Here is a 72089-nt window from a genome sequence, read left to right on the forward strand (position 1 = left end):
CAAGAAAAAGCTTGAGAAAGCTGAATCACCTCAGCAAAATGTGGAGTCCAATGTATCAAATGTTAAGGCTTTAAAGTGCAGTAATCAGTTACCAGTTGATCAAAACGAAAGTAGTTCAGATACTAGCATGGAGCCACTAGTCGAAAAAACATCAACTCTGAAGGATGAAAATATTAATCAACCAGTCCCAGACCTTGTGCCTGATGTTGACTCGAGTGACATTTACTTAAAGGAGCTTCTTGATTTTGATTTCTCGGGTTTATTAGGCACTGAGTATAGGGATTATGAGATGGAAGAGTTTTGGAGGGTAGATGAGCAAAATATGTATTTTGACACTGATAACCTTAACTTTGCAGACTGTATCGGAGATTGGTTAGTCTAGTGTTTCGAAAGTGTACAAAAATGCTTTCTTTTTCAGTCGCTGAATATTATTACTGTTCCTATCATACGGCTGTATAAATGCATGCTTCTCACTAATCCTGGTACAAAAACTCTACAAAGTATAATTTCCATAAACTAATGTTATTTTCTGATCGGTGTTGACATAATAAATATATAAAATCTTCTAAATTCGAAAAAAAATTCAAAATTTTGCAGTTCCAAACTTCATATTTTTGAGGCATGATTAGCAGCTATACAATGTTTTATTATTGCAGATATATATCTTTTTATTAACAATTTAATGATTTATATATGAAGAGTTAGGTTCGGTGGAGAACAATTTTACTTGGAGTTCTTAGAGACTTGTTATCTAACCATTCATTTATTTTAATCTAGCCGTTGAGAATAAATCTATTTTACACCAAATTTTGAAATAAACTAACTAGAAAAAACAATCTTACCATTTGGAAATCAAAAAAAGTCATGCACACTATTTCAATTCTGCACTCATTTAAAAAAATATACTGACGACAAATTATGCATTACACATGTGAATATATTAATTTTTTCTTTGAATTATTAAAATGCAAGACACTTTGAATTCTTATAATGCAGAACATTAAGCTGGTCAAATTTTTATGGTCAAATTATTCTTAAAGGCTATAGAGCACTAGTAGTACGAGCATGATATTAACGGATTGTGTTGGATATTCTTACTAGCAATGAGGCTATAGAGACTGGAGCATGATAGCATGATATTAACTGATTGTGTGGGATATTCTTTTATACTAGTACATGTAGAATGGAATAAAAAAATTATGTTCTTTTAATTTGAATAAAGTAAAAAAATATACTTCTTGTTAAATATAAAAACCTTATTTAATTATATCATAATTATATTGAAAAGTGCCTAACTAAAACCAAAAAAATAAATAGTGCATGACACATGAAATTGTCATCATTCATTTTTTTACAACTTATATCATATTTATAATTTCTATTTTGTATTTAAGATTGAGTTAAACTACATAAAAAGTAAAACATAAGTTAATAATATTGTAGAGATTCCATTTTATATTTTTATGATGCTTAGATTGTTATTGTTCTTTTAGTTTTTAATCTTTTTAAAAAATTATACATTGCAACGTAAAAGTAATTTCAATTCTTTTTAATCTTATGCATAATTTTTTTTAAATGATTTTTAGTGATCTTGCACTAGATTATTAAAATATAAATAACAATTATGACTTTTTTTAATCAACAATGATGACTTTATTTGTGCTAACCTAAAAATCATTAAAATGAATATAAAAAATATGACACTTGCGTAACAAAGATTCTTTTATAGTGCAGAACAATTTTTTTATGCATGTACAAAGTTGTGCAGGACATTGTGTTTCTAGTGCACAACAATTTTTTTTATTATGTACAATTTTTTTGGCAGAACAAATAGAAAATGATATATAATTGTGTTTTTTGTTTTGTTTTAATGATTATAATGGTGAAAAATGAGTTATTACAGTTATAAGCATGTGTTTAGGGTTAATCTATATCGTTCATTTATCTAAATCCAAAAACGTGGGATGGGGTCTCCGTCTCCAATTTATTAGAAGTGTCCAAAAAACTTCATTTTATATATGAATATATACTACTCTTTCCGTCCCGATTTATATGTTCATTTTGTAAGAGTTAGAGCAATCCAAGAGCCTTTTCAATGACCTCCTTTAGTTTAAATTTGAGGAAATTGAAACAAGAATCATCTTCAATATCTTCTTGGCCCTCTCTAAAATGTTAGCAGTGGTTAAATCCCTACTCACTAGTGAGGAGCCTCCCCGGTCTCCTTTTTCAGCTTTATATTAAATTTATATTCAAATGCCAGAAGTAGTGCTGCAGCAGATACTACATTTTTAGATTGACATGTAATATAATATAGATAAATGGATAGATAAAGAACAATACTAAGGAGCCTTGTTGGGAAAAAATAATAATTTCAGATCTTAAATGACTAAAAGTGAATATAATAATATTTTTTATGAGGAGAATGTTAATTTACTCTTGGAGTTGATCTTAAATTAAACAATTTTTTACTTAATATTAAAAAATCTTGATTAATTATTTTTCGAATTTAAAAGTTACGTTTTAAAATAGACTAAATATACTTTTCAATGATATAATTTTTTTTTTTTATTTTCGTCAATTATATAATAGGTGTAAATTTCAATCAAAGTTTGATCGAACAGTCAAAAGTCAAAATGGACATATAATAGAAACAAAGGGAATATAAATTATGCATCTATATGACCTGTTTAAATTCGATATTAATTATAACTATTTCCACAACATGTACTCGATATTTAATTTGTTGGAATGAATGAAAATAAACAAAATAAACTAGAGTTCAAACGCTCTAGATTCAGAAGGAAGGGTCTAACGTATGTTCCTGTCCTTCACCATTTATATCTTAACAAAAGATTGAACTCACCCCATCTATACTATTATATTAAATATAAAATATTAAAAATTTGGTTATTGATCATTGATCACTCAATCTCATATCAAATCGATGAGAACTGTTCGATTTATTCTTAAAAATTAGCATTATTTTAAAGATATAAGGTTCAAATCCTTTCTTTAACATGTATAAGGTATTAAAATTAGAATTTATAATATGTAATGATAAAAACAATCATGCTTCGCGTTATATAATAGTTATCTTTAAATTTCATCTCCAAATTTCGGGGTGAAGGACAAATTTAGCATATTTTTACACAAAATTAACAAAAATGACCAATTTCTGAAAAATTGGTGAAATTTAGCTTATGGAATACCCCTGTGGAGTATTCACTTTATATGAGATACCCAACTATGAGTGAGATATGGGATACCCAACTGATAGTGGAGTATTCAATCGGCTAAAATTGACAACTTTTTTCAGAATGACTATTTTGGTTAATTTTTTCAAAAATTAGCTATTTTTGTCATTTTTTCCAAATTTGGTTATTACCCCTTATATACTAGTTATCTTTAAAGAATGCCTTGCGGACCACATGCCGCACCGGCTGGTCCAAAGTTATATAAATAATGCGTGTGGATTACTGCGGCTCTTCGCTGCTGGCTAGATAAATAAATTCAGCCAACTTGACATATACAAGGTCCCAGAAATTAAAGTTGTGATATTAATGGTTTGCCCCCTCCATTAATTTCTGACCAGAAAGGTATGCCGACAACCAAAAATTCTTGATTAGATTCAAATGTATCACTACGAGCTTAACAGTACTAGCTAGCTTAACCGTGTGATGTATTTCGATAATTTTTTATTTTAATTTTTTTATCCCGAGATATATTATACTCATCAAATTTAACTAATAATATTTGATTGATTTTAATTTTTTTAAAGCCGGATAAATATATATTTTTGTTTAACTCAGATGAATATATTATTTTATTTTATTTTAACTAGTGAAATTTTATTTTATTTTTAATTATGTTTTATCGTGAATTAATTTTATAATTTTTTAGCCTGTATGAAGAATATTAATTAATTGATTTTAGCCTGATTCCGATTGATGAATTACCACTTCAATATATTATACTTTAGCCGAATCAATAGTAATTATTATTTTATTTTAGATTTAAATCCATTACACCAATTAAATTAAACTAATTATATTTAGTTTATTTTAAATTTATTTTTACATTGACCAATTAATGATTCTGTTTTAATGATGATGAACAACATATATTATTTTGTCTTATTTCAATATCATTACACTGGCAAACAAATTGTCTCTGTTTAAGTTTTGCAAAAAAGTATCAAGAATAACACAAATACAAAAATAATTTCGTGTATTATATAACCCAAGCTCTATAAATCCCAAATACGGTACCTTAATGTTTCAGCGTGCAATGCACATTTTATTTTTTATTTAACAACGTTAATTAATTGGAAATAGGTTAAAAAAATTAAAATTAAGTAAAAACAAACAAAAAAATTTACCTAGTTTCATTTAATTTTATTTCGGCTTTATCTTGAGTTCTATAAATCCGTTTTTGACGAATTTACAGCTCACACGAAGCTCACGAAGTACTGTTTAATTCAGTGACGTTTAAAAAATTTTGTCCAAAAAATGTTATCCAAAATTTGAAGAACAAAAATTAATGATGAATTTTGTATTGTAATTCTATTCGGCTTGTGATACCTACTTTTTTGGTGTAAATCATTGAAAGAGTAGGAAATTTAATTTTAATTAAAATTCTTACTTATTATTGGTTATAAAATATATCTTTATTTTATATTCAATAACTATATTTAATTTTTTTAAAGATTTAACGGTTCATATTAAATTTGTAGTACATGAGCCATAACTACAAAAGATTTGGATAAGATTCACATATCATATAATAATGATATAATTCATTTTTCACCCTTTTTCTATAACCTGGCAGGAATAACTATAATTCTTTAATTACAGTTACACAATGCTACACGTTATATTATACAACAATAATATAATTATTATGGGTAAAAAAATAGGGCGTATTTAATGACAGGTTTTGTAAGCATCAAGGCTCTTATTTGACTTCTCTCGTCTTTCGTGACTCAATCTGCCTTCACAAAATGCCTACCTACCTTGTTGTGTGCTAAGAATCAAGTCAAAAACGTAGTTCTTGATTTGTGGGGTGAGGCCACTTATATAGGCATGAGATGCCTTAAACTGGATTAGGGTTAGGAGACTTGGTGGACAAGTCTCAGACTTATAGTGGACTTTGGAGTTCTAGAATGCAGGAAATTGATTCCTTGTCCCATGACGTTTCTTGGAGGGCAATCTCCAAGGAATTGTATCATTATTTGGATTTTACTTGTCAGCTGTTTTTACCCATATTAATTAATTATGAAATTAATTAATATGCAGGGTTTTGGGCCCCTTTAAATGGGCTTTATTTGCAGCCCAAAATTTTAATTACGAATTAAGGGTTTATTTTATCCCCTGTCATTCCCCCCCCCCCAACTTCTGGGAAATCGTACAAGATTTCATAGAAGTTAAGTTCATTTATTCCCTTACAGGGTATCATTTTTAACGTAAAGTGTGGAGCGACCTACACATTTACAACGATTAGCCTTATCCGAGGCTTCAGGATATTTTCTGAAATTTCCATATTTTTCCATGCTTATTTTCTCACCTTATTCCCATTTTTAGGAATTTTCTGGTATTTTTCCTTCAATTTTCAGAATTTTTGTTTAGGTTTCAAGATTTTTCCTTAGCTTTTCAGGATTTTTCCTTAGATATTCTTCGGAAAACATTTTCCAAAAATTATTTCTAATTTTTAGAAAATATTTACTAAATTTTCCTTTTTTTTTCTTTTAAACGATTTGAACGAGGACTCCATATTCGACCAGGATCTTGGTCGAATTATGGGCCAGTTTCTTCTAATCGTGATTATTTCGGTCAGGATGCAATTCGACCAGGTCTTGATCGAAATCCTTGTCGACAGAAGTATGTTCTGATAGTGTTGACTCTCACTGTTGACCGAATTATGGTCCTTTAATTCCTGATCGTGATCAGGCTATTTTTTCGATTAGGATTCCGATCGAACTTGAGTACTATTTCGGTCAGGATTTCTCCTTTGACTGGAGTTTCTGACCGAATTATGGGTCGTTTATTCCTGGTCGTGCGATTTTCGACCAGAATCCTTTTCGATCAGGATTTTGATCGTTTCTCCCATAATGTTCGGTTATGATTCCTCTTTTGACTGGGATTTCTGACCGAATTATGCTCCCATAATTCCTAATCGTGGGTTTTTCGACCAGGATGTTTTTTGATCAGAATTCTGACCGAATTTAGGTTACGATTTACCCATTGACTTGATTTTTGACCGAATTAAGGTCCCATAATCCCTGGTCGTGTGTTTTTCGACTATGATGCTTTTCGACAAGAATTTTGACCGAATTTAGGTCAGGATTCATTCGACTACAATTGAAATTCAACCTAATTGGGCTCTTTTGTGGGCCTCTTTCTAGGCCTATTACCTTTAAATTGGGCCCTCTTTCTTTCTAAAATTTTTCAGTTTATGGGCCCTTAAACTGGGCTTTTGACTAGGCCTGTCATCTTGACCGTCTTTCTTCTTTTCATTTTTATTGAGTTCTCCAGAATGTTTTGTAGTTTTCCAAATCTTAAATTTTATTATTTATTATTTCCTAAAAACTTTTAGAATTGGGCCCAGGCCTTTTGGGCTGGGCTTTTGACCGGTTATAACCGGTTAAACTCCTCCTTTTACCGGCCCAATGACTGGCAAGTGATACTATATATACCGGGGGAGTGATCATATCTCACTTCTCATCCCAAATTTCTCATTTCTCTCATACATTTCTCATTTCTCTCCTCTCTGAACTTTCTCCGGTGATTAATCAATTTTCTGGCCAGGTTTTTGCTTGAAGATTACTTGAATCTTCATCTTCTTCCTCCAGTCTCAGTTTCAAGCTTCCATCCCAATATCCATTAATGGCGGACAAAAGCACAGAAAGGGCTGCTAAGATTGCCTCAGCTTCAAAGAGAGGTAATGAAATTCAAATTCATTTTTCTTATATATCTTTGTTAGAAATGATCAACTCTAGGGGAGACAAATACCCATCATATGCTCATCTAGATTCTTTTGATTATTGCAACAAATGGTATAACATAGATGACATTAATAAACTTAACACAACCTATAATATGCGTCCCCCCTTAGGATAATTTATGTGGACGGTGGCGATCGTACATGCCACTGAAAACCCGATACTCTTTTCACTTATGTAGATGCCCTAACCGGGGGGCTTAGCTTTCCCTTTCACGAGTTTATTCCTAGGTTGTTAGCCGACTTACAAATTAACCTTTGTCAACTTCCACCCAACGCTCGGAGGAATGTCCTATATTTCATGGTTTTGTGTCTTAGGCATGGTTTTCCCCTTTCTATAGCTGTCTTTAGGGAAAAAATTCAGTGCTATAACAGTGCCCACACCTCTTGTGGTTGGGTTTACATCAGGCAAAGTCCCAAATGTCCACAAATTTTCAATAATGCCTCCATTCCTGATAACAACCAGCATTGGAGGGACAGTTTTGTTGGTTTAAAATGGGAGAACAGTGATTGGGGCCCCCTTTTTAGGTCTTCCTTTGTCAAAGTTAGTGATGGCAGCCCCAAAACCCTTCACCTATCAGATGAGGAAAATTTCATATATAGGGAGCTTATTAAAGATCAGGGCAAGGCTCCTAGTTGGACTTTGTTGAGGAGTATTCCTTGATCCATGTGGGACTTTCTAGAGTCACTCTGCAGGGTATTTCTCATTCTCTATACTTTGTTTTCCTTTTTTATACGTTATTAACATAACTTATTCGTTATTTCTGTTTCCTTTTCAGCAGCCCAGGAGATAAACAACTCCACCATGCCGGTTGTTGAGGAAACAGGCATGATGAAGAAGGCCCGGCTTGTAGGGCTAGACACCTGTGGGAAGACTACTGAACCCAGCTTCCCGAAGAAGCACAAAGAGCCTATAGTGGAGGCCTCCTCAGCGGGTACTGAAGCCACAACCATTCCTGCTCCACCTCCTACGGGCTCATTCCAGCCTCTCTGGGGTTTTCGTCGAGGGGACACCGTGGTTGGTTCCACGAAGCATGCTTAGGATTGGTCCTACCATTCCATTACTCCTAAGGACTTGACAGATGTCGTGGCTGACGAGGACCTAGAGCGTGTGAATGTAATAACCCCAATTTTTGAGAAATTTTGAAACCCTTATGAATAGTGTTTTTGCTGAATGAGAAAACTTTTGATGCCACACTATGTAGGGGTCCTGATATGGATATTCTGAGATTTTATTAGTACTTTATATGGGATATAAGTGTATGTAAAGATCGTCAGAATCCAAATCCGAACACTTTGATTTTCCCGGAAATCCACTAGATACGGAAAGAATTGAGAAAAAGGTAACAGGATAAAAAGGATTTAAATTAAAGGATTATAAGAGAGGATCATAGAAGGAATACACTATATTGAGAAAGGTTAAGGGAACCTAAGTAATAAGATCCCGTGTATGATCCCTCAAACGATAAACGAAAACGAAAGTTAAGCGAACAGTATAACAAATCAGCGGTCATTAGGCAAACAATTAAAAGCTAATCAAAGGGATTAGTGGGGATGATGTCATCCAACCAATAGAAAGAGGACAAAGGAGGGGTGATGACATCACAAAGTGATGTAGGCATGACATGGGAAGGAAGGAGGTGTGGTTGAATGAGAACCACACAAATTCAAGGACAACAAGGTAATTGACTAAATCAAACAACAAAAACCAACCAACCAAAAGCAAAACAAGGCAAAACACAAAAAAATCTCTCTTCTTCTTCTTCATGCTCTCGGCCCATTCCTTAAAAAATGAAGATCCAAGCTCCACCACTTACTATTTAGCAAGGTAATTATCTAAGCTTCCCCATGGATAGTTACATACTTCCTATAAGTTTAAGCTTCTAATTCCAAGCCAATCTTTTTCTATAAATCATGGAAGAAGATGGTGAATAGTGTTTTTCAAGAAATAAGATTTGTGTTCTTGAAGTTTTGTTTAGATTAAGCTTGGATAAGGACTTTAAGGGTGATTCCAAGCCATTCTCTTGATTCTCCACTCTCCAAGGAAGGTATAACTTCTCAAACCCTTAGTATTAAGTTTTGTTGGTTTGGATTTCATAATGTTAGATGATGGGTTAGTGTAATGAGTGTGTACTCATAATAGAGCTTTGTTTAGTAAGTGGTTTTGTTGATTTTGGAGTTAGGAATGATGCTTGTTAGATTTGAAGTTCTTGGTCACTTTTTTTTTGACTTGGTTTAGATGAATAAATTGGTAATATTGAGTTGATTGGGGGCTGTTGTAATGTAGTTTAGATGGAGGTTTGATTGGGTTGTGAATTGGAGTTGAAATTGTGGTTGTTTGAATTGGTTTAAATTTGGGAAATCGCGTAAACATAGCCGTCGTAACGTCCGATTTTCTGTAGACTGTTTTTGTGCATAACATTAGGACCCGAGAACCCCCTGCTAGATTATGACCACTGCCATGTTTAGATAGCTCATGTGACGAGCTTCGTTTTGATATGTAGTTCGTTCGATTCCGATGCACGGTTTAGGAGAAACGACCGTTTCAAGTAACGGCGTTTCGCGAACGAAACTTTTCCCCTCGCCTTACTTTGAAACATAGGTTAAAGACCAAAAAGGGTTAATTAGTGTATGAAACATTTATGGTAAGTGTGTTAGGCAGTTGGTAAGACACTCGCAAAGGAATCGCCTTAAAACTCGTAAAGGTTAAATTATTAAAAATGGTGGAGCTGAGGGTACCCGGGTGACTTAAACAAATCAGTAAGCGCAAAACAAGCGTTAGAGTCTAAGTTAGTTAAAGTATAGATTTACAAGTGACTTTGGTTTAATTCCAACTTACTTGTTGTTTATAGGTTACCAGACTCGTCCCGAGCCATTCGTAACCCCCAGTCGCTCAGGCAAGTTTTCTACCCGTATAACTGTTGTTGTGATGTATATGTGTATATGCATGATCTTGCGATAAATGCATATTGGTTATTAGCAAATTCTTGCGTTATATTGTAGCATGTGATATGGTATATATGCATGCCTGTCTCATATTCTTGAGTTATATATCTGTTGGTTCAAATGCTTATAGTTGCATAATAACTATGCTAGAGGATAGCGGTAACTTGCATATACCCTTAGTATAGGGACCCAAAGGTGAAAATATTTTCTAAAATCGGGAGTCGAGGATCCCGAGTAGATTTTGTATATATGGATATGGATATATATATATATATATATTTATATATATATGGTTATAGTTTTCCAAACTATTAATCGAATAAGGGTTATTCGATAACTTTATATTAATTATTGAATATTATTTCGAATATTATTCGAGGGCTTATGACTCCTTTATATTATTATTGAATAGTACTTGGATATTCATTTGAGGATGTATGACTCCTTTATTTTATTTAATGAATATTATTTATAATATTCATTCGAGGTATTATGACTCCGCTTATTACTTATAATATTCTTTATTGTATTAAAGAATAAGGTGTCGATAATCAAACTTATTTTTGATTATTCAAATAAAGATATTACTTTCGTATAAGTATATCTTTGATTAATTGCTATTCATTCAAGTATAAGTTTTCCAACTTCTACCTCAATTATTCTTTATGGCAATATTATTTAAATAATAATATTCAGATATTTCTTTTATATTGGGACTGATTTATTTTATTAAATCAGCATTACTCCAAACATTCTTAAAAATGTTTTCGAGTCTTCAAAATGAATTTAAAAGGTAGAGAGGATCCCAAAACTTGTTTCCAAATTCAAGATCTTCCATTTTAAGGGGACTTGAATACTCGCTCAAAAATCTAAGGGATCCGGCTCTGTGGTGTATTTTATATTCGCAACAAGGTTGCTGTTTTGATGAATGAATTGATTACTTGCCCAATGTTCGGGAAGTAAGCCCATCTAATTGAGTCGGCATAAGCGACAGGCCGGGGTACGGTCTATCAATGTGTAAGTGGCTGGGTGGCAGTCCATCAACGCGTAAGAGGCCGGGTGGCGGTCCAGCACAAGGTCATTATGTGGCCAGGGTGATGACCGGTGGGGGATTCATCCATCTACTAGTAGAAAAGGTTACTTATTGGTATCTTTGCCTGATCAGCAAGATATCTGGTTTATGCCAAAATTCTTTTCCTTCCAAATTCATTGGATATTGCAACTCTGTTCATACTTTACATGACAGAGGTTTTCAGGAAATGTATGGGAGATATATATGAATATATTTATATATCGGGACTTAATGAAGTATCTCGTAACTTCATTATTTATAATGATATTCAAAGATTGAATCTATTCAAATCTTGTCTTGTAGTCTCATCTATGTGATGAACCTTTGAAACTGACTATAACTTGAACGGGGGTAGTTCAAGTAGTATTTGGGGAAAGATATAAGTATTTTGGGGTATCTTGTAACTTCATCTTTTAAACTTATATCTAGTTAATGATTGTCTTATGAATGACAAAGATTTTGGAAACACGTTGAGACAAGGTTAGATATATGAGATCACCTTGCAACGATATTTTTTATATATACAGTTATAAACTGGAACTTTGTGTATATTATGCATGGAAGAGGACTTCCCATATTTTGAAAAGTATATATGTATATATATATATATACTGAATATTTTGCGACTTCATGACATTAAGATATCAACTTGGTTCATTTATTTTGACCAAGACTTTCATGAGTACTATGAGAAGGCTCATATATTGTTAATCATTATACATATTATTTTGGTGGGCTTGCTGCTCACCCTTGCTTTATTTCTTCATCACACAACAACAGTTAGGAAAGATGGCCAGAATCCAGCAGACCCAGCGCAAGCGCGTGGGAAGCGTCCCGCATCTTCCCGTTGATGTTGTAGCTGCTATAGCTGCAGAGGTAGATCTATTGTAGATCAGACCATCTACTTTTGAGAATCAATTATGTATAATTATAACTTGTAGCAGATAATGGCAATTAACTGTAAATTTATCAAGTAATCATTTTGGGTTCTAATAACTTTTAAATTATGGATTCAAAGACTTGTACTTATTTAAATTTCATCTCTGAGACTATAACGGGTTGTGGTGTGTGTTAGTGTGGGGTCACAGCATAAGGTTATTTATTATTAATTAAGTGAAGTGATATTGTGGAAAGAAAGACTGTGACGACCCGGATCCCTGACCCCGGATCTGCGGGTGTTACAGTGAAGCTCATGGGAGCCCAGTCCATTGCTTCGGTATGCTTTTTTGCTTTCTAATTTTAACCATCTCCTTTTTTTGAAGCTTAAACCTTACCTTGCCTTATGCTTATTCTTGTTTCAGACTAATGCTCATTTCCAAGCGGCTGTTCGGCATGCTGAATCTTGGAAGAAGCCTTCGGAAAAATCCGATAGGGCCTTAAGGAAGCAGAAGGTCATGCATACGGCTTTGGAGATGAAGATGAAACACAAGGATGAGGAACTTTCTGAAGCCAATGCGGAGTTGGTGAAGATCAAGGTTAAACGAGACAGAACGATCGACGGTTAGTCAGAGACAGACAAGTTTGCTCAGATCATGCGAGTTAAGGACCATACAGTATTTTCCGAGTTTTTTAGGACTGGTTGGGATACGGCCCTTGGGACCGTGAACGATGCCTGTCCGGATATTAACCCGACGGACTACCCTTGTCTAGATGATGAGGCTTTACTATAAAGGTTTCAAACCCACGTAGTCGTCTCTGAGGATATCCCTTATACCCAGCTTCTTCCCTCTTCAGAGTCATCTTCTAGACTTATTACGGAGGATCCCAGCTCTTCTGCGAGCGAGACTGCCACCTCAAAGACATCGAGTGAGAGCGGGGGAGACGATGATATGGATGCCGAGGATGCTTCTGCCTCTTAGAGATTTATCGGCCCCGCGTGGCTAGTTTATTTATACTTATTTATGCTCGAGACTTGTAGTTTCTTTATTTACTGAACTTTATTGTCCCTATATTTATCTACACTTAGTTTTCTTATTATCATTATATGTTTTGTAGAAATTAATGTTATATATCTAAAACTTCATAAACTTCATAAATCCTTGGGATCCATCCCTTACATAGATTTTTGTAAGCTAAAATTGAAATAAAAATCCTATTGAACGCAAATATAAAATCCTAAGCAAGCAAAGCTTCATGGTGCTTTTGAACCTTGTTGCTACTTTAATAAGTAAGCACTTTCTTTCCAACGAACTATATATAATAGGTTTTCAGGTTCTGAGCATGCCAAGTCCTTGGTACTTCATCACCATCCATAGTTTCCAACTTGTTGGATCCTCTTCCTTGAACATTTTTAATCTTGTACGGCCCTTCCCAATTTGGGGCGAGTTTTCCTCTTTGTCCAACTCCAGAAGCTTCCACCTTCCTTAAGACCAAATCACCTTGCTTAAAAAACCTTTCTTTCACCCTTAGGTTATAATAAAAGGAAGCTTTTTATGATATTCCATAATATTTGCATGTGCTTCATCCCGCACTTCATTTATTAAATCCAGGGCTAACCTTTGCCCCTCCTCATTTTCATCAGCATTGTATGCTTGGATTCTTGGAGATGAATGTGATATCTCCACTGTAACGACCGCTTCTGCTCCACATGCTAACATAAATGGTGTTGCTCCTGTAGTGACTCTACAAGTGGTCCTGTAATCCCAAAGTATCGGAAGTATCTCATCTACCCAATTATTCCTGGATTTTTCAATCCTTTTCTTTAATCCATCCAGAATAATTCGATTCACCACTTCTGCTTGCCCATTGGCCTGGAGATGAGCTACGAAAGTGAACTGTAACTCAATCTCATTCTCCTCATAACACTTCCTAAATTTCTCATTATTGAGTTGTGTTCCATTATCAGTTACCAAGATGCGAGGAATTCCATATTTGCACATGATGTTTTCCCACAGGAATTGTGCAACTTGCTTGGTTGTAATCTTGGCTAAAGGCTTGGATTCGATCCACTTAGTGAAGTAATCAATAGCCACAATCAAAAACTTTCTTTGCGATGTGGCCATGGGGAAAGGCCCGAGAATATCTATTCCCCACATAGCGAAGGGAAAGGGAGAGTTCATAGAAGTCAGCATCTTGGGGGGTTTTCGGACAACTGTGTATGCTTTTGGCAACAATCATACTTTTTCACATAGTCTTGGCATCAACCATCATTTCCGGCCAATAGAAGCCTAAATGAGTTATCTTGTGTGCAAACCTTCATGTACTTCTTCAAGGGCCAAACGCGCCTCACCGTGCCTCAAGCATCTCATGTAGAGAACCACATAAGATCACTTGTATAAAAGTTCATCAATCAAAGAGTACCTCGGTGCTCGTACCGCCAACTTTCGTGCTTCCATCACATCAGTCGGGAGCCAACTAGTTTGGATATGGGCCTTAATGGGGTCTATTCATGATTTTCCCAGCCCTATAGGGGCAACAAGCTTAACATCAATGCTGCATGTTTTCAAAACATGAAAGTACATGCTCCCAGAACTTTCTTCTACCTCCGATGAGGTGAACTTGGACAATGCATCGGCCTTAGCATTTTCCTCTCTCAGAATGTGCTCAATATGACACTCATTGAATTAAGTCATCACAGCTCTCACCAGGCGTACATACTTTGCCATTGTTTCGTCTCTTGCTTCGAACTCTTCCTTGACCTGGGATATCACAAGTTTCGAATCTCCACAAACTTTCAAGTATTTGAACCTCAACGATCCTGCTAGGCCAATGCCAACTATTAGAGCTTTATACTCAGATTTATTATTTGTAGTTGGAAAATTTAACTTCATAAAATTACCCATCAGGGCTTTGTAAGACTAGCCCTGCTCCACTCGAATTTGTTTTTGATGCTCCATCAAAATAGAGAACCCATAATTCCTTGTCCTTGATATGTTCTCCTTCATTCTCCTCTTTTTCCTCCATGCCCTGAGGTACAGTATCTTCCTACCCCCAGACTTCTTGATTGGGGATGGTACATTCAACCACAAAGTCAGCCAAGGCCTGGGCTTTTATCGCCGTTTGTGGCTTAAAGTTAATGTCAAATTCCCCCAGTTCTATTGCCCATTTAATCAGTGTTCCACTAGCTTTAGGACTGTGAATAATATTTCTCAAAGGCTGATTTCTTAGTACCTCAATATTGTGAGCTTGGAAGTAAGGACGCAACTTCCATGAGGCCATCATCAAGGCTAAAGAACACTTTTCAATAGTCGAATAATTCAAGTCAGCCCTATTTAGAATCTTACTGACATAGTATATAGGCTTTTGGATTTGAAGTTCCTCCATAATCAATACGGTGCTCAAAGCATTTTTTGAAACGGCCAAATATAAGTACAAAGTTTCATTAAGAATTTGTTTGGCAAACAGCGGTGCTTGAACCATGTACTTCTTCAAATCCTCAAATGCCTCTTGGCTTTCATCAGTCCATGCAAAATCTTTCACTTTCTTCAAAGCCTTAAAGAAGCGCAAACACTTGTCCCCAGACTTGGAGATGAATCGACCCAAAACTGCAACTCTTCTAGTAAATTTTTGAACATCCTTTACGAAACATGGAGGTTCCATGTCTAAGATGGCCTTATCTCTTCTGGGTTGGCCTCAATTCCCCTTTTAGGGACCATCAATACTAAAAAAATTCCAGATCCAACTCCGAAAGCACACTTTGCAGGGTTTAACATTATTTTGTGGTATCTCAGGACCTCAAAAGCTTCCCTCAAAAGGGATATATGATCAGTCTTCACAAGACTCTTGACTAACATGTCATCTACATATACTTCCATAGTTTTCCCAATAAGATCTTTAAAGATCTTATATAACAACCTTTGGTAGGTAGCTCCTGCATTCTTGATACCAAATTCCACAACAAGATTACAAAAAAGACCAAAGTCAGTGATGAATGCTACCTTTGGGATGTCATCCTTATGCATCTTGATCTGATTATAACCGTTGATCCCATCCATAAAGCTTAGCATCTCATGACCCGCAGTTGCATCTTTCGGAGTATCTATCCTTGACAGAGGGAAACAATCCTTTGGGCATGCATCATTCAGATCAGTGAAATCGACACACATTCTCCACATTCTATTAGCCTTCTTTACCATTATAGGAATTGATAACCACTCCGGAAACTGTATCTCTTCAATGAAACCAGCCTGTAAGAGCTTCTCCACTTCTTGCTTGATGGATTCCTGCCTTTCAGGGGCAAAACTCCTTTTCTTTTTCTTCAAGGTCTTCCATTTAGGATCCACATTTAACTTATGAGTGATCAATTCCTGGTCTAGGTCTTCAATAGTCAAGACCTTCCCCCTACTCCATTTGCCCTCAATGAGGCTACATAACTGCTTCTGGCCATCTTTTGGTCTCCCCTTTCTTCTCCTATTCCGTCTCTTGTTGGAAACTTGATCACGAAATGGTAGGACGAGGGGACTGCCTTGAAGGCATGTATACCCGTCCTTCCCATGATCATATTATATGTTGATCCAGCCTTCACTACCACAAAGTTTAACATCTGCGTGGCTTGTTTCGGCTCCTGACCCATTGTTAGAGGTAGCTTAATTATCCCTTCTACAAGGCATCCGACTCCAGCGAAACCATATATCGGCATATCAGTTGGGGTTAATTGAGAGTCATTATAACCCATCCTTATGAAGGTATCATAGAGTAAGATATCTACCGATACTCCATCGTCTACAATGACTCTTTTTACCTGGCTGTTCCCTATTACGGGTGTTACGACTAGTGGATCGTCATGGGGAAACTTAACCCCTTCCAAGTCAAAATCATCAAATATAATTGCTACTCCTGTCCTAGCCCTTTTAGGAGCTTCCCCCACTATATGCATGACTTCTCTAGCATATGCTTTCCTTGAGTTTTTAGACGAACCAACAGCAGTTGGTCCTCCAAAGAGTGTGTTTATTACTGGCCCTCGGGATTGAGGATTTCGCCCCTGATCATCTTGGTCCCTCCTATGATCATCAAAGTTCCTTCTTCCACTATTTTTTTCTCCTCTTTTTTACGTCTCCATTATACTTACTCAATTTCCCTTTTCGGATAAGGAATTCAATTTCATCCTTCAGTTGTCGGCATTCATCGGTGTCATGACCAGCATCCTTGTGAAATCAACAATATTTTCCCTTATCTAGCTTAACAGGATCAGCCTTCAGAGGCTTAGGCCAGCGAACATCCTTATCTCTCTCAATCTCCATCAAAATTTGGCTCATAGGAGAATTCAACCTAGCAACTCAATACGATTTTTCCAGTCCCTCCATTATTTAGGGTTGAGTCAATGTCTTTATCAACCCCAGGGTACTTGTCCTTTGCATTGTATTCTTGATCAGTCTTTCGCTTCTTACCACCAACGGGCTCATTGTTCACTATTCGCTGTAATTCTAACGCGAGAATACACGCAAGAGTACGCGATCACATGTAGTATAAGATATAAGTCAGGTTCATTCTCACAGGGACTGGTTTAGGTTAATTTTAGATTATGCACTTATGCAACAATGTATGGTTATCGTTCAATGCTAAGACAAGTAAAAAATTGAGTTTTGATTTAACTAAGAGATTATACTAAATAACATTAACTAAGAGAATTAAGATTGAATTACTTATATGAGAATAAACATGGGATTCTAACTTCATTAAATACTTCATTCAAAGTTTATGTTCTTTTACCTTTGACAACTAATCAGATAACATGAAACTAATATACGTTAATTTTCGTTATACGTATACCCTACTATCAAACATCCACAATTAAGATAGAAGTTGAATATACACCAATTATGCATAGTCCCTATATGTCTATAAAGATTGAAAATATAACGGGTTTAAGAGAAAATTATCTATCGTGATTACATAGGGTGAATAAGATGGTTAAAATTACTCACGAATTATGCATGTCAATTCATACATAAACCTATGCTAGCACGGCAAGTTCTAAACCTCTATATTCACTTTCGCTTCAATAGAGATTAACAAACAATCTTAGATGTTAGCTACGCATCAAAGATGAATAAGCACAACCAAACTAGGAAATCATAAATTACTACACACAAAGGATTATAAAATAATTAACTATTGAAATCCATAAATAAATCCATTAGAACCCCATGACAACGATTAGTTCATAATCGAACTCATCGTCACCATGGGTTCCAATGAAAACATGATAATAAACAATATAAGAGTATTAGGGTTCAAAGACAAATCGAAAACAAGCATCAAAGTATCAACTATATTGAAGAATAAAAAAGTCTTCTTCTCCGTAATCATCTTATGCTCTCTAGGTCTTCTCAATGCTCTCCCTTCGCTCCTTGTTATTAAAAATGAATTATTATTGGCTTATATATGCTTCTGGATGACCTGGGCCCTCAAAATCATCAAATTCAAGTCAAATCAGGATTCTGGCTCAGGATTCTGGCGCGGCCGACCCACACTCCGTGCGGGCGCGCTGGCTTTCTGATCCTTGGCTCCATTTCTTATTTTTGCTGCAGTTTGAGTTCCATTCATCCAATTTCAGTGAATCAACAATCCACGCGAAGCTATCGAAATGCTCTTCAACATGAACATGGCTTAGGCTTCCAATTATGATCTATTTTCAGCATATTTTCTTGAAAAGCTCATTTATTCATCCAGCTAATGCATGTAATGCAAAAACACAAAAACACATAAAAAATACCAATAACTTGAGTCCAAAACACCAACTTAAGCCTGTAATGAAGTGTTCGAAGTAGATGTAAAATCCACTTATCATTCACTACCGTCTTTTTCAAACTTTTCTCCACCTTGATATACTTCTCGGCCCTATCTTGGAGTTGCAACATGCTTTCAGGGGGGCGCTTAGCTAAGGACATCTTGAAAAACTCGTCCTTAGTCCATTGCTGCAGTGCTATCATTTCTACCTTGTCGTCAAGATCCGGGACCTTTAAGGCTTCTTTTGTGAAACGATTCAGATAGTCTCTTAGGGACACCTTCGCTCTTTGCACAATGCCCATGAACGAAGCTGAACTTTTCTCATGCACTCTGCCACTAATAAATTGCTTGATGAAAGCTTTGCTCAAATATTTGAAGGATCCAATCGAGTTTGGGGGTAGATGGTTGTACCACCTTTGAGCCATACCCGACAGGGTTTGAGTAAAGGCCCGACACTTACTAGCGTCATTCACGGGCTGTAACAACAGGGCATTAGAGAACGTCATGACATGATTAGCAGGATCGCCAGTACCATCATATGCTTTGATGGTGGGCATCTTGAACTTCCTTGAGATGCGGACATTCATTTTCTCGTCAGTGAATGGTGGTTTTGGATCATCAGGATCTCCTAGGGGCATTAAATCACTTGGATCAGCCCTTGGGGCAATAACCTTTCTTGGTACTGGACCATCCAGGTCTATGATTAGAGGAAACTCTCTTTGTCTCGCAAAAAGTGGAGGTCTTGGGATCAGGTGCACCTCCAGGTCACGCTTCAGCCTTTGGATCTCAACTTCATGAGTCATGATCCTTTCTTGAACATCTTGGGTATTCGTCCATTGAGTGCTCCTTGGCCGCTGGTTGGTACTAGGCATCGGCTCTTTAACAGCACGCCTCCTCCTTGGAGCGACCTCGTCGTCCGATGATTTGGAGTCTCTATCAGAATAGGGCCCAGAGAATTCTCGATCCTCTGGGATAGGAGCCAATCCACGTATGTATTGGAGCGTCTGCCCTTGTTCTTCACTCTGGTTAGAGTGTTCATTTCCTCCAACCTCGGGGTATAGAGGCATCCCGCAAGGGGGGTGGTTAGTGGTCACGATCGTTGAGTACTCATACCCAGCGGGCCAGTTGAGGGTTCACAGGTGCATCTAGTTGCTGAAATTGAGGATTTGTCCCTTGAGGAGCCAGGGGATTCATCCCTTGTGGCTGAGCCTCGGTTGCCCCTACTGGGGTTCCTCCTTGGATGGGGGCATATGTCGAGTGCGGTGGTACCTCTACCACCACTAACATAAAAAGTGCCATATGCGTCACCTCATTTGTGGTTGTTATATGAAAAGAGACATATTAAGTGATTTTATACGCCTATTTAATATTTGACAGACACATATACAAGAAAAATACATGATTATGCGACTGTTATTGTATATCAGACATATAAACCTGCTTTATATGGCTGTTACATAATAATAGGTGTCACCTCTTTAATACCAGATGCATAAAGTCGAATAAAAATTAAACGAAAACTAACCACACGTTTTACAAATTGAAAATCCCCAATTGAGTACAACCACAATTGTTACGCGACCTCTACATACAAACCGCCTATTTACTCAATTCCATTCTACGATTCCATCAAAACTGGGGCCTAATTCTTCCGATAGATCCCTAATTTCAATACGTGTTCTTCATAGAAGTTAATCCTAATTAAAAGTCGTGCGTTCAAAAGTTGCTTAACTAATGAGTGAGTAGTTTATTGCCCTTATCTCCATCTTCATGATGATAAGTCTTGGGTCCCCCGTCTCTCTCTGTATACACCTGCATCTCTCTCTCTCTCCCTTTCTCTCTCTCTATCTCTCTCTCTCTCTCTCCCCCCTCTGTATACACCTGGATTTTTATATTTATGATTAGTTTATGTATGTGTATATATGTAATAATATATATTTGATTACTTTGTGTTATAATTTGTGGGTGTAGTTGTTAATACCCAGTTCGTCTTTTATAATATGATTTGTTTGTGTGTTTTAGTTTATATTGACATTGAAATTTTAAACCACTATTATAGGGTTCTAAGTTACAATTACAAGTGTTGAGTACTTAAAATATACGAAGATCTTACTTGGAAATACTTGAGCAAGTACAAGTTCGTCCGTGTTTGATTATAAAACGTTAAAAAACCAAGATCTAGATCATTTTCTAGTTTGAAACAATATGAATAGAACTCAAAAATACAACATTACATGATAAAATTACAAGGGAATTAAATCTGAGTTTTAATTAATCTCAAGGCCAAGCATGAAGTCAAAAATTTCTTCATGACGCCAATTTATTGCTGATGTTGTTTAAATTGCCGTCCATGAGTCATATTCTAGGATACAATTAATTACAATCATACTAATTATGAACCTGATGAGTGTCTCTTATTCTTCCGATTTTTTAATATTATAAACTACAAAGTGCTCCTCCTAGCCTTAACCTCTAGAAATTTTTTTGTCAAGTGGTACCGGTAGGGCTACACTAAATGTGTTTATTCTACTATGGAGGATACGAAACCAGGTAAGGATTATCAAATAAATGATATCACTCATGTCCTATGTGTAGAAGACTTTATCCGTTTTCTAATACAGGAAATATAATTTTTTGTTTTTCTCAGGTGCGTGAATGGGCATATAAATATCATCAGAAACACAGACTATAACATCTAATTCACAATGGCTAGATGGAGTACAACAGGTTTGAAACTCCATGTACTACTCTTTGAACAAGAGTTGATAGAGTAGTGTCAATGGAGTTGTTTAGAACTCTACAATTGAATGCATCTGGACGGTTTATTTTCTAAATTTTTTCTAAGCTAATATAGACCAGCTCCCTTATTCCCTGCTCTCCCATCTCTATTTTTCAAATTTCTAAATTTTATGTTATGTGTTTGTGTGTTGTAGTCAAAAGAACTCTGTAATTACACTTACAACTTTGTGGACTTTAACTCTTTAAAATAACTAGTACGAGTCGATGACTAATGATATCACTTGCATCTGGATTTCAGGTATTAGTCGATGACTAGTTAAGAGACCTGCAAACTACTAAATTTTAGGTTAGGATTGATGTTATATATAAAAATCTATTTAGATTCTATCAAATTTCATTTTATAATTTTTTATTTGATTTATTTTTATTTTCTAATGTGCCTGTTTTAAAGTATGAGAGTAATGATTGCAATTAAGCTTTTTATAGAAGTTGGTCAATTATTAGGTTCAAGCAGTTGGTTGCTTTATGATGTTGGGTTTTGTGTTATAAAATTTGATAATACAAGTAAAATTTATTAATTTTGCTACACTTTTCTGTTCTGTATTATAGGTTGGTGGATCAATATCAGTTGTAGATACTAGAGACTTGACTGGTTAATCATTTTCGGATTATGAATCTTGGTTTAACATTTTTAACCCGAGTCTTTCATGATTTATAAGTCCAGGTCAACTTTATTATATTTTTCCTAGCCAGAAGCCAAATTAATGCAATATTAGTGTTGCATCAAATCTTTACTCATTAAGAGTGTGTGCCTACTTTCTGTTGTTTAAATGATCGAGAAAATCTGCATTTTGTTATTCAATTTTTGTCTGTGTATATAGTGTTAGTGATGATATATCCAACTAAATGGTCTATATTTCATGTTACAGGATGACATGGAAAACTTTGGAGATGTTGGAGACATTGAATCATTTTGTCCAATGATGACAGACATAGTTTATATGGCATGATAAAACAAAATCTTACTGAACATAAAACTGAGTCTTCCAAAGGTAATGAAATGATGTATCTTGTTGAATATGTTTTATACTTCTATTAAGTGAACTGTTTTGCATAATGTTGTTGACGTTATCATGTTTTCACCCCTATTTTCAGGATTCTCATGTGAAGCTGTTAGCTGGTGTAGGGCATGACGAGAACGTAAGGAGTAATGTTACAATAAATTCCAAAGCTTATTAAATATGTTTTTTTCATCGTGAAGATGTAGGAAAAAATATATTTCTAAACAGTTGGTTCTTATATAATAGGCTGTACTTTGGAACATGGACACGTTGCAAACAGAGAGCACTCCCGAAGAACAGCATTTGAACACCAGTTGTTGATTATAGATGTCTGTTTTAGGCCAAATTCAAATCAGCTGGTGATGACTTTATTTGACAAGTCTATGAGTTTGTGGGATGCACCCAATGTAATTTTTTATAATCACTTGTGTACACTTATTTATAAATCTGAAAACTATTTAACCTTAAAACGAACATATGATATTTAAATATATTTCAGCATCTTGCAGCCAGGCTATTGTTCGCATGCTTATACTGGGCACATCTGTCATGTTATATCCTTTGACTTCCATCCCTAGGAGAATGAAGTAATTTTTTTGCGATAGTAACAATGAAATTTGTTATTGGAATCTCAGTCCATTTTCATGTACTAGAGTTTCAAAGGTTGGTTTCTGAATTATTAATGGCTTTCTTATCACCCTCAATTGAATTTTTTTAAGTAATAAGTTGTTATTTTTATGTTTCTATAAATTGCTCTCATGTAGCAGGGTCACAAGTGCGATTTCAACCAAGAAGTGGCTGTCAACTAGCCGCAGTGTCAGATAAATTCATGTCCATCTTTGAGTTGAAACTGACATGCAAATGAATTCTTTTCAGGTTAGTCATTTGATCTTATTTTATTTTCTTAACCAAACGTTTAAAAACTTTTGCTGGTTGTATAAACTGTGCATCTCTTCTTCTTTACTTTTTACAGGATTGACTTGTCCCTGTTTTAAACTTGAACTATCTTATCAGGGACACACAAATGTCATTAACTACCTATGATGGGATCTAAATGGTGATTTTTTGGCTTCTGTCTGTGAGGACTCTGTAAAGGTTTGGACCTTAACTTCCAGGGAATGCACTCATGCTCCTTCATGACCGTGTATGGTTCAAGTGTTTAAATTTTTTATTCTCTGTTAGATTAATGATACTTGATTTTACTACTTAAATTTTCTTTTATGATTTTTATAACTAATCAGCAAGAGCATGATAATTTTGTTATTCTTTCAGTTGACTTTATTATTTAAAATTCTTCAATTCTTTTATAGAAGTACTAATTTTAGAATACTTAAGTTATCAATTTTTATAATAGGACCTGCTTTGATATTTTTGAGGTTATGAGGGGATGCTATTAGATTTGTCAACATATGCGGTGCACTGATCGGAACGGATGGGTGCAATGGTTGAGAAGTTGTGTTAATGACTACAATAACATGATTATTTACAAAATATTGTACTTTTGTGGAATAAGTTAAAATGTTAGTTTTTGTTAATTGGGAGTACAACTCTATTTTTCCCCGTTATACTTTTTGTATTGTTGGGATTGAGATGTATATTGATTTGCATTTTATAACCAAAAAATTGGAATGTATTCTTGCATTTACAGGTGGTAGCTGCAATTTTTTTTAAAAAATAAATCCGTTTGTATCTGTTCTTGTAGAACAAATATATAAAGGGAACATATTGTGTCTTTTTTGGATTTTATACGTCTGTTATGGGCAGATTCATAAAAAAATTTATGCGTCTGTTAAAAGTAGTAGACACAAATGTTCACACCTTGTGCGTCTGTTTTATGTAGTATGCGTATGTCAGGAACAAACACAATAAATTATATGCGTCTGTTGCCCAACAGTCACAGATACTATCTACCTGATACGACTCCTCCATACGCGTATATTGAGAGCAGACGCAAATAACTCTTTTTAACAGACGCGTATGACTATTTTTGTACTAGTGCACTGATGCGATTGTTCGCGATGGTACAAGAGTGTCTGTTCCATTATTGTTTGTGCTCCGTGTGTTCACCATGGTTGTTGTTATTTTTCCACAGACGGCGTCAAATATTATGGGTAAAAAAACTAGGGTGTATTTAATGTTAGGATTCATGAGCTTCAAGACTTTTATTTGACTGCTCTCGTGTTTCGTGACTCAATCTGCCTTCATAAGATATCTACGTACCTTGCTGTGTGTTAAAGATCAAGTCAGAAACGTAGTTCTTGGTTTGTATGCTGAGACCCCTTATATAGACATGAGATGCCATAAATTGGATTATGGTTAGGATACTTGGTGGACAAGTGTCAGACTTAGAGTGAATTTTAGAGTCCTAGAATGCAGGAAATTGATTACTTGTCCCATGAGGTTTCTTGGAGGCCAATCTCCAAGGAATTGTATCCTTATTTGGATTTTACTTGTGAGGTATTTTTACCCATATTAATTAATTACAAAATTAATTAATATTTAGGGTTTTGGGCCCCTTTAAATGGGCTTTATTTGCAGCCCAAACCGGATATAATTTATACACTATTAATTAAGCAATCAGAATTTATTTTATCCCCTATCAATAATCATACAAATAGATTTTTTCCAATAGATCTCAAAATTCTGTAACAAAAAGAAATACTAAAAAAGTAATTTGAACATTATTAAATCTGATAATTGGTTTCATCATTTCCTCCTATCTGTCAAGTTATTACAAAAATATCGGACACAAATGCTTTAAATTATGTTTTCAAATTAGTAAGTCATAACATTATTATTATTCTCTTTCTAACTGATATAGTAACTAGGAGTTTTTACCCGTTTCGTATAATTCGAGTTTTATTTTTTTTATTTTAATCAAATTTATTATTAATAATTAAAAAATTAGTGCGAATTGTTAGTATAATCTTTTTTTAATTAAATAATTAATATATTAATATAATATAATATAATATAATATAATATATGTTTTTTCGAAATAAAATTGTTATTTGTGCTGAATTGGAAAAAATAGTTTTGTTTTATAATATATTACTCCCTGTCCCATTTTCTATTCAAAATATGTATTCAAAAATGTTAATATGATTAACACTTTTTATCCGTGAATTGAGTTATTAAAAAAATAATTTAAACATGATTACCATTAATAATACAAATATAACATAAAAGATTAAAATAAAATTTAATATAATTTACAAATAAACTTTTTATAAGTATAATTATACATTTTAATGAATAATTTTATATTACACAATTTTAAATTTTATTGTAAATAAATCTTGAAATTTTTATAAATCTAAAGATTACTCTACATTATACTAGCCTCTCAAAATAACACTAAAAATTCTAAAGATTGCATAGGTTCTTTACATTACATGTTATTATTTACCTGGTAACTGGTATAAACAGGTACATGTGAGATTAGAATAATTTAGTAGAGTGCTGCATAAGTGTAGAGTAACAGGGGTCAAGGGCTCAAGTTTTAATTATCCCCACAATCTGCTGCACTTTCTCTAAGACAAATGTACTTATACAGAGTAAATGAATTTTCAGTGGTGAAGTTAGGAATAATTGAAACTTGATTACTCCTGTCCATATTAAAGCTCATTTTAACCTTTCACAACAATAGTTCAGAGGGAGCATAAATAAGTATTCATATCTAAAAAAATCCTTTATAATTAATGTTTTAATTTAAGGGTGATATTTTTTCCTCATAAAGTTATGTGTCTGGAGGTTAGAAAGGAAGGTTAGAGCATCTCCAACAGAACTCCTCATCTCTACTCTAAATATGATATATGATATTGACTCCTAGTGACTTAATATCTCTTATTCTCCAACAATGATTCTCCAACAATGATCTTTATATCTCTTAATTAATTTACTGGTGGTGAAATTAAAAGTGCAACACCTCCATATTAAAGCTCATTTTAACCTTTCACAACAATAGTTCAGCCACGGCGTAAATAAGTATTCATATCTAAAAAAATTCCTTTATAATTAATGTTTTAATTTAAGGGTGATATTTTTTCGTGATAAAGTTATGTGTCTGGAGGTTAGAAAGGAGGGTTAGAGCATCTCCAACAGAACTCCTCATCTCTACTCTAAATATGATATATGATATTGACTCCTAGTGACTTATTTTTGAACGAAGAATATTATTTAAATAGCTAAAGCATCATACACAATACTCTCCAACACCATTTGTGGAGGAAACAAGAAATCATTAGAGCTATTAGTCTTGCAAGGCATCTGAGCTAACAAATGTGCCACTACATTGGCTTGCCTTTTAACAAAGGAAATAGTTAAGTCTGGACGATCATCTACCAGATTACGACATTCCTGAAGGATGTTTCCCACTTCGAGGTAATTTTGAGAACCCTTTGACAGAGCTTGCACAGTGATTAACGAGTCACTTTCAACCGTAATATTGGATACCCCTAACTCCAGTACCCATTTTAACGCTTCCAACACGCCTTCTGCTTCGGCCTCATGAACTGGTACCTCACCAACTTTGCACATGTTCCGAGCTTTACAGAAACGGCCCTCATGATCCCTGAGGACCATGCCCAGCTTAAAACTCGAACTTCCTGGAATTACTGAGGCATCGACGTTGACCTTCAAAGCACCAGGAACTGGTGGAATCCAGTGATTCACTATACGCTGTTGATCATGTCTTCTTGTGTTGGCTCTATTACTCCTCATACGTTGTATATCACGCCACTGACCCACTTGCAGTGTACTCCATTGCATTGCCAACTCTGGAGTCATCACTTTATTTTCTCCAACTTTCATATTTCTAGCCGACCATATACCCCATAACCCAGTGGCAATTAACACCAACTTCTCCTTGTCGTCCACTGCCAACCTCTGGAGTAGCCATTCAGAACAAGACTCTACTCATGATGTATTAATCTCCATTTCTAGTTATTTCCAACACTCTTGAGCGAAATTGCAGTCTAGAAAAATATGTAGCAGATGTTTGACATCATTCATACACATGAGACACATGATAGTGGTTTGTACTTCCTTACTACGAAGCAAATTACGCACAGGCAGAGTGTTTCTGCACAAACGCCATAGAAAAACACGAACGTTATGTGGTACCTCCAAATTCCATAACTTTTTCCATCCTTCATTGTTCTGTTCTAGAAGATGAACACCACAATTATCATACCATAATTTATAGCCTGATTTCACAGTAGACTTACCATCTACCGAGAGTGTCTAAGCAATAAGATCTGAAATCTGATTTTGAGGGATAGGTAAAGCCAAGATAGCATTGGCATCACAATTCGTAAAGAAATTGTTAACCTTTCTAACATCCCATTGTTTAACACTAGGCAGAAACAGATCAGATACTTTTATTCCACACGGTGAATCCATATACGTGTTTTGTACCATATAATTCTCCTTTCCCCTTACCCAAGGATCCTCAAATATTATGATACTCTCACCATCCCATATAACCCACCTGAATCCTTTTTTCAAGAACTCCTTAGCTTGTTACAAGCCAGACCAAATATAACTATCTCCACCTCCACGTCTATCCTCAAATAAACTAGTGTCTGCAAAATACCTTGCCTTGAATACTCTAGCAACTAATGAATTCGGGTTGCTTAAAAAGCTCTAACAGTGCTTTCCAAGTAAAGCAAGATTAAATCCAAGCATATCTCGAAGCCCCAAGCTTCCTGATCCCTTTGACATACACATATTCGACCAAGATAGCCATTTAATCCCTCTACTACCACCTCCACTCGATCCCCACCAAAAGCTGTTCATAATTTTCTTCAGTTCCTTGCATAAAGATTTAGGTAAAATAAAACACGACATAGCATATGTAGGAACAGCCTGAGCAACATTACGGAATTAAGACAGCTTTTTACTTTGTTCCACATCCTCTCTTTTAAGAAATTAAATACCTGCTTCTTGGATCTACCTATAAGTGAAGGCAATCCAAGATATCTTCCTGTGCTCAAGTTATTATGCACCTCGAGAAAACTCTTAATGTCCACCTGTTTATCAACCCTCACATTGGCACTAAAGTAGATCCCGAATTTCTGGAAATTTATTGCCTGGCCTGACTGTTGCTCGTACTGCTGCAGGATCCGTTTAATCTCCCTGACTTCCTCGAGAGATGCTTTATAGAACAAGAAACTTTCGTCTGCAAAGAAAAGATGTGTGACCGCAGGCGCTTGTTGATGTATTTTACAGCCAGTGATTTTACCTTGATCAACAGCGTTCCTTAGAGCACTTGAAAGTCCTTCAACACAAAATAAGAAGAGGTAAGGTGACAACGGGTCACCTTGTCTCAGTCCTCTTAACGGAGTTATGGGACCTATCTGAGAGCCGTTAAAGCTGATAGAATATAAAACTGTAGATACACACAACATTATCCAATCGATCCATCTGGCAGAAAACCCCATCTGATACATTTGATGTCTTAGAAAATGCCGACTTACTCTGTTGTAAGCCTTACTTACGTCTAACTTCAAATCAACACCACCTTCCCTATTTCGAGCTTTCTGTTTCATGTGATGTAATATTTCAAAGGCTACTAGAACATTATCCGAAATAGCCCGTGCGGGGACAAAAGCGGACTGGTTTTCAGAAATAATACCTGGCAAAATCACACGAAGACTGTTTGAGAGAACTTTGGCAATGATTTTATATAAGACATTGCAGAGGGCGATTGGACGCAAATCTTTCATGGAATTTGCATTGTCTTTCTTTGGTATCAGGACTAGCAGCGTATCATTCAATTTTGTAGGAAAAGTAACGTTCTTCAACCAATTGACACAGCACTGAAATACATCTCTCCCTAGCAAAGCCCAAAATTTTTTATAGAATGCAGGATTTAAACCATCCGGACTGCACTTTTGTCTGGATGCATTTGTGATAGGGATAAATAAATCCCGATTACATAATTAAGTATTCCAGTAATTATAAATGGTTTGGGCTACAAGGCCCAATAAGAAGATGTATGACATTCAGACCAAAAAGGTCAACACATTGATCAGGCCTGATGAACCAGATCAGGCCTGATGGAACAAAGAAGGCCCAAAAACCCTAAATATTAATTAATTTCGTAATTAATTAATAAGGGAAAAATCAGCTATTGAGAAGAGTCCCGATAAGGATATAAATCCTTGCAGATTAGCCTCAGAGGGACCTAAAAGGATAAGGAATCAGTTTCCTACTATTTAGGACCCCAAAGTCCATTCTAATTATGAGACTTGCCCACCAGGTCTCCTATATCAAGTCCAATTCAAGGACTACCAGCATCTATATAAGGGGCCTCACCCCACAAATCAGAACTATATTTTTTGGCCTTCTAATTCACAGAGATACGTAGGCATCTCGTAAAGGCAGAGTTAAGCTACGAAACACGAGAGCAGCCATTAAAGGCCTTGAGCTTCCGAACCTTAGCAATAAATACAGCAAATAATAACCTTAGTTTTTTATCCATATCATTTGGCGCCGTCTGTGGGAAGCAAAACAATAACTATGGCGAATACACGGAGAATAGTTAGAGCCCTTCGAGGAGGAATACCAACGGGGACAACCCAGGTGATTTCTTCAACTGTGGTGGTACCTCCTCATTCAACTTATGTAACCACGCAAGGAGTAGCCCATATAGGGGCAACTGAACCTCAACAGCAAGGGACGATCCTTTCAGTTACTCAAGGTTGGAGGAAGCGGACATGCTGGGTGAAGTGAAGCACGAGGGCAATCGCCCCCCTACATACGAGGTTTGGCTCCTATCCCTGAGGATAGGGAATTTTCTGGTCCTTACACTGAGAGAGATTCTGAATCTTCGGATGATGAAGTAGCCCCAAGAAGGAGGCGTGCTGGCAAAGAACCGATGGCTGATGGAAGCCAACGTGCTCAAAGTACCCAAGGGGCAAATCCCCAAGAAGTGCAGGAAAGGACCAGGGCTCATGAGGCTGAGATTCAAAGGCTGAGGCGCGACTTGGATGCGTACCAGACCACCAGACCCCAAGCACCTCCTAGAGGGAGAAATCCTCCTCCCATCATAGACCTGGATGGTCCAGTGCAGAGAAGGGCTGTTGTCCCAAGGGCTGACCCAAACAATCTTCTTCCCCTTGGAGATCCTGATGATCCTACTCTACCCTTCACCGAAAATATAATGATTGCCCATATCTCAAGGAAGTTCAAGATGCCAACTATAAAAGATTATGATGGTACGGGAGATCCCGCTAATCATGTTAGAACCTTTTCTAATGCACTGCTGTTGCAGCCCGTGAATGATGCTATCAAGTGTCAGGCCTTTCCTCAAACCCTGTCGGGTATGGCTCAAAGGTGGTATAGTCGCTTGCCCCCAAATTCTATCGGGTCATTCAGAGAATTAAGTCAGGCTTTTATTAAGCAATTCATCAGTGGGAGAGTTCATGAGAAAAGTTCGGCATCTCTTATGAGCATTGTGCAGGGAATAAAGGAATCCTTGACAGATTACCTAAATCATTTCACAAAGGAGGCTTTAAAAGTCCCAGACCTGGATGATAAGGTAGCCATGATAGCATTACAACAAGGAACTAGGGATGAGTTTTTTAAGATGTCCTTGGCCAAACGTCCCCCAAAAGCATGTTACAGCTCCAGGATAGGGCAGGGAAGTATATCAAGGTTGAAGAAAGCATGAGGAAGACCGTAGTGAATAATGAGCCCACGGGAGGCAAGAAGCAGAAAACTGATCTGGAGTATATTGCTAAGGACAAGTATTCTAGAACCGAGCAAAACCCTGATTCAACCCCCAAAAAGGGAGGACCTGGGCAAAAGTTCATTGAATACGCTAAGCTGAATTCTCCTAGAAGCCAGATTTTGATGGAGATCGAGAAAGATAGAGATATTCGTTGGCCTAAGCCTTTGAAGGCTGATCCTGCCAAGCTAGATAAGAGAAAGTATTGCATATTTCACAAAAATGTTGGTCATGACACTGATGAGTGTAGGCAACTGAAAGATGAAATTGAGTTTCTAATTTGAAAAGAAAGATCGAACAAATATACTGGAGAAGGAGGAGATAGAAGCAACAATGTGAGAAGGAACTTTGATGACCGAAGGAGAGATCAAGAAGATCAGGGGGGAAATCCCCAACCTAGGGGACCGGTAATAAATACAATCTTCAGGGGACCGCGCCCCAGAGGGCCTGTGAACACAATTTTTGGAGGACCAACTGCTGCTGGGTTATCCAAGAACTCCAGGAAAGCGTATGCTCGAGAAGTTATGCATATTGTTGGGGAAGCCCCGAAGAGGGCCAGGACAGGAGTAACAATGTCTTTTGATGATTCTGACCTGGAGGGTGTGAAATTTCCCCATGACAATCCGTTGGTCATAACCCCGATAATAGGGAACAGCCCGGTAAGAAGGGTCCTTGTGGATAATGGTGCTTCAGTGGATATTTTGCTCTATGACACCTTTGTAAGGATGGGATATAATGACTCCCAATTGACCCCAACCGACATGCCGATATATGGATTCGCAGGAGTGGAATGCCCCCTAGAAGGGATAATCAAGTTGCCAACAACCATAGGACAGGAACCAAGGCAAGCAACTCAGATGTTGGACTTTGTGGTGGTGAAGGCTAGTTCGACCTACAACGCTATCATGGGAAGAACAGGGATACATGCCTTCAAGGCAGTCCCTTCTTCTTATCATTCAGTTATGAAGTTCCTGACTCGAGATGGGATTGGAGAAGAAAGAGGAGATCAAAAAATGGCTAGAAGCTGCTATGTGGCCTCTTTGAGGGCAGATGGAGTTGGGGGGCAGGTTCTTCCTATTGAAGATCTGGATATTCGAGAAAATGATGAGAAAAGGGGAAAGCCAACAGAAGACTTGGTTTCAATTCCTTTGGCCCCCGAAGATCCTGGGAAGGTGACTTTTATTGGAGCAACGCTCGGGGAGCCTTTTAGAGGGAAGTTGGTTAAATTTTTGCAAGAAAATAGTGATGTTTTTGCATGTTCAGCGGCTGATATGCCAGGCATAGACCCGGAATTGATTACTCACAAGCAGAATGTGGACCCAAATCGGAAGACGGTAAAACAAAAGAAAAGAAGTTTTGCTCCAGAAAGGCAAGAAGCTATAAAACAGGAAGTGGAGAAGCTCTTGGAGGCTGGTTTCATTGATGAGATTCAATTTCCTGAGTGGTTAGCAAACCCTGTAATGGTGAAGAAGGCTAATGGAAAATGGAGGATGTGTGTAGACTTTACTGATCTAAATGATGCCTGTCCTAAGGACTGTTTTCTGTTACCAAGGATTGATACCTTGATAGATGCCACTGCTGGGCATGAAATGCTGAGCTTTATGGATGGATTTAGTGGATACAATCAGATCAAGATGCACAAGGACGACATCCCAAAGGTATCATTCATCACTGACTTTGGTGTTTATTGTTATCTTGTTATGGTATTTGGTCTCAAGATTGCAGGAGCCACCTATCAAAGGTTGGTAAATAAAGTTTTTAAGGATCTTATTGGGAAGACTATAGAAGTCTATATTGATGACATGTTAGTCAAGAGTCTAGTAAAGACTGATCATATAGCCCATTTGAGGGAAGCCTTTGAGGTCCTGAGGTACCACAAGATGATGTTAAATCCTACAAAGTGTGCTTTCGGAGTAGGGTCTGGAAAATTTTTGGGATTAATGGTCTCCAAGAGAGGGATCGAGGCTAACCCCGATAAAATAAAGGCAATCCTGGACATGGAACCGCCAAAAACTATCAAGGATGTTCAGAAGCTCACAAGAAGGGTTGCTTCTTTGGGACGATTCATCTCTAAGTCAGGAGACAAGCGCCTATCATTCTTTAAGTCACTAAAAAACATTAAGGACTTTGTATGGAGTGAGAAAAACCAGAAGGCTTTCGAAGAATTGAAAAAATATATGGCGCAGGCCCCGTTGTTGGCCAAGCCAGTTTTGAATGAAGTTTTATTTTTGTACTTAGCTGTTTCAGAGAGTGCCTTGAGCGCTGTATTGGTTAAGGAGGAACTGAAAGTCCAGAAACCCGTATACTATGTCAGCAAAATTATGCATGGTGCTGAGTTAAATTATTCAACTATTGAGAAATTTGCTCTAGCCTTGGTAATGGCTTCGAGAAAGCTGCGTCCTTACTTTCAAGCTCATCAGATTGAGGTGCTAACGAATTAGCCCCTGAGAAATATCATTCACAGTCCCAAGGCAAGTGGGATATTGATCAAGTGGGCAATATAGCTGGGAGAGTTCAATCTCAAGTATAAGCCACGAACGGCAATAAAAGCCCAGGCACTAGCTGACTTCGTGGTGGAATGTACCATACCCAACCAAGAAGTCGGGGGCAGGAAGATAGCATATCTCAAGACAAGGAAGTTGATAAGGGAGATAAAGAGAAGGTTAGTAAGGAAAAAGAATACTGGGTTCTCTATTTTGATGGAGCATTAAAAACGAATTCAAGTGGAGCAGGTTTGGTTTTACAAAGCCCTGATGGGTTCTTAATTGAGTATGCCATGAAGTTAGACTTCTTAACCACAAATAATGAGGCAGAATATGAAGCTCTGATAGCTGGTCTTGGCTTAGCAGGGACACTTAGAGTCAAGAACTTAAAAGTCTGTGGAGACTCGAAGTTGGTCGTATCCCAGGTGAAGGGAGAGTTTGAGGCAAGGGATGAGACGATGGATAAATATGTCCGCCTCGTAAGGGCTGTGATGACCCAATTTGATGAATGCCATGTTGAGCATATTCCAAGGGAGGAAAATGCTAAGGCAGATGCGTTGTCAAAGTTTGCTTCGTCTGAGATGGAAGAAAGTTCTGGAAGTGTATACTATCGCATTCTGAAAACACCGAGCATTGATATTAAGCTTATGGCTCCTATAGGCCTGGGGACGTCATGGATTGATCCCATTAAGGCTCACATTCAAACCGATTGGTTGCCAAATAATGCTACTGAAGCACGGAAGTTGGCTGTTCGAGCACTAAGATACTCCTTGATAGATGGGATTTTGTATAAAAGATCTATGTAGTTCCTTACTTAAGATGTCTCAGGCCCGATGATGCACGCTTGGCTCTTGAAGAAGTGCATGAAGGTATATGCGGGAAACACTTGGGGGGCAGAGCACTAGCTCACAAGATAACCCGTTTAGGCTTCTATTGGCCAGAAATAATGGTTGATGCCAAAGAGTATGTGAAGAAGTGTGACCGCTGTCAGAAGCATGCACCTGTCGTTAGACAACCCCCCGAGATGCTGACCTCCATCAACTCACCCATCCCCTTTGCTATGTGAGGAATGGATATACTTGGGCCTTTCCCCATGGCCATGGCACAAAGGAAGTTCCTGATTGTAGCCATTGATCATTTTACTAAGTGGATTGAAGCCAAGCCTTTAGCCAAAATCACAACCGAACAGGTTACGCAATTCTTGTGGAAAAATATCATGTGCCGATATGGAATCCCATGCATTCTTGTCACGGATAATGGGAAATAATTTGATAATACAGAGCATCAACGAAGAGCCTTCCTCTATTTTAATAAAAGGGTTAAAGAAAGGTTCTTTTACCAAAGAGGCTTGATCTTAAGAAAGATTGAGGCTTCAGGAGTTGAAGAGAAAGAAATGCTAATCCCTAACTGGGAAAGACCGTATAAGGTCAAGAAAACATGAGGACGAGGATCCTACAAGTCGGAAACCCTGAGCAGTGACAAAGTGCCTCATACCTGGCGCGTGTTTCGAAGCTGAAGGTTTAATATATTCAGGACATAAAAGACATGTTCCTGGTACTTGGTAATAAATGGAGGAATAAGGTCGACCAGTGTACGAGCATCCAATGAATAAAATTCCCGAAGGACTAATGTACCGAAAATAAAAGATGAATATGAAATCAAACTACAAATGCAGGAGATCCTGAAGGATCAGAAATCAAGTCATGATGAACAATTAGGTTACATACTGAAGATGTTCAAGTACATGAAGGACCGTAAATAGATAAAAGCCACACACGGCAAACAAAGCCATGCAAGGCCTAAACACTGAAGGACAATCTAAAGTCCAAAATCAGAAGATTGGCCAATAATGGTAACCTCAGAAATAACCCAAAGGCTAGGAAAGTCCCGCAAATTTACCATATCCGGGTAAGAGCTATGAACAAAGCCAATGGACATATTAACGCATCATCATGGGTGTCCATCATCTTGAATAAGTCTTCCGACCGTCGATAAATGCTAAGATAGCTCTAGAATCCCAGTCCTGAAACTTTCTCTCAAGTTTCTTCATCAATGCCTCCAAGGCCATGTGCTCACTCCTTCATTTTGCACTCCTAGTGAAAGAAGCTGCGAAGTAGGCGTTGGCCTAATGAGAAAAAGATATTAGAAATCTAACTTCACGAAATGTATATGGTCAATTGGAGTCCACATTACAAAATCCAGCCTACCAAAGAAGGCTGATCAGCCTCAAGAGAAAGCCTTTGACCAACTGGAGATCCCTTAGAAAGGGCTCCGCTAGACCGGCCTCCAAGGGATGCCCTAAGCCAGCCAGGCTCCTCCTTTAATTTGTGAAGTACTGAAAGTTCTAAAAAGAATAGATGTACCAAATACAAGGCATGAGCCCCGCACATCCCCGCCTCAGGAAGCTGTTCGCCTAATTGGAACAAACTTAACCAATGGAAAGATAAGAGGGGTTAGGCCAACTTTAACAAGTTTCCTTTGAATTATGAGGACCCATCAAGAACACGAACATGATAGTTTATGTTCGAGGTCCATCAAGACATGTTGTCCAAGAAAGCAAAAATGTTTCCCTTTGACCAACCAGAGGAGGCCGAGTAGCCATCCACGAAGATCTTTGACCGTCTAAAGGGTCCTTGGATGAGGTCCCCACCCGGCAAGGCACTCCCTCGAATAAAAAAGAGAGAAGTCAAATCCATGAATTGATATTGAGAATATTGAAGTTCAAGAACTTCCATGAAATAGGAACCCGAAGGGCCAAGAAGCTCTAGACATTAAGGTTACGGCCGACTAGGGTCTCAAGGGCTTGGTCTCTATGGCCGACCAAGAGTCCTTGAAGCTGACTCCTCCACATGGAGGGTTAGGCCGACTAGGATGTCCTCAAAGGAACGTCTACAGATGTCCGGAACTAATAGGGATGGCCCCTAAGAGAAGGTTCCAAGAAAACCATGAACAAGAGCCAATGGATGCTCCTAATGAAGACAAGAACTTCCACGGAAACAAGTTTCGTAAAGACTAGAACCCTTACGGAGGGAAATAAGTTTCATGAAGAATAAGACGCTCACGGCTACCAAGAGTCGGTGACGCCTAGCCCTCCACAAGGAAGGATTAGGCTGACTAGAACCTTCACAGAGGAAAATAAGTTTCGTGAAGAGTAGAACGTTCACGAGAACAAGTACATAACGCTCAATAGAAAAAGGGCCAAACGTCCAAAAAGAGCAGAATTGGCCGACCAGGCCACATGAAGGCCTCATAGCCGACGGGAACCCATATAGGGTTGATCCAGACCCTCCTAAAGGTTTTCTGGTGGAACTCCTATGAAATTCCTTGAGAATTCTTGAAAAATTAGGCGCCCGATGAGAACAAGTTCCGCGAAGACGAAAGAGTCCATGAGAACAAGTTCCGCGAAGGCTAAAGAGTCCACGAGAACAAATTTCGTGAAGACTAGGACATCCACGAAAACAAGTTTCATGAAGAATAGAACGTTTACTAGAAAACGATCAGAAAATCCTGGCTGAGGCTAAAAACAAATTGATAGTCTTAAGGGACAAAAAGCCCAGTAAGTTTAAAAGCCCAAAGAAGATAGCCCCGAAGTGGAACGTTCCAGAATACTCCAAGAAATTCTAAAGGAAATAAATGAACAGGGAAGAAAAATTCAAGAATATTCCCAAGCATTCTAGAGAATTCTAAAGGAGGTATTTAAATATATTAAAGTCCAATTATAATTAGGAAGAGGCCCGATAAAAGGCCCAAATCCAATTAGGATTTGGAAAAATAGAGGCCCAAGTCCAATTAAGATTTGGAAGGATACAAGCCCAAATCAATGCCCAAATCCAATTAGGATTTGGAAAAAGAGAAGGTCCAAATAAGGCCCATTCTAAGTTTGAATAAAGAAGAAGCCCAATAAAGACCAGGACTGAGGTCGAATTTGAGGTCGTGAATTCTATTCGACTTCTTTCGAACAGACACCCGAAAATTACGGGTAAAAAAGGCCAGGATTGAGGTCGAAATCCAGGAAAATAAGTCCAGGATTGAGGTCGAATTCCCAAATCAAGCACGATATTTTTCGAGGAAAAGGACAGAATTTTTGACCTAGATCCAGGTCGAAGTTTCGACTAGGATCCTGGTCGAAATCCAGGTCGTGAATCCTAGTCGAAACCCTACGACCAGGAATCAAAACAAGGACAAAATTTCGACCTAGATCCAGGTCGAAGGTTCGACTAGGATCCTGGTCGAAATCCAGGTCGTGAATCCTAGTCGAAACCTTACGACCAGGAATCAAAACAAGGATAAATTTTTGACCTAGATCAAGGTCGAAGGTTCGACTAGGATCCTGGTCGAAATCCAGGTCGTGGATCCTAGTCGAAATCCTTCGACCAGGATTGAGTGGCTGGCCCAAAATTCGACTAGGATCCAGGTCGAATTTTCGACTAGGATCCTGGTCGAAAAAGGGCTGAAAATTAAAAAAAAAGTTTGTGAAAAATTGCAGAAAATTAAGGAAAAATCTCAGAATTAAGGGAAAATTCTAGAAAATTAAGGGAAAATTCCTGAAAATTACGGAAAAATCCCCGAATTAAGGGAAAAATCCAGAAAATCAGGGAAAAATCAAGAAAATCAAGGAAAAATCCTAGAATTAAGGGAAAATTCCTGAAAATTAAGGAAAAATCCCAGAACTAAGGGAAAATTCCTGAAAATTAAGGAAAAATCTCAGAATTCAGGGAAAATTCCAGAAAATTAAGGGAAAATTCCTGGAAATTAAGGAAAAATCCCAGAATTAAGGGAAAATCCAGAAAATCAGGGGAAAATCCAGAAAATCAAGGAAAAATCCCAAAATTAAGGGAAAATTCCTGAAAATCAGGGAAAATTCCATAAAATTAAGGGAAAATTCCTGGAAATTAAGGAAAAATCCCAGAATTAAGGGAAAAATCTAGAAAATCAGGGAAAAATCCAGAAAATCAAGGAAAAATCCCAGAATTAAGGGAAAATTCCTGAAAATTAAGGAAAAATTTCTGAATTCAGGGAAAATTCCAGAAATTAAGGGAAAATTCCTGCAAAATACCAGAAAATTCCTAAAGAAAGGGAAAAGGTAAGAAAATGAGAGGGAAGTTCTAAAAAACAACCCTGAAGCCGTGTACAAGGCAAATCGTTGTAAATGTGTAGGTCGCTCCACACTTTACGCCAAAACGATACCCTGTAAGGGAACGAATGAACTTAACTTCTGCGAAATCTTTTACGATTTCCTAGGAGTTGGGGGGAAAATGATAGGGATAAATAAATCCTGATTACATAATTAATTATTACAGTAATTATAAATGGTTTGGGCTGTAAGGCCCGATAAGAAGATGTATGACATTCATACCAAAAAGGTCAACACATTGATCAGGCCTGATGAACCAGATCAGGCCTGATGGAACGAAGAAGGCCCAAAAACCCTGAATATTAATTAATTTCGTAATTGATTAATAAGGAAAAAATCAGCTATTGAGAAGAGTCCCGATAAGGATATAAATCCTTGCAGATTAGCCTCAGAGGGACCTAAAAGGATAAGGAATCCGTTTCCTACTATTTAGGACTCCAAAGTCCATTCTAATTATGAGACTTTCCCACCAGGTCTCCTATATCAAGTCCAATTCAAGGACCACCAGCATCTATATAAGGGGCCTCACCCCACAAATCAGAACTACATTTTTTGGCTTGATTCTCTAATTCACAGAGATACGTAGGCATCTCGTAAAGGCAGAGTTAAGCTACAAAACAAGAGAGCGGCCATTAAAGGCCTTGAGCTCCCGAACCTTAGCAATAAATACAACAAATAATAACCTTAGTTTTTTATCCATAATAATTTGTTTAACCGCTTCAGAAAATTCTTCGATGTAAAGTCCTCTTCCAACTTCCTATTCTGCTCGTCTGAAATAACAGGGTCAAATATTGGTAGGCTTCGTTCTTGCATCTCTTCCACTTGACTAAATAGACTTAAGAAATATGACTTAACCACACGACACATACCTTCATGATCCAATACATACTCCTGATTAACATCTTTCAGCTGAGAGATACTGCTTTTTTTCTTCCTTGTGATGGCGAAAGCATGGAAAAATTTAGAATTAGAATCACCATCCAAAAGCCAGAACGATTTGGCTCTTTGTTTCCAATACGCCTCTTCGTGGATCAAAAGTTCTTCTAATTTTTTTTTTTCCTCAAAGTATCGTTTCGTTACACTGTCATTATCACAGGCTTCGTACAATTCCAGCACCTCCTTTTGCCTTCGAATTTTCTCTCTAAACTTGTTAAAAAACCTTCTCCCCCATTTTTCCATGAACTTAGACAGATCCAACAGCTTAGGTAAAAATTGTGTTGGAGGTAAATTTTTCCAGTACCCTGAAACTTCTTCGTGGAACGACTCTTCTTTTAGCCACGTATTTTCAAATCTAAACCGAAATTTCTTCTTTAGATGATCAACACTGAGCAAATCCAAGTGCACTGGATCATGATCAGAGTACACAGTATGGTGAACTTTCAACATACACAATGGAAATTTCTGCCACCAAGAAGCCACTGCAAAGGCTCTGTCAAGTTGCTCCCAAACCCACTCCTTTTTCCCTCTGCTATTTTCCCATGTATACTTACCACCCAAAAGATCAAGTTCAATGAGTCCACACTCCTCAATAGTACTACAAAATCCATCCAAAAGCGATTGAGGATGTTTATGCATACCACTCTTATCCCCTTCACTTAGCATATCATTAAAATCACCCATTAAACACCACGGCAGTGATGATTTGTTACTCAGAGTTTTTATTAACTCCCAAGATTCTCTTCTTCGTGCTCTATCTGGAAAACCATAGAATCCAGTTAATCTCCAACAATGGACGTTATTATTAAGAATAAGAACATCTATAAAGTTGCTACTCACATCAACAATCAGACACTCAACTTTGTGATCCCAAAGCAAAGCTAACTCGCCTCCTCTACCTACACTGTCTACCGACCAGTAATTATCAAAACCATAACGCCTACTCAACTCCTTTATTGTCCCTTCAACTGCCAAAGTTTCAATTAAAAACAAAATGTTGGGTTTGTGGGATTTTATTAAATCCGCTAATGCACGAACTGTCCGAGCGTTCCCCAACCCTCGGCAGTTCCAGCTGATGATATTCATGGCTGCTGGCTAGCTTGCACCGCAAGCTTAGCCAATTCATTAGAAGAAGACGCAGAACAATCAATATTAGAAAGCTCCACATCAAATTTATTATTCAGTTGCTCACATGGAGTCATAGCTTTAAGACCCCCCTCAATATCCATTACTTCAAAGCTATCTGGGCCCCCACGCATTCTTTTACGGTCTGCTATCTCCAGCCCAATTAACTCTTCATAAGTTGGCCCATTATTAAAATTTGAACTCAAACTCCCGCCTGGTGATCCCTTATTTTTAGTTACAAAATCAACTGGATAAGTTGATTTTCCAGTGATTTGCAACTGATGCCTAAAATCACTCCTATGACCTTGCTGATTAACAGGATTCACCAATCCATTATCTCCTATTTTCACGCCACCTCTAACTCGCCCCTGACGCGCCTCCCACTCCGTGTCACCATCATCCCTCAACCACTCACTCCTTACCGGACCTGAACTGAGACGCGGTTGTGCTCGAAGCCAGCTGCCCCATTCCTTATTGACTTCATCCTTACGTCGGTTTAGGAGTTGGCCACAATAACGTTCAGTATGCGTCATGATACCACCGAAGAAACAAAACTCACCTAAACATTCATACTTACAAGAAACCATCACCTCCATTCCATTCCCGCGGACAATTTTCTTTTTGCATTTTAGTGGTTTTCTGACATCCAGTTTTACCCTGATTCTTATGAACTCTCGCCAGATACTGGTGTTATTCTTATGATCATATTCAAGAAACTCACCAAAAAAATCTCCTAGCTGTTTTCCCACTGCTTCTGACATTAATCCAGATGGGATATCGAAGATCTGTATCTATATGTTTAACGACCATAGTGGCACATTAATTGGCTCTACTCCTTCAGGGATCTCATATAAGACAAGCATTGCATTATCAAAAGCCCATGGACCGCCTTTCAGGACCCAGTTCATGTCTTCTTTGTGATAGAATTGGAATAGAAAAATAACTTGATCAATTTCCTTTATTAATACCCATCACAGGGCTCCACACGTCTGCCATTTTTGATTTCATTGCACGAGCATTCACACTTCATTCTGTTAAGAATCTGCCTACCACACACAACTCATACTTATTGACCAGATCTGTATCATCTCATTCAATAATGACCGATGCATTCTCCTCTTCTTCAATATCCAAACCCACCATTTGTTCGTCCAAATCTTTAAAATAAGCCATGATACCAGACAAGAATTCACACAGGCTCACACAATTCAGATTCTGAAACTAGAAAATGAATGATGAGAAAAGAATAGAACTCTCACATGATATGGAGAGAAACACGACTCCTATTGACTTAATATCTTTATTCTCCAACAATGATCTTTATATGAGCTCTTAATTAATCTTTTATTACTAAATTGAAGTTGAATTCATATAGGACAAAAGATAGTGGAGAAAGAAAAAAAATTATTTTCATATATATATATATAATTTAAAATTGTTTAAGAGAGGAAAATAAGCTCTTAAAAGTGAGGAGAGAGAAAAAACTCTTAGAGCATCTCTAACAGTCTCTTAGGCCACTGTTCAAATATATTATATAATACTGGCTCTTAATAACTTAATGTGTATTCATCTCCAATAACACTCTTTATATCCACTCTTTAAATAATATTTTAATATTAAAATATTTTTATTTAATAGGAGTACAATACAAAGTGGAGAGAAAAAGTGGGTGGTTGAATTATTTTAAAATAAAATATAGGTTAAGAGCAAGTGGTTGGCTCTTAAAAGAGAGGAGAGAGGAGACTCTTAAGGTTTTAAATAGCCTCTAAGAGTCTCTTGGAGCTCCAGTATTGACAATGCTCTTTATTTTTACACTTAAGAGCTTGTTTAAAGAGATTGTTGGAGATGCTCTTATGGCATGTTTGGTAACTTGGAATTCATTTCAAATTCCGGATTTGGCCAAATATCTTGTTTGGGAACTTTTTAGAATTTGGATTTGGATTTGACCAAATCCAAGTAAACAAAAAAGAGGCTCAAATATTAGAATTTCAAATTACAACCCAAACCACGTAATTTCAACCACGTAATTTCAAATGACAAAACATTATCATAGGTCGGGACCAAATCACTTACCTCCCTTCTCCCGTCTATACACACGCATAAACATCCAGTATCGATCCCTCTCTCTCCGATCTTATTGATTTTGCTCAGAGCAAAGGTGCGATTCTCTCTCTCTCTCTCTCTCTCTCTCCCCCCCTTTCCCTCTCCCTTTTCACTCTCTCTTCCCCTCCCTTTATCTCCCCGTTTCTCTCCTTGTATATGTGTGTATATATATGTCAATCAACTCTATGTTATATTTGCTCTATGTACTCTCTACATGGACATTAGCACCTCTATCTTGATTTTTATTATTCGTATTTGATATTTGAATATTCTAATTATTGGTCTTATTTTTTCGAATTAAAGATATGAACATCGTTGTCTTTAATTTAATTTGGAGATTTGAACATTATAATAGAGAATAATACATGTTCGAATTAAAGATATTTCATTTGTCTTGAGTTTTTGTTGTTATTTTCCGTAGTTGTTATATATGTGTGTGCATACTTGTGTTACAGTGATTTAGTCGTTAGTAACAATCCGTGTAAAATAATCAGTATAGTACAATGTCCGATGAAGTGAGTGCTCGAGATTTATGAAAAGGTTTGAGAGATAGTGATGAAGATATGGAGTTGGTTACAATAGTTGCAAGTTTTATTGTAGTAGTAGTGGAATCATCATATGGTCAAATGTATAGGGTGAAAGAGGTGACGTGGAATGAGTGTGAATACTCTTAAGTTATAGCTACATGGATGAACACTTTAAAAAATGAAACGAAGTGCCGAGAGCAACTACGTCTTGACATAGGTTGTTCTGATAAATTCTGTCATCTTTTACAATCTAAAGGGGGACTAGTTAATAATAGGAATTTCACAGTGAAATAAGTTGTGGCGCAATTTCTTCATGTTCTTGCACATGATTTGAAAAATAGAATAGTACAAGCTCTCTTTGCATGTTCCGGAGAAACCGTGAGCCGTCAATTTCATTTTGTACTCAAATCTGTTTTAAAACTTGGAGATTATTATATCAAGAGAGTGGATCATACTACTAATTATGCACATGACAATAAATGGAAGTGGTTTGAGGTATATTTATGAAACATTTATGTGTTGAATTCTTATGGGTACCGTCATTGATATATAGACTATGTGTAGGGTGTTGTAGGAGCTCTTGATGGGACACACATCAAAATGACAGTCCTTATTGACGATCGAGCAAGATATCGAGATATGAAGGGGGATACTAGCACCAATGTTCTGGCCATATGTGATCCAAATCTTCGTTTCACATATGTGTTTCCTGGTTGGGAAAGATCTGCATCAGATCCTCAGATTCTTCGTGATGCTCTTCGAAGACCTAATGGTTTGAGAGTGCCTAGAAGTAAAAAGTTATCATATTGGAATTTTAGTAGTTAATTTTGGAAACTTAAAAGTATAAAGCTAACAATTATATAATGTGTGTAGATTAGTTCTTTCTCGTGGATTTGGGATATAATAATTGTGAAGGTTTTTTTAACTCCTTATAAGAAAACTATATACCGTTTGAATTTGTGGCAAGGGAACACTCCAACAAATTATATGGAACTTTTTAACTTGAGGCACTCATCCGCTCGAAATACGGTTGAAAGGGTATTTGGGTTGTCACTTAGAGATGGAAGCTTCTTTTCAAAAAAATTCAAATTCGTATCATTAATGCTTGTTTCATTCTTCATAACTTCTTAAGGGAAGAAAATATGGAAGAAACAATATATTTACAAGAGGTAGAACAAGAGCTAGAAGCTATGGAAGGAAATGATGTGGAAGATGAAGAGAATGATATTATTTCAACCGCTCGATCTACGAACGAGTGGACCGAATTTAGAGATTACGTGGCCATTAAGAGTCCATTGGAGCAAAAGAAATCATTTTCCTCCTGAAGTTACAAGTTAAAAGCCAAGTTAAGAGACTATTAAAGATGCTCTTAATAAGTTATACAAACCACGTATATTGGTCCCCCAACCATATACAAATGTCTTCTCAATGTTCAAATAACTGCACTTTAAGTTTTGTCAAAAGAAAACTAAAAACCAAGTTAAAATTATATTCTTGATTTTTATGTACAAAATTGACCGCTGTTTCATTGCCCAAATGCTATTGTTAGGAGTAATTACGAACTTCTAATTATGCCAAAACTATGTGATTTGCTTAAAAAATATTTGTAGATAGGTTGTAGTATCAAGGGAAACTGATCAACCCGCAACAACATCATTGTGGTATCATAGTTAGTGAAGTTTTGCATCAGACCTTGTAGTCTTCTCATACACTTCACTCTCTCCTACATCCTTATCACCACATCCTGCATTGTCAACTCTGGAGAGAAGATTTGCAGTGTTGAGCGTTGATTCTTTCTTGTCGGTATTGTATCCAAAACCTACATATTGTTGGAATAATCTTAAATTTAATTAATAATTATTTGGGTTATTTATTTAAGTTATGTTTTAAATAAGATGTGTTTTGTTTTATTTGTACCAAGATTAGGTCAGCTGGGAGTTACGCAGTATTAGGAGTATTTGAATAAGTCTGAAGTGATGGAGATAATGTGGGAGTGGATCATATTTACTAGCCCATCAGCTCTGTTAATTAGTTTTATCAGTTTTATATATTTTGTAAGGCGTAGCATGAAAAAACTCTGCACGTATTAATTTTGTTTTCTCTCAGTTTCAATATATTAACAAAATGAGCATTTGCTCACAGAAGCTGTCTCATACTTATATATTTATATAGTTTTAGAACTAATTTTCTACATTTGGTATCCGAGCCTCATGATCTAGGGCTTTGTGAGATATTTTTAAATATACACCTATATATGTATGTTAAATATACACCTCTAGGTGGGAGGTTGGTTGGAGAATCCAGTTTGATTTGGGGAAGAGTGTCACTGAATCTGTATCTTGCCCTTTCTAATTTGGGTACTAATTAAAACAACTACTTGCCTTTATCATCTGCACACTCCCACTTGTAGTATAATTAGTAGATATATTAGTATGTATTACCGAATCCTATCGCAAAACAATAATTAAGATAATACTCACTCCGTCCCTAAAAATGTTTCCTCTTTGTGTTGGACACATTTGCCAATGCACACTTTTGATTGTTAATATCTTTAATATCGTATTAATATTAAATATAAAAAATTTATTGTATTAAAGTACTCATAAATACGAATCTAACAAAATCACTCATGACTATGTGTGATCTTATAGATTAGACGTAAATTAGTAGTCAATCGCTTATCATAAACTGTATAGAAAGTCAAAATGAAAAAAACAATTTGGGACGGAGAGAGTAATAATTTAGGTATCATAGAGTCATAAACATCCACTTACATATTATTTTTGCGTAAAAATATTTATTAAAGACTACATGTGTAAACATCTTGCAACAAATATTAGGCCATAAAAAATTAAACCGCTGAAAGTATGTAGTCTGATTTTATGCTTTATTTACAAATGCATGACCATTGAAAGGCTTGTTCTTCAAAATATGATATTAGGTAACATGAAATGTTGTGCAAGATATGGTTGTATCATAACAAGACTAAGTCATATTGACAACCCTAAGATTAGTTGTATTGTAACCTTAATCTGTAATTTATACTTGTAACACTTAATGTCTGTAAAATGTAAATGGAGCAGACTGGAGCATTTTTCCCTAAATAGTGTCAAGCCTAAGAATTCTATCTGGAAGAAGATCAAGAAGATCATGCCTCAGAAGAATTATGAATAAGCTTGGAGTTGAATAATTCTGTTTGGTGAAAACATTCTAAGTCTAGATCTCTACAAGTCACAGAATTAATTTTATAGAAAAGTCATTCGAGAACTCAGAAAGTCCTATCGAGAACTCAGAAAGACCTATCGAGAACTCAGTAATTGTCTATCGAGAACTCAGGAAATGCTATTGGAGATATCGATAAGTCCGATACCCATTCGAGAACTCAGAGATATCGACAAGTATACATTCATTAGAGAACTCTGAGTTATCGATAAGCCAAAGTCCATTAGAGAACTCTGAGTTATCGATAAACCAAAATTCACTAGAGAACTCAGAGTTGTCAATAAGTCAAGTCAATAATGAAGTTTCAGAGATATCGACAAGCCAACATGCCTATCGAGATGTTGAGTTCTCTACAGCTTAATTGGAGATCTCGAAGTGAAGAAATTTCTCTAAGTACAGAATCGCAGAACAGTTCAATATCCAAGGTTGTAAATCAACAAACAATTCACACAGCTGAATTGACAAGTCTACAAAAAGCAGTTTGAGAGATGTGCAAGATTATTGTTAAAGATTAACTGAAAAAAGGAAGATTAAAGTGAACACGGGATGGTAAAGATATGCTAAGCCAGAAATGGAAGATCTGTTTTTCTATAAATAGAAATGACAAGTGACAGTTTAGAAAAGCTAATAGCATATCTTATTACACATTGTGTAAACCAGCAGTTAACTGAGTTATAAAGTTAACACTGGTCCTTAGTCAAAAAAAGAGAACTGAATAGATTAGAAATTGTATTCTCTCTCAAGAAAGAAGCTAAGTTCTAAACCAAGAACTTGGAGATTTTGTAGCAAAACACTGCTTGATTTTTAATATAAAATTAAGTGAGTTTTGAAGATCTTTGTTTTACATATTTGCATTGTTATTTATGTTTAACATCTATTCCATAAAATCATTGATAACAACCAACTGCTAAACCCAAAGCCGATCAAAAAGTAAACATTTAAGACAAAACACATTCACCCTCCCCCCCCTATGTGTTGTATTCATATCTAAGAAGTGGTATCAGAGCAAAATCTGAAAGTAAACAGATTAGATCTTGGAAAAATGAATACACAGAAAATCTGTAGTATCAAGATTCCTCCCTTTGATAAGGCCAACTACACTTTATGGAAAAAGAAAATGTTGTTGTTTATAAGAGTGGCCAATCACCTTTACATTCAGATCCTCAAGAATGGGCCCTTCACTCCTATGGTTAGAGTTGAGGAAACCACAGATGGAGACATGGTTATTCCAGCTCATTTTGCTCCCAAATATGCCTCTGAGTATACTGATATTGAAAGAGAGAAATTTTCCCTAGACAGTGCTTTGCAACTGATACTAATTGAGTCACTTGACAATGTAATGTATAATAACATTGTCAACTGTGACACTGCTAAACAGATCTGGGAAAGATTGAGATACTCTTTGAAGGAACTGAGGAGGTTAGGTCAAATCAAAGAAGGATATTGATTTCTCAGTATGAGGGTTTTATGGCTAAACCAAAAGAAGGGATTACTGATGTGTTTGAAAGGTTTAATAAGCTGATAAATGACTTGCAGCTTTATGATAAATTTTATGATGTTGAAGAAGTGAATTTGAAGTTCTTGCTTACTCTCCCTGATCATTTAGAACAAAAGATCTCTGCAATCAGAGAAGGAAGGGATTTGAGTAGAATCACACTGGAAATGCTCTATGGGGTTCTGAAAACTTATGAACTTAAAATGATTCAAAAGAAATCATTAAGGGATGGTCAAGGATATGTAATGGATGGCTCAAGTGCACTGATTGTGAATGATGGCCATACCTCTAATGATGAGCAAAGATCCCAAACTCCAGAAATTTCTACAAGTGAGAAAAGAGTCAATGATACTAAAGAGCAAGTCATACTGGAATTGGATGAAGAAGATGAGTTCTACACTCTTGATGAGCTTGATGAGCTAGATAAATCAATGGCTTACTTGGCTAGAAAATTCTCTAACATTAGAGTGAAAAAACCAAGATTTTTCAAGAGCAAAGGAAAGTCCTTCAACAAAGACAGTAGTTGGAAAGCAAAAGGGAAGTACACTCCTGATAGCAAAACTGGCTACAAAACTGGATCTGTTGACAGATTAAACAGAAGGTGCTTTAACTGTGATGAGTTGGACCATTTTGCTACAGAATGTAGGAAACCCAAGAAGGCAAAGAAAGACAAAGCCTATCTTGAATTGGAAGAAAAGTATGATGCTCTTCTAAAGAAGCAACAAGGGAAAACTTATATTGCTGAGGGCAAGAGCTGGGATGATTCAAATAATGATGAAGATGAAGAAGTTGGAAACTATGCACTCATGGCCTTGGAGCAAGGAGACTCTTCATCATCTAAATCACAGGTACCAACTCTTATCACAATTGATTTAAATGTGAGTCAATATAAGGAAACTGTTGAAAAGATGAGCACAGAAATGTTCCACATTCATACAAGCATGGTTGCTGCAAATGAGGAAGTTAGCAGATTGAAAAAGATCAATGAAAAACTTGAGAGTGAAAAACAAGAGACTGAATTGTTGCTGGTTGAGCTTGATACTGCTAAGCAAGAAAATGCATACTTGAAGAATAAATTAAAGTGTTCAAGTGAAATTGAAGTAGTATTGAGAGAAAGGCTGGAGAAGAATGAAGTGAAGCTGAAATCCTTCAAAAATGCTTCTGAGTTGATTGGCCAATATCATGAAAAGAACAAGCCATGTGCAAACATTGCCATTGGTCTTGATTATGAGGGTTTGAACAACAAAAAGAAGTCTGTCAGTGACAAAGGAAAATCAACTGAAACTGAGGATGTTCCAATTATTTTGAAAAAAGTTGAATCACCTTTGTTCAAGGCATGTGAGGTGAACTTCAGTAAAGAAGAGTTGATCATCAAACAGGAGATAGCTGATGAGGACAAGGAAAAGAAAAATGATGAGACAACTCAGTCTTCCATCTTTGTTGAAACACCAAAAGTCAATCAAGAAACTAAGGAGCCTGTGAAGGAGATTAAAGCTGAACAGGTCAAAAAGAAAAAGAAGAATAGAAATGGAAAGATTGGGATAAATAAAAGCAATATTTTTTCTTATGTTGTAGATGCTCCTAGAAAGAGGTGTGAGAATTGTGGATCAATGAATCACCTAACTCATCTTTGTAAAAAGATTGTTAGCAATCCACCTGAAGGAGTCTGCAAGTACAATGAAGCTAAGGCTAATGATCTCTATTCATTCTGTGATAAGTTTGACTGCATTCCCTGCAACATGAAAGTGATGAAGAGTTGCCACAAATTGAGAATTGATCTCATAGAATCAAAAGTTGGTTCTATATCTGAAAGGGAAAATGCTCAACAGTCTATGAATTCCATTTTATCTCAAAATTCTCATTCTACTTCTGCAAAATCAGTTAATAAGAAGAAAGTGCCCAACACAGCTTGGGTAGCTAAACACACTTAATCCTCATTGTGTGCAGGGCAAAGGAAAGAAGGTCATATGGATCATTGATAGTGGATGTTCCAGGAATATGACAGGTGATAAGGCCCTGCTATCACAATTTGAGGAAATGGCTGGCCCTTTGGTGACCTTTGGAGACAATATCAAAGGATTCACAATGGGATATGGCAAGATTATTTTTGGAAATGTTGTCATTGAAGATGTAGCACTAGTTGTTGGATTAGAAGTAAATCTTCTAAGTGTTAGTCAATTTGCAGACAGAGGTTTTCAAGTTGTTTTCAACAAAGAAGATTGTGCTTTTATTAGCAAAAAGACCGGTGAAATTGCTCTTAAAGGAGTAAGAAAGGGAAGCTTGTTTGTTGCAGACTTAGACTCAATAAATAAGGATGGAGTGTGTTGTTTCTACACCAAGGCATCAGAAGAGCAAAGCAAATTGTGGCATAAGAAGCTATCTCACTTGAATTTCAAAGCAATCAACACCTTAGTCAAGAAGGAGCTTGTGAGAGACATGCCTAGTCTGGAATTTGCTCAACTGAAAGTTTGTGAAGCTTGTCAGAAAGGAAAAATGAAAAGATCAAGTCAAAAGTTAAAATCTGTGAATTCTATAAGTGCACCTCTGCAACTTATTCACATGGACTTGTTTGGGCCAGTAAATGTCTTGTCCATTTCAAGGAACAAACATGCCCTTGTCATGGTTGATGATTTTTCAAGATACACTTGGGTTGAGTTCATGTACTCTAAAGATGAAACTCCAAACATTATAATTGAGCACATCAAGAAAATTGAGAAGCAAGCTGAAGGAAATGTTAGTGTGAAAAGATTGAGGAGTGATAATGGAACAGAATTCAGAAACTCAACATTAAGTGAATTCTGCAAAAACAAATGCATTGTTCAAGAATTTTAAGCAGCTAGAACACCTCAACAGAATGGAGTAGTTGAGAGGAAAAATAGAACATTGGTTGAAGCTGCTAGAACCTTGCTACAAGATGCTTAGTTGCCAATTATTTTTGGGAAGAGGCTGTTAATACTGCATGCTACACTCAAAACATATATCTCATCAACAAAGCTCATGGAAAATCACCTTACTCAATCATGTCTAACAGGAAGCCTACAGTGAAGCATCTACATGTGTTTGGAAGCAAGTGTTATATTCTAAAAGACAACTCTGAATATGTGGGAAAATTTGACTCTAAAGTTTTTGAAGCAATTTTTCTGGGATATTCATGGAAAGAACAGCCTACAAAGTTATGTGATTGATCAAAAGAAAATTATGGAAATCACATATGTGACTTTTGATGATGACAAGTGTCCAGGCTTGGAATGCCTTGATGTAAATGATGCTGAAGCCCTTGCATTTGAGAATCTAACCATTGATAGTGATTCTGATGAGAAGATGAAGTTGTGACACAACAAATGACAAATGAAGAGATCCTCTGAACAAAATCATGGGAATGAAAGCTCTCTTCAGACACCTGAATTTGATGGCACAAACTCAGGGGGAGAAGGAGAGAATGGAAATGACAGTCATGGTAATACTGAAGAAAATGATGAAGGCACTAGTCAACAGACTCACACTAAAAAGTGGGATAGGAGTCATATAGTAGAAGCTATTATTGGTGATCCCTCAGCTGGTGTGAGAACTAGAAGTGCAACTGCTAATGAATGCCTACATGCATGTTTTCTATCTCAAGTAGAGCCCAAGAAAACTGAAGAAGCCCTATTGGATCCTGATTGGATATGTGCTATGCAGGAGGAGCTGAATCAGTTTGAGAGAAACAAAGTTTAGAAATTAGTCCATACACCAAAGAACAGAATGCATAATTGGAACTAAGTGGGTGTACAGGAACAAAATGGATGAAAATGGAATTGTTACTAGAAACTAAAGCAAGGCTGGTTGCTAAAGGATACTCACAAGAAGAGGGAATTGACTATGATGAGACTTTTGCTCCTGTTGCAAGACTAGAAGCAATAAGAATTTTTCTAGGCATTTGCTGCACACTCAAATTTCAAGGTGTATCAAATGGATGTCAAAAGTGCTTTTCTTAATGGTGAACTAGAAGAAGAAGTTTATGTACAACAGCCACCTGGCTTTGAAGATCCAGAATTTCCTAACTTTGTTTACAAATTACTCAAGGCTCTATATGGATTGAAACAGGCACCTAGAGCCTGGTATGACACACTATCAGAATTTCTACTCAAACATGGTTTTACCAGAGGTACTATTGATAAGACCCTCTTCTACAAGAAGCATGGTGAAAATATGATCCTAGTTCAAATCTATGTGGATGATATCATCTTTGGATCTACAAATGAAAAGCTTTGTCAAAGATTCTCTAGGCTAATGCAGAGTGAGTATGAAATGAGCATGATGGGAGAATTGAGTTACTTCCTTGGCCTTCAAGTTAGTCAAAGAAGTGATGGTATTTTCATCAGCTCAACCAAATATGTGAATGACTTATTGAAGAAATTTGGTATGGTGGATAGCTCACCTACATCTACACCAATGTCTACTGCAACCAAGTTGGATAAAGACAAGAAAGGCAAGAGTGTGGATATTTCAAGCTACAGAGGGATGATTGGATCATTGCTTTATTTGACTACTAGTAGACCAGACATCATGTTTGCTACTTGTCTATGTGCTAGATTTCAAGCCAATCCAAAGAAATCACATTTGATGGCTGTGAAAAGGATTTTCAGATACTTAAAGGGAACTCCAAACTTGGGATTATGGTATCCTAAGGGAACTGGTTTTGAAGCTGTTGGGTACATAGATGCAGATTTTGCTGGATGCAGGGTTGATAGGAAAAGTACTAATGGAAGCTGTCAATTTCTTGGTCAAAGACTTGTATCCTGGTATAGTAAGAAATAACAATATGTGTCAACTTCCACAGTTGAGGCTGAATATATAGCTGCTGGAAGTTGTTGTGCTCAGTTGCTTTGGATTAGAAATCAGCTAATGCACTATGGTCTAGTGTTACACAAAATTCCTATTATGTGTGACAATACTAGTGCCATATCTATAGTAGCTAATCCAGTTAATCATTCTAGAACAAAGCACATTGATGTTATGTACCATTTTATCAGGGAACATGCTGTAAATGGTACCATTGAGCTCATTTTTATTCTAACAGAGAAACAATTAGCTGACATTTTTACTAAACCTTTGGATGAAGCAAACTTCACTAGACTTGTGAGTGGAATTGGAATGCTCAATTCTTCATTCTAAGGCAAGAACTCAGCTAATGTGTTGCAGCAGATTAATTTCTAATAAATCAACCTAGTTTGATTTAATTGGAAATTAACTGAAATATGAATTATAAATATTTCAGAATCTCTGTATATTTATTTTTCTTAAAAACTCAAAAATTAACTTAGAATATTTCAAATTCTAAGTAAACTGCTTAGTTGTTAATTTACATCTTAAATGTGTAAAATTAACACAAGGCAGAATAACAGTACTCAAAGGTATAGAGAACTGAGTTCTCGATAAGTCAAAATGACTTATCGACAAGTCATTTTAGAGTTCTCGAGTGAGTCCTCAATAAGTCTATTTACAGACTTCTCGAATGACTTCTCGATAAGCTCTATTATGACTTATCGATAAGACAATGTAGAGTTCTCTAATAGTGTTAATTCACAGAGTTCTCGACAAGGATATTTAGAGACTTATCAATAACTCAGAACTAGAATAATTTAATTCAATGAATTATTTTAGACAAATACTTTTGGAAAATTTATTCTGATTTCAATTTGATTCAATTCAAATAAATTAGAATCCTTTTGAGTCCATTTTTGGACAAACTGGGCATTTATCTGACATTTCGATAAGTCATTTTTGAGTTCTTTATAAGAGTAATTTAAAATGACTTCTCGATATGTACTTCACATCTCTAAATGACTTCTCGATAGACAACCCCAAATGTCTATTTTTGAGTTCTCGACAAGTCATCTACTTTTTCTATAAATACCCAGACTTCTCGATACATACACTGTATTTACACTTTTTCGAGATCTCAAGTGACCTAGCTTTCAGACAAAAGGCGATTTCTCTCTCGTTTTTGCTCCTTTCTCAAACTTTTTCTTACCCACTACTTCTAAACACTAAAATGGCCCAAAACATTGTTAGAGCTATCATTTCAGAGAAGGGAACTAACTTTATTGCTTTTTTGATGCTAACCAAGCCCCTGATAGTTTCAAGGGGTTTGTGAAGTTTCTTTCTGAAACCTATATTGCAGGTGCTTTAACTACAAGTCCTGTGATGTATTTGGACGTTCTTCATGAATTTTGGACATCAGCTATAACTAGGATAGTTGTTCTAGAGAATGTCACTTCTATGGTGGTCACATGCACGATTGGAGGCCAGGAAATTGAGTTTTCAACTGCTGATGTGAATACAGCCCTGGGATTGCCAACTGAGACTTATGGAGAGATGCCAACTGCAGATGAGCTGAGTGAATTCATGGACTTCATCAACTACAGTGGCTCAATCAACTTGGCAAGCCTGAACAGGACAAACCTTAGGAAGGAATGGTCCTTTGTGTTTGATTCTGTAGTTAGGGCTTTCACTTGCAGAAAAACTGGCTTTGACAACATCTCAAGTGTGGTGTAGAAGCTGGTGTTCTCAATAGCTTACAACAGGCATCTGAATGTTGGGGCTCTGATTCTGGAGGAGCTGGCTACTAGGCTTACTATGCCTTTGAAGAATAGAGGTAAAGAAATCTTTTTGCCAAGGTTTATCATGTCTACTTTAGCTCATAAAGTAAATGACATACATTTGTTAGCTGGTATTGATAGTAGTAGAATTGGAAATTGTAAGCAAGTGTCCAAAATAATATTTGGCTCACTTACTTCAAAGAATAAGGTGAGTGTAAGTCTTAGAATCACTCCATTTATGTTGGAGAGATTCAGGACTTATCATTACCCTATGCCAGACATGAGGGCTCCTAAATTTGCTAGTTCAGCTATGGTTCCTGAGCCTGTGGAAGCACAAACACAGGCACACCAACAGGGACCTTCCAAGCCTGCAGCCCCTTCTTCTAAACCACTAGATGTTAGCAAACCAACCATTTTAGTCTCTCAAAAGACTGAAGTGAGTCAAAAGAAGAGAAAGGAACCAACCCTTGCTGTTGTAAATGAGAGTGAAACAGTTCAAACTGAACCAGAGTCACCTTTGGTCAAGAGACCAAAGAAGAGTAAGATACCTGAGTTGACCACTCAAAACACCTCCGTGTCCTCCCAAAAGGGCACAGTTGAACAAATAGGGAGTAAACAGTTACTAGATGCATTCTCTCAACAGGGTGTATCTATTGAAAATAGCATTCACTCCAATGCATCCTGTACTGAGTCAACACAACCTGCACCTAGAGTGTATGGTAGAAGAAATAAGGATGGCACACACAGTGAGGGCACATCATTTGAAGCTCCCTCATCCATTCAGGGGGAGCTGCCAACACTCACAACTGAGCAAACTTCTTTAATCTCTCAAATTTCTTCATCATATAGAGCACTTGAATCTGATTCTCAAGTACACCAACACTCAAGTGACATGGTTCATGAAACTGTGCTCACCACCCAGAACCAACATCTAGATGGTGAGAGGCTACTAGCTGGAGTAGACCTTGATGACAGCATCACAAACATGGGGGTTTCATCAGTTTTTACTGAAGACCCCATGGTCACTATTGCACCTTCATGTGCACAATCATCTTCACAGATGAATAGGTTTGAGGGTAGTACTCTTGAGGGAGAGCTATCTAAATCCTCTCCAATTCAATTAGAGTTTTCTCTAGAAGGAACAGCTCCCCTCAAAACCCTAGCTGAAATTGCCTTGACAGTTGAAGCTAGGAGTACAATTGACAATGACCCTATTATGGGAGAGGCAAGTTCATCACATTTATGTGACAGTGCTCTGCAAGGTGCACACAGGTTTGAGGCTGGTGTACATGACAGTAACCCAGTCAAATCCTCTCCAATTCCAATGGAGGTTCTCACTACATGTGGTGAACAACAAACTGTCAAAACCACAGATTTATCTGTGAGTCAAACTGTGACTTCAGCCACAGATGGTAATTTGGACATTTCTCAACAGCCATCCACATCTCAATCCAGCCAACCACATGTCATGGCTCAATGGCTACAAGATATAGAAGCTCAGCCTTCTACAGTTGATGACATGTCGGTAGATCAAATCTCAGGCTTGGCCAATCTCTCTCAGCAATTGCTCATTTCAGACATGGGGAATCAGGATTATCAAGCTATACTACTATGCTTCAATGAAGAGGTTGAACAATAGAAGGAGAAGATAGTAGATGAGGCTGAAGAGGATGGCAATATAGATGCCTGGTTGTCTGATGACCATGTGGCAGAAATAGATGAAGTTTTGGCTAGATTCAGGAGGGAGTACATAACTATCATGGGAAGCAATGTTAAATCTCTCACTCCTCCTGAAGTCTATGATGCCATCAGGGATGTGCACAAAGCTCAACTCAAGGCTTTCCATCTCTTTGGAAAGGCCCTTGAAGTAAAATTGACTGGACATGAAGATAAAATCAGGAAGCTGATCAAGGAAAAGATGGATGACATTGTGCCTTCTCAAAAGGACATCAAGAATAAATTCCAGTCTTTCACTGAGCAAATGTCAAGGATGAATCTGGCCTCCATAGAGAAAGAAGTGTCAAATATGAAGAGTTCTTTCAAGGCCCTGTTTGATCAAGTTCAAGCTCACATCACAAATTCAAATGATACTAGGGTCAAGCTAAATCAAATGCATACTGCTAGGTATGAGCCTTCATTTTTTCTCATAGAGGGTGTCAGAAAAGCTGTTGATGAACACTTCGGGTCCTTCTCAACCAAAACCTCTACTCCTCAAATAAAAGAACTTCAAGATCAAATTTCTTCACTTCAAGCTTCCAACTCAGATTTATATTCACAAGTCAGAGCTCTAACCACATTGGTTGAGAGTCAACAACATGATATTCAGGCCCTAGTGGAGTCCCATAAGCATTTACAAATGCAGAATACAGTTGCTTTGGGAGCCATTATGGGAAAACTCAACATACCACTGCCAGCATTGCCTGAAGCTGTAAGACCTGAGATTCCTACTCCCCTACTCATGCCTGTCACCAAGACTAAGGGGGAGATAGATGCAAGGCTAGCACAATCAAAACTCAAAAGTGAAGTACAAGGTCTAGAATAAGAGAGGCTTTTTATGGCTGCCCAAGGTCCAGGAATGACACAAGAGTTTGACAATTTTCTCACTGGACTAAGGAACTCTCTCAACAATAACTTCTTCACTTACAAAAAGACCTTGGGAAAGACTATCAATTACATCAGGGTGCTGCAGATCCCAGTCAAGGACCAGTTTTTGGAGAAAAGGATAGTGATCAATCTTAATGATTCTGGTGTAGACAGATGTATGCAAGTCAACTTCAATTATCTAATTTCTAGAAGAGCATCTGAGGTGGATATTTTGATTAACAAGGTCAGGATAATCGCTAATAAAGAAAAAATGCTACTAGCAGAGTTGAAGAAGGCTCAAGAAGCTACATTCCCAGAAGCCTATCTACATCCAAGCAAATGGGTGCACTATATCTGCTCTACAACCAAGCAACTGAAACATTTCCAAGTACCTAAAAACTGTGTCATGGCCAACAGAAGATTGATAATGGTGCTTGAGTCTGGGCTGAAAAGTAAGAAATTGAAGACTAGTGAAGATGAAGCTATGATCAATATTCTGAGGAGATACATTGATAATCCTGAAGCCAATTTGCCTAAAACTCAAATCAACACAGATGACTTGGGTGATGATGAGCAGAAGAAAGATGGTCAAAATCCTTCTGGCTCAAACTCAAGTCAATCTAGCAAGGCAATTGGTGGAAAAAGTGATAGTGAGAAAGAGAAGGAGAAGAAAAGTGGATCTGAGTCTCAAATGAGGGGTGAAAGGAGACAAAGACAAAAGAATGATACCTCACAACCCCTCCAAACCCTAAATATCCAAATACTAATTGCTAAACCTTCACATTCAACCTCATCAAAAACTGCTCAACCTCAAACCTCTAAGTCTAAATATTTCTACAAGCTCACTGCAAACTCTCTCCTCAAAACTCAAATCACTCACAACCATACTTCTCTGAAAAGACTCAAAATTGTACCTTCATTCAAGCCACCCCTTACAACACACTTCAAAACAGTTGGAATAGGTCCAAAAGAAGCCAAGGTCAAGAGAAGATTCAGAAGACAAAGAAGACAAAGAAGAAGACAACTGATAGCTGAATTTCTCAATGATCATGGATTTGGTGAAAAGGCCATCTGGAACAGATATAATCAAGATGGTTTCCAACCTCTAAATGTTGTTGATTCAGATGAAGACTACTTCCAATAGCTAGCTGAAAGAATGGTCAGAGTTTGGGTTGTTAACATCAAAGATGTTAGAATCTACTACAGTGATGGGTCCTTTGAACAGCTTAAAAATAGACTAATGGATTCTCTCTCAATTGTTGAACTGAAAAGGGTGATAAGCTTGATGAATGGTAAAGATTCAGCCACTAAGGCATGGAGAATAGTATTGGCAGTGTTTGTGGTTAACAGAGAGGAAATGAGAGATGAGTATAGAGATTTGCTAGCTGAAAAGTGGAGAAAGTATGAGCATGACATTGATGAGTATATTAGAAGATCAGAAGAATTGAAGGCAGCAGGCAAGAGCAGAATATCAAAGGATGGAAAATTTCTGAATGTAAAAGCTGTCTCTTTGTCAAGATACAGGATAGGGATGTTAGCTAGTTATCCTAAGCCATATTTGCTGAAACTAATGGAGGCTCTAACTGACACCCTCATCCTAGAAGAATTAGAAATACTTGTACAGATTAAGAACATAATTGAGAAAGGATCAGAAAGCTCAGTCTTTACTTAATTATTGTAAACTGTCAAATGTTCAATGCACAAGTGTTGTATCAGCTTTTGTATTATTTTATTTTCAATCAGTTAAGCTTGGGGTTAGTCTTGTTAACAGGCATGAATTTGTGATAAGCAATCTTCTCACAAATTGGGGGAGATTGTTGTGCAAGACATGCCTGTATCATAACAAGACTAAGTCATATTGACAACCCTAAGATTAGTTGTATTGTAACCTTAATCTGTAATTTATACTTGTAACACTTGATGTCTGTAAAATGTAAATGGAGCAGACTGGAGCATTTTTCCCTAAACAGTGTCAAGCCTAAGAATTCTATCTGGAAGAAGATCAAGAAGGTCATACCTCAGAAGAATTATGAAAAAGCTTGAAGTTGAATAATTTTGTTTGGTGAAAAGCATTCTAAATCAAGATCTCTACAAGTCACAGAATTAGTGTTATAGAGAAGTCATTCGAGAACTCAGAAAGACCTATCGAGAACTCATGTGTCTATCGAGAACTCAGGAAATGCTATTAGAGATATCGACAAGTCAGATACCCATTCGAGAACACAGAGATATCGACCAGTATACATTCATTAGAGAACTTTGAGTTATCGATAAGCCAAAGTCCATTAGAGAACTCTGAGTTATCGATAAACCAAAATTCACTAGAGAACTCAGAGTTATCGATAAGTCAAGTCAACAATGAAGTTTCAGAGATATCGACAAGCCAATATGCCTATTGAGATATCGAGTTCTCTACAGCTTAATTGGAGATCTCGAAGTAAAGAAATTTCTCTAAGTACAGAATTGCAGAACAGTTCAATATCCAAGGTTGTAAATCAACAAACAATTCACACAGCTGAATTGACAAGTCTACAAAAAGCAGCTTGAGAGATGTGCAAGATTAATGGTAAAGATTAACTGACAAAGGAAGATTAAAGTGAACACGGGATGCTAATGATATGCTAAGCCAGAAATGGAAGACTGTTTTTCTATAAATAGAAATGATAAGTGACAGTTTAGAAAAGCTAATAGCATGTCTTATTACACACTGTGTAAACCAGCAGTTAACTAAGTTATAAAGTTAACACTGGTCCTTAGTCAGTTGTAAGAATTCAGATTAGAAATTGTATTCTCTCTCAAGAAAGAAGCTAAGTTCTAAACCAAGAACTTAGAGATTTTGTAGCAAAACACGGCTTGATTTTTAATATAAAATTAAGTGAGTTTTGAAGATCTTTGTTTTATATATTTGCATTGTTATTTATGTTTAACATCTATTCTACAAAATCATTGATAACAACCAACTGCTAAACCCTAAATCGATCAAAAAGTAACCATTTAAGCCAAAACACATTCACCCCCCCCCTCTGTGTTGTATTCATATCTAACATTCACATAGTGGTTTTGTGAAGATATCTGTTAGTTGTTGATTTGTTGGAACAAAATGTAATTCCACTGTACCTTCCATCACATGTTCCCTTATGAAATGGTAACTAATGCTGATGTGCTTTGTCATTGAGTGTTGAACTGGATTATCTGTCATAGCAATAGCACTTTGATTATCACAGTAAATGGGTATTTTTGAAAATTCTAACCCATAGTCCAGTAACTGATTCTTCATCCAAAGAATCTGTGCACAACAGCTTCCTGCAGCAATACATTCTGCTTTCACAGTTGATGTGGAGATTGATTTCTGTTTCTTGCTAAACTAAGAAACCAATATGCCTCCAAGAAATTAGCAGCTTCCACTAGTGCTTTTCGTGTCTATTTTGCATCCTGCAAAATCTGCATCTGAGTAACTTATTAGCTTAAAATCTGATTCCCTAGGATACCACAATCCTAGATCAGCTGTACCCTTGAGGTACTTGAAAATTCTTTTCACAGCTATTAGATGAGATTCTCTTGGATCAGCCTGAAATCTTGCACAAAGACAGGTATCATACATGATATCAGGTCTACTTGCAGTTAAATAGAGTAAATAGCCAATCATACCTTTTTAGTTAGTAATATCTACTGATGATCCAGTATCTTTATCTAACTTGGTTGCAGTGGCCATGGGAGTGGATGCAGTTGAACTGTCTTGCATTCCAAATTTCTTGAGTAAATTTCTGGTGTACTTGGATTGATTTATGAAAGTACCTTCTTCATTTTGCTTGACTTGAAGTCCCAGAAAATAGCTAAGTTCTCCTATCATACTCATTTGATATCTTGACTGCATTAGCTTTGCAAACCTTTGACAAAGTTTGGAATTTGTAGAACCAAAGATGATATCATCAACATATATCTGTACCAAAAGTAAGTCCTTTCCATGGTTGAGGTAGAACAGTGTTTTATCAATTATGCCTCTGTTAAATCCACTTTCCAGAAGTAATTGAACTAAAGTCTCATACCATGCACTTGGAGCTTGCTTAAGGCCATAAAGTGCTTTATCAAGTCTGTAGACATGATTAGGAAATTTTGGATCTACAAATCCTAGAGGTTGTTCAACATATACCTCTTCTTCCAATTCTCCATTGAGAAAAGCACTTTTCACATCCATTTGAAAGATTTTAAACTTCTTCTGAGCAGCATAAGCCAAAAAGATTCTGTTGGCTTCTAATCTAGCAACTGGAGCAAATGTTTCATCATAGTTAATGCCCTCATGTGGAGAGTAACCTTTAGCAACCAACCTTGCTTTATTTCTTGTAATTATTCCATCACTGTCAGTTTTGTTTCTGAACACCCATTTTGTGCCAACAATTGATCTGTTCTTTGGTCTGGGCACTAGGGTCCAGACTTTATTTCTTTCAAATTCATTTAACTCTTCCTGCATTGCTTGCACCCAATCAGCATCTTGAAGAGCTTCATCCACTTTCTTTGGTTCAGTCTGAGATAGAAAGGAATGATAGAGACATTCATTTGATATTGGTGTTCTAGTTCTGACACCTGCTTCAGGATCCCCAATTATTAAGTCAGGTGTGTGTGATTTGGTCCACTTCCTTACAGATGGAAGTTGATCTCTAGAATTGGATCCTCCCCCATGATCCATGCTGTCTCCATTAGCATTTTTTGATGCTCCCCCTGAAGTTTTGCTCTCTGATATTTCAGAATTTGAGTTGAATCCTTCAGGAATTGAAGAATCAGAGTTTCCAGAATTATCAGAATTTGGCTCATCAGAACTTGATGAATCGGAACTTGAAGAGCCAGTAATAGGTTCTGATGCTTCTTGAGAGTCTTGAGGTGTGGTAGGATCATTAGCTTGATCCCCCTGAACAGGTGCATTTTCCCTTGGAGTAGTTATCACAGTTTCAAAGACATCAGAATTTAACCCGTCAGAACTTACAGGACCAGGATTTAAGTCATCAGAATTTACAGAATCAGAATTTAAATCTTCATTTTCAAATCTCAGCTGATCCTGATCATTGAAATCTTCAAGTCCAGTAATCTTTTTATCATCAAAAGATACATTGATAGATTCCATGACAACCCTCATTCTTAAATTGTAGACTCTGAAGGTTTTTGTGGAAAGTGGATATCCAACAAAAATTCCTTCATCAGCTTTTAGATCAAATTTTGACAGCTGTTCAGGATGAGTCTCAAGAACAAAACACTTGCATCCAAATACATGAAAGTATTTCAGATTTGGCTTCTTTTTATTCACCATCTCATATGGTGTTTTTCCATGCTTGTTTATGAGTGTAGCATTCTGTGTAAAATAAGCAGTCTGCACAATTTCAGCCCAAAAGTAGGTTGGTAGCTTTGCTTCATCAAGCATAGTTCATGCAGCTTCAATGAGAATCATGTTCTTTCTTTCTACAACTCTATTTTGCTGTGGAGTTCCAGGTGTAGAAAATTCCTGCTTTATTCCATGCTCTTTGCAAAACTCTTCCATGATTGTATTCTTGAACTCAGTGCCATTATCACTTCTTATGATTTTAACAGACTTTTTAACCAACTTATCCAGCTGTCTGACATGATCAGTTAGAGTAGATGCAGTTTTATTCTTCTCGTGCAAGAAATACACCCAAGTGTATCTTGTGAACTCATCCACTATAACCGTAGCATATTTCTTCTTTGCAATGGACATGACATTGACTGGACCAAATAGATCAACATACAGTTAGTGATAAGGCTCAAGAATTGAGGATTCAGTTTTGCTCTTGAATGAAGATTTTCTTTGTTTTGCCTTTTGACATGAATCACAAAGGCCATCAGGAGCAAATACTGATTTTGGTAGTCCTCTCACAAGATCTTTCTTTACTAGCTCATTTATGTTGTTGAAATTTAAATGAGAGAGTCTCTTGTGCCAATTCCAGCTTTCTTCAATTGATGCTCTACTTAACAGATAGATTGCAGAACCATCAGAGTTTATTGAAAGTCTGGCTTCATATATGTTACCTTGTATGTAACCTTTCAGAACCACTTTGCCTATACAATTACTTACAACTTCACAGTGTCCTTCAAAGAAATCCACATGATAACCTCTGTCACAGATTTGACTCACACTTAGCAGATTGTGTTTAAGTCCTGAGACAAGAGCTACTGCTTCAATGATGACATTCCCAAGATTGATATTGACATATCCCAGAGTCTTTCCCATGTTGCCATCTCCATAAGAAACTCGTGGTCTAGCCTTCTCCATAAAGTCTGATAACAGGGCTTTATTTCCAGTCATATGTCCTGAACATCCACTGTCCAGAGCTAGGATGTTTTTCCTGTTGCCCTCCAATCACAAAGATCACTATTGGTTAGTTTTAAGGACCCAGACTTGCTTGGATCCTTTGGCCTTTTTAAGTTTGTTAGCATTTGCAGCGGATTTAGTTTCATAGTTTATGCTAACATGCTGTTTATCAGATTTTATATCAGACTTAGCATCAGACTTTACACTAGAAGGAATTACATTAACTTTCTTTAAAGAAGGTTTTATTTGATAATAATCATATTACAAACTATGATATTCCTTACAAGTATAAATGGAATGCCATAAACTACCACAATGAAAACAAGGATTTTGTGGTTTAAACCTAACAGACTGACTCTTAACTCCTGATCTAGGAGGTAAAGAGTTTATATCTTTATTTTTCCTGCAAAAAGAAGCAAGATGGTTAGAGTTTCCACAGTTATAACATTTCTTTCTAGGAGCATTAGGAACAGGTATATAATTATTGTTTTTATTCACACCTTTCTTTCCATTCCTATTTTTCCTAGCTTCCTTTACCTTTTTCACATTTCTAATCTCTTTCAGCTTATGCTTAAGCTGCTTCTTTGTCATTAAACCTATGTTTACTGAAGTTGGTTTATCCTGTTTTAATTTATCAGAAGTTGACTTTTCTTTTACTTCTGTTCTAGAATCTTTCATCTTTTCAGAATCAGACATTACAGTTTTTGCTACAAACTTAACATGATTAACTTTAGGCTTTTCAGCTTTCTTGGAAAAGTTTAGTTTAGATGACACATTTATCATCTTCATAACCTAAGCCCTCTTTCCAGTTTCCACTACTTAGTATATTCTGAGTTGTTCTGCCAGAGTTAGTCCAAGTTTTGATGATTTCTCTTTCCTTTTCTAATTCAGATTGAAGAGATTTATTCAGTTTTAGCACTTCATCTCTAACATACAAAGCATCGTCTCTTTCTTTCTGAGTTTGATGGAACATTACTAACTCTTTTTCTAAGTAGTCATTTCTGTTTCTAAGAGCAAGACTTTCAGATGTTAATCTTTCATTTGTTAAAGTCTGATCTCTAAAACTAATGAACATGGTTTTAAGATATAATCTCAACTCAGTAATATCATCAGTATGAAAAGCAAAAGTTATTTGAGGTACTTCAATTAAGCAGTGTCAGTACTGCTATCAGCATTTGCCATCAAGGCATAGTTCACCTCATTTTCAGAATCTGAAGTGTCTGTCCAGTTTTTCTTCTTTGCGACAAGTGCCTTACCTTTATCACTTTTTCCTTTCTTGCAGTCAGGAGATATGTGGCCTCTTTCACCACAATTGTAGCATTTGACATTTGAGTTGTCTCCTCTGTCAGACTTTCTTCCTTTGCCTTCCGACTTTCTGAACCCTTTCTTATCAGAACTTCCACCTTTCCTGGAAAACTTCTTGCCCTTTCTGAATTTCTTATAGGCTATCTTTGTGATACCCTTCACCATAAGAGCACACTATTGCATCATCTCTGCATCAACATCCACTTCAGGTAAACTTTCAGTTTCTGAATCATCAGAATCTGATGATTCTGAATCAGACTTTATGATGAGAGTCTTTCCTTTACCCCTCTTTGAGACAACAACTTTAGGATATTCCTCCTTAGCTTTAAGAGCAACTGTCCTTGACTTTCTTCCATGCCTCTTGCTCCTTTGATCCATCTCAAGTTCATGAGTCTTAAGCATACCATAAATTTCATCAAGAGTAGTTTCAGTAAGGTCATAGTTGTCTCTTATGTTAGTAGACTTCAAATCCCAATTTTTAGGAAGAGCTAAAAGGAATTTTAGATTTGAATCTTCAAGATCATATTCCTTGTCCACCAGTAACAGATCATTCAAGAGTTTGGCAAACCTATCATATAAATCAGTTAATGACTCATCAGCTTTTGAGTCAAAGTGCTCATACTCTTGAGTGAGTTTAGTCTTCCTATTCTTTTTGATTGCATCAGTTCCCCGACATCTTGTCTCCAAAGCATCCCATATCTCCTTTGCAGTCTTGCATCTAATTACCCTGTTTGACATGACATTATCAATTGCACTATGCAACAAATGCCTTACCCTTGCATCCTTGGCAATAGATGAGATATCTTCAGGTGTGTATTCACTTTTCTCCTTTGGTATGGTCTTTGCTGGTTGATCAACAACTGCAACAGAGAGCTTGGTAGGCTTATATGGTCCTTCATTAATTCTATCAAGGTATTCTGGATCTGTAGCTTCCAGAAACATAGTCATCTTCACTTTCTATATAGGATACTCAGATGGTCTCAGTATGGGAACCCTAAGAGTCTCAGATCGACTGTGGGTTTGAGTGTTGTGAGTATCTTGAGTTTTGGTGGGCTTAGTTGGATTTTGTGTTTCTTCAGACATGATTAATTGTTTGGATCTTACTGTATGTGTGTTAACAGAAAGGCTCTGATACCACTTGTTAGGTCACACAGCACTATAGAAGGGGGTTGAATATAGTGTTTATACAATCAAATCGATTTCGAACACAAGTATGTAACAGTAATCAAGTATATTCAATAAACTCTGTTACAATAGAACCGTTGTTCTCTCTCAGTGATGAACAATATCACTAAGAGCTGCTAGGTTACAATGTATAATCTTTCTCGTGAATGATAACACACATAGTGTAAACCCTAAGCTGTGTTTATATAGTACACAGTTACAGGATATCTTCTAATTAATATAGAATATAATTATGTCTCCTAAAATATATCAATCAGATATTATTTTCTACAAGTCTTCTAGTCTTCTAACTCTTCATGCATATCTTCTATTGTTTTAGTCACGATCCTTTCCTGTAAATCAGCTGCTTTCCTTATCTGAAATATCCGCACTTAAGTCCTGATATAAATCCTGACGGCCTTAAGTTCTGATATAAGTTCTGACTTCAGTAAGTTTCAATTTCCATTAAGTCCTGATATTAAGTTCTGAAAACTAAACACAACAGATTAGACATCTCAAATATATCTAACAGGGTTATGTCAAGATGTCTGGGTATCTATAGGGTAGAGATGTGACTTGTCAATAGGTGAAGAATGAACGACAGATATTTGCTTGTAGAGAAGTCATGTGACCTATAGAGAACTCATGTTGAGATGTCACTTTCTTGACTCCTATCGAGAACTAGATAGTGACTTATCGAGATGTTGTATAAATACCCAGTTTGTCCTTATTTGACTAAATTATTCCCATTTATATTGAATAAATCAATATAAAGTTAGAATGATTTTATATCAAAAGTATTTTACTGAAATAATTTATTGAATGAAATAATTTCAGTTCTAAGTTGTCGACAAGTCTGAAATTTGAAATGTAGAGAACTCCATATCAATAAGTATATCGAGACTTCTACAATACTTGTCGAGAAGTTATAAAAAGGCTTACCGAGAAGTCCATCGAGAAGTCACAGTAAGGACTTATCGAGAACTCTATCGAGAAGTCATAAAATGACTTATCGACAAGTCATCTAGACTTATCAAGAACTCAGTTCTCTACATACTTTTGATCTTTCTTAATTTCGTCTTTATTGAATTTAACATATTAATGGTGTGAACTAACCTTTAGACAGTTTTTCTCAGAATTAAAAAAGTTCCAAGTTAAATTTTATTTTTGAAGAATAAATATATACAGAGGGTCCTGAAATATTTATAACTCATATTTCAATTAATTACCAATTAAATCAAATTAATTTTGATTTATCGTGAATTAATCTGCTGTAACTAGTTAGCTGAGTTCTTTCCATTAGGATGAAGAATTTAACATTCCAATTTCACTTACAAGTCTAGTGAAAGTTGCTTCATCCAAAAGTTTAGTGAAAATGTCAGCTAACCATTTTTCGGTTGGAACAAAAATAAGCTCAATAGTACCATTTACAACATGTTATCTAATTAAATGGTACCTTACATCAATGTGCTTAGTTCTATAATGATTAACTGGATTAGCCACAATGGATATTGCAATGGTATTGTGACACATGATTGGAATCTTTTGCAACTGTTAGGAATATGTTGTAGGCTTGATGATAACTCACCAAAATACCTTAAGTAGATTTATTAAGTGTCTTTTGTAGCCTTCAAAGGATAACCATAGTTAGTCTATCCGTTGAAGGAGTAGCGTATATTAGTAAGTATGTAGCTCATTATGTACATTATAATAGCTGGGGAATTTGTTAGTGATTATAGTTTCTAAGTCATGTTGACTACTAGCAAGACATACAAAATAGGTGGGCTAAGTGTAAATATAAAATGCCTTGTAATTTTGTATAAGTGAAAGAGTATCAACTGCTAATGAAACATCTTCAACTGCTAAATTACAAGCTTCAACGGATAACTCACATGCCTTCAACGGATAAGCATCTTCAACTGATATCAAATAAAGCTTCAATGGATGTTAACAAGAAAGCTTCAACGAATGGCACTAATATAGTGTCAACGCATAAACCAATTAACCTTCAACAGATAAGGACAATGTAGCTTCAACGAATGATCATCAAAGATAGCAGTTGATAGTGACTTGACAGAAACTGACAGAGTCACATGAGTTGATAGTGCACAAAAGGAATATGGCATCCTGATTGCAGGTTATAGAAGAAAATGAAGCATTTCCATTTCCAAAACAAGCTCGTTCAAAGATGTTGTATCTTACTTGGATTGCATTGGACATAGAAACATGTGATTGGACCTAGATGATCGGAATATTATTCTTGTCTTATTGCACATGTAAACTTGGTGAATATATAAACCAAATGTAGCAAGTATCTTAGAACTAACTACAATAATAAGTAGAACAAGCAAGCCGTATCTTTAGCACTCTCAAGTTCTAAGTTGTAGCATATACTTGTAAGCAGCTGTGTGCATCTTGCATCACAAAGATTTCTTCAATATATACATCTTTGGTTGAACTAAAAATCCACCAGAAAGTTTTTAAACTTGTGTTTATTTACTTTGTGTTAGTAGAATACTTTAAAAGCATTATCTGCATTCTTGCATATTCACAAACACAGTTGTATATTTAAGAAAGAGTTTTTCAGAATAGCAAAAAGAAACCAGAATTCCATTTAACCCCCCTATGTAATTCTGTTGTTGTATTGTTAGGAAATAACAATTGGTACCAGAGCAAGCTCTTAACATACAAAGAGTTTAAAGGTCAAAGCAATCAAACAACATGAGCAGGAAGGATGTTGGAGTAAATATCCCACTTCTGGATAAAGATAACTACCGTTATTGGAAAGTGAAAACGCACCCTCATCTACTCTCTCAAAATGAAAGCTATGTCCAATGCATAGAAAAAGGACCTCATGTTCTTGTCAGGGTTGTAACAGAAGCTGGTGAAACTACTATAAATGAGCAAACTGTCCCAAAGCCTAAATCAGAATGGACTAATGTCTATAAAAATAAAAAAGGATTGTTCAATGGTCTTGATAAAGACATGTTTGACAATGTCATAAATTGCAAAACTGCTAAAGAAATTTAGGACCAAGTTCAAGTGTTATGTGAGGGAACTGAGCAATTCATAGAAAACAAGATGCAACTTCTCTTACAACAATATGAACAATTCTATTTTGAAGATGGTGAGTCCTTGAATGATACTTTCAGTAGATTTCAAAATTTGTTAAATGGACTAAAGCTGTATGGAAGAGTCTACCAAACCAAAGATTCCAACCTGAAATTCCTAATATCTTTATCAAAGGAATGGAAGCCAATGATAGTCTCTTAGAAATTCACAAGAGTGCAAGGATTTTACTCTTGAGAGACTGTATGGTATTTTGGAGACCCGTGAGCATGAAATGGAACAAACCTATGAGATTGAAATAGAACAAGATGAGCTGATAGAGAAAGGAAGAAAGAAAAGTAGGTCTGTGGCATTGGTAGCTGAGCAAGAGAGAGTGGTGGAAATGAAGGTTGAAGCTATTAAAACTGCACCAAACATGAATTATTGTGAAGACAGGTCTGAGATGAGCAAGGGAAAAGGGTTGATGGCTAAAGATGAAGACTGTCAAAGTCAAGATGACATGGATGAAGTTGATGAGCATCTAGCCTTTCTGTCTATAAGATTTGCAAAGCTCAAATTTAACAAAAATTTTGGAGCTGCAAGACTTAACAGAAACATGGTTGACAAAACCAAATTTAAATGTTTCAAGTGTGGGCTGAGTTGTCATTTTGCAAACGAGTGTAGAAGCCTAATTCTGAAAAGAAAAGATTTGAGCCTGTAGACTAAAAAAGAAATATTTTAAGTTGCTCAAACAGAAAGAAAAGGCATTCATAACTCAAGAAAATGATTGGGCAGCTGATGGAGATGATGCAGATGAAGACATGAACTATGTCAACCTTGCTCTCATGGCCAAGTCATATGAAACAGAGGTTAGCTCATCCAACAATAAGATAATCACTACTAATCTTTCACATCTTTCTAAATATGAATGCAATGATGCTATTATTGATATGTCAATTGAATTGTATCATTTACGTGTCACACTTAATCACTTACAAAATAGAACACTAGAATTAAATAGAATAATCTGTTTTTGAGTGATAGAAATATTGCGTTAGAAACCCAATTCATTGAGTTTGAGAAATTGAAAAATCAATTTAAAATTGCTAAAGATGAGTTAACAGAGTCTTTGAAGAAAATGGAAATTCTGAGAAAGCAGCTTGAATGAGAACAAGAAGTCATTCAAGCCTGGAAATCTTCTAGGGATGTTAGTGCACAGATTTCCAAAGTTCAAGGGATTAAATTATTTTGTGAAGCAGCCTAGAAGAAAGACAAGAAGAAACTGAACCAAGAATTAGTTGATGGTCTGTCAATGGATGTTGAATAAACGGATGGTGAAGCTTATTCGTTGAATGATGAAACTCATCCATTGAAGGAGATAAAGACCATCAACCATGGAAAGTTAGCAAATCTTAATAAGAAATATGGTTCGGTTATAAAGAATTTTGTCTCAGGAGAATCAAGCAAAACCAAGGATGTAGGGAAAATGAATGTAGGACATCTATCAATGAAGCAATTGAATGATAGATTGGAAAAGATTGAGGTTAAAATAGAATTTAAAAGGAAAACACATAGGAATGAAAAAGTAGGGATTAACAAACAAAATAACTACACACCTGATAGGTATGCACCTAGAAAAACACGTGTAAACTGTGGTAGTGTTAATCATCTATCTACTAATTGCAAGTCTGTTATGAATGCACCCATATATGTACCTCCTTCTTTGCCTAACATGCCTAGCGCTGAGCATTCGGTCGGTTCGTTCGAAAACCGAATCGAACCGAAACCAAATTAGTAATTTTTTTAAACCAAACCGAACCGAAATTATTTATAAACCGATCGAAAAATCGAACCGAATTTTTCCGGTTCATTCGGTTCGGTTTAGAAAAACCAAAATTTTAAAAACCCAATATTATGATGTTTTAAATTAATATTTATGTTTGTGGTAAAATAATATTAAAAAATGGTAAAATAAATCACAAAGAAAAAGGCAATTAACAGGAGGATCATGAGCTTTCTGGTGTGCAAGGGACACTAACACTGTTATCTTAAACATTGGTACACAGTCATTTAAAAAAAATTATTCTTTCTGGGCCATGAATTTTGAAGGGATTTGAGTTTAACAAGAAGGATTTCACTAGAAAACTAACAGTAGAAATAGTAATTAATAAGTGGATTTTTAACACAAACACAATCATTTTCCTGATCAATTGTTCCCCCAATTTTAGTGTTATATTTATAATAGATAATATGTATTATATTATATAAAAAATATAGTTCAAATGTATGTATATATAATTCAGTTAATTCAATTTAACCGAACCAATATTCTGGAAAACGGAACCAAAACGTTTTTATTTCGGTTCAAACCGAAAAACTGAATTAACCGAAATTCTGAAAAAAAAATCAAACAAAACCGAACCGAAATTATCCGGTTCAGTTCGGTTTTTCGGTTTCGGTTCGGTTTTGCTCAGTCCTAAACATGCCTATGTCACCTATGCATGCCATGCCTATTATGCCTCCATAAAAAATTCACATGCACATTTTGCTAATTTATCTTTTGCACAAAATCCTTATTATACTGCATTAATATGCCACAAATGCCATTTAGCATGCCTATCTGGAATAACGTGTATGCACAACCTATGTCAATATATGTTAATGATAATGTGCTTGATGAATCTCAAACTAATCATGGGTTTCAAAGGCCTACTCCCAAGATAAAGGTTGATCTTGAATTACCTAAGTCTAATGGCGAAAAGTCTAAGAAACTTAAGAAGAAAGCTAACAAGGCAGGACCCAAGGAAAATTGGGTACCAAAATCAACTTGATTTGGTTTTGATGTGCGTAG

At 36.5% G+C, this 72089-nt stretch overlaps 2 protein-coding genes and 1 long non-coding RNA gene across 6 annotated transcripts; 1 reads left to right on the plus strand and 2 right to left on the minus strand.

Moving 5' to 3' along the window:
- The first annotated feature begins 20884 nt into the window (after positions 1-20884).
- LOC141679128 (uncharacterized) lies at positions 20885-24067 on the plus strand. Of its 4 annotated transcripts, none has more exons than XR_012558044.1 (9): positions 20885-21232; positions 21330-21409; positions 22351-22473; positions 22577-22621; positions 22729-22889; positions 22982-23145; positions 23247-23358; positions 23456-23626; positions 23837-24067. It is a non-coding gene; the product is annotated as an uncharacterized LOC141679128 (long non-coding RNA). The 4 variants fall into 4 exon arrangements; XR_012558043.1 differs by having other exon boundaries at positions 23250-23358; XR_012558042.1 differs by having other exon boundaries at positions 23250-23358; positions 23497-23626.
- Positions 24068-26661: 2594 nt separating this feature from the next.
- Positions 26662-29210, minus strand: LOC141679206 (uncharacterized). Its single transcript, XM_074485714.1, has 5 exons — positions 28962-29210; positions 28422-28841; positions 28134-28350; positions 27607-27689; positions 26662-27369 (listed from the first exon to the last, which is right to left on the minus strand). Exons 1-5 carry the CDS (start codon positions 29208-29210, stop codon positions 26662-26664), a joined length of 1677 nt encoding a protein of 558 aa, XP_074341815.1.
- Positions 29211-35779: 6569 nt separating this feature from the next.
- LOC141679207 (uncharacterized) lies at positions 35780-40855 on the minus strand. Its single transcript, XM_074485715.1, has 3 exons — positions 39703-40855; positions 35907-36112; positions 35780-35824 (listed from the first exon to the last, which is right to left on the minus strand). Exons 1-3 carry the CDS (start codon positions 40853-40855, stop codon positions 35780-35782), a joined length of 1404 nt encoding a protein of 467 aa, XP_074341816.1.
- Between the last annotated feature and the right edge of the window lie 31234 nt (positions 40856-72089).

The sequence above is a fragment of the Apium graveolens genome, chromosome 8 (genome assembly GCF_009905375.1).
Source record: "Apium graveolens cultivar Ventura chromosome 8, ASM990537v1, whole genome shotgun sequence".
Lineage (NCBI taxonomy): Eukaryota > Viridiplantae > Streptophyta > Magnoliopsida > Apiales > Apiaceae > Apium > Apium graveolens.

Coding starts and splice junctions, on each gene's coding strand:
- LOC141679206 (XM_074485714.1), bottom strand. CDS start 29,210: ATGAAAGATTTGCGTCCAATCGCCCTCTGCAATGTCTTATATAAAATC. Junction 27,690..28,133: donor TGCTTTACTTGGAAAGCACT/GTTAGAGCTTTT, acceptor CTGTGAAATCAG/GCTATAAATTATGGTATGAT. Junction 27,370..27,606: donor AAAAGTTATGGAATTTGGAG/GTACCACATAAC, acceptor TGGCTACTCCAG/AGGTTGGCAGTGGACGACAA.
- LOC141679207 (XM_074485715.1), bottom strand. CDS start 40,855: ATGAATATCATCAGCTGGAACTGCCGAGGGTTGGGGAACGCTCGGACA. Junction 36,113..39,702: donor GTATGTATTGGATCATGAAG/GTATGTGTCGTG, acceptor TGTTCCAATTAG/GCGAACAGCTTCCTGAGGCG. Junction 35,825..35,906: donor AGGCTGATCAGCCTTCTTTG/GTAGGCTGGATT, acceptor TTTTCTCATTAG/GCCAACGCCTACTTCGCAGC.